This window comes from Amphibalanus amphitrite, unplaced genomic scaffold, assembly GCF_019059575.1.
Source record: "Amphibalanus amphitrite isolate SeventyFive unplaced genomic scaffold, NRLGWU_Aamphi_draft 000359F_arrow, whole genome shotgun sequence".
Classification (NCBI taxonomy): domain Eukaryota; kingdom Metazoa; phylum Arthropoda; class Thecostraca; order Balanomorpha; family Balanidae; genus Amphibalanus; species Amphibalanus amphitrite.
In genome coordinates this window covers 262,084-320,383 of record NW_024881853.1, presented here as the reverse complement: position 1 = coordinate 320,383, position 58,300 = coordinate 262,084, and the positions used below count along the sequence as shown (strand labels likewise).

Here is a 58,300-nt window from a genome sequence, read left to right as displayed (position 1 = left end):
TGAATGTCAACTGCTATTGTCGTCAAACGTACAAAACAAACGTAAGTCGGTCAGAATGGGCCGATTTTTGTGTTTGGAGCAGTGAGATCCGTTTCAGAAATGGGTGCCTAGGTTTGACATACACATTTTTGACATTAGTATGTTGCTGTAAGGAAAAAATAGACATGCGTCATTATCGAATTAGTTAATTTAATTAGGACAGCCTGAAGTTTAGATTAGTTCATTCCCTGTGGCCCGTTATCTTGCTAACGATGGAGGGCGCCTGCGCGGCGATCGCTCCCGGATGTCATCTGTAATCCGTCTACACAGATCGACTGGCGACCGCACAGACGTTTAAACACTTTTCAGCCTTGAAAAGTGTGGGAACCATGAGGGTGGGTGCTAAAAATGGCCCTAAAAATATTGATTGACAGTCATGGATCTGGAAAGATAGACATCTATTGGATGATATATACTAAACGTTTACAGATGATGGGAGTTCGAGTCCCGAGGACAGCCTTGGTGACGTAATGACGATCCGGGTGGTAGGGGTGACTCAGTTAACCCGCGCCCCGCTGGGGAGGGGGGGGGCAGAATCTGCCCCCTCCCGTTTTTCGCCAATAACGTCTAAACGCGTCACGCCAGCGACGTCAAACTTGCAGTACCTTATCATACATCAATTTGACACGTTCCCTGAAAATTTGAGCGAAATCCGTCAGAAATTTTTTGAGAAATTGATGTTTTAGTGACGTCATGTTCGCCATTTTCGCCTCAAAAACGGCAAAATTTCAAACGCCGTTAGCATCTTCATTTTTAAAGATATCAAGACGTAACAAAAAAGGTTATACGTGATTCCACTTTTTCTATCAAATGGACATCTCAGTTTTTTGAAAATGTTGGATTTTGGCCCAAAATTTTTCAAGAAACTGACTTTTTTGGGAAAATGGTTATAAAATCCAAAATTCTGAGTGTATCGAAAAAAAAAATGAATATATGTCAGAGAAGTGATCATTGTGCACCTACATACCAAATTTTAGAAGAATCGGTTCAAAAATGTGGGAGTTATTCAAAATTTTATGACGTCACGACAAACAAAATTTTTGAAAAATGATTTTTTGGAAGTTCTAGACCTCGTACGGAAACAAAAATAGCACCATTCGATTCGTCGTGAAAAACTGCATCAGATAGACACCTTTTAAGGCCTTAACAACCAACTTCAAAATTTGACCTCACTTGACCTGACCTTGACCTGACCTCGACCTTAAATTAATCCAGAGGTAGTCCATATCACTTATTGAGTGTGCCTATTGAATTCTATGAGTAAAATGACCCATAAAACATGTGTCGCACATGCCCTTTTCTATATTTTGTTTTTGGTGACCTGACCTGACCTGACCTGACCTTGACCTTGACCTTTGAATGACATTGTATGCAACGAATATTGTCTTGGTAGTCTAAGAACACGTTTTGGGCAACCAGTCTCAGTCCATTCTTCGGCAACTACGGTGCAAGGCCGATACTGTAGAAACTTGCATTTTGTACCCTTGACCTGACCTTGACCTGACCTCTGACTTACTTAAGCAAAAAAACTGGGCTCTTAAGATCCGCCTTGTTGAGAGCTTTCGATTGCCGTTTTCCCCGTCTTTCTACGACCATCGGTTTGGAAGTTAGACAGGGGGGGGGGCAGAATCTGCCCCGCCCCCCCCAGCAGGGCGTGTATGGCTGAATAGCCCAGCGGGGCGCGGGTTAAAGGGACCCCCAGGCTAGAGTGCTCTGGACTATTGCTACTATAAGACCTATCAGAGTACAAACTTATTGATAAGTGATTTAATAATATTTGAATTCGAAAAAAATAATAATAATATTTAACGAGCGACCGGGCGAACTTATCTAATTCTAGTTTAAGAAAAATCGCAGTATAAGCGGCCGGTGCAGCCACTACGATTTTATCCTATCTCGGGGACAAATCGAGTGATCAACAAAAAGTCTGCCGAATCAGACATAATCCCATAAATCATGAAGTTTATTGCATTTTACGTATATGTATTACTGCCACGACACGGCGTACTCGCTTCGGGGGGGGGGGGGGGGGCAATATTTGTTTATTATTTGTTTATGTGTTTAATATCACCAAGACACCCACAGGCACAAAGAGCCCACTTACGGATGCAGTCACATAACTAAAAAGGCAATCGACAAAATGCACGAACACATGCATAAAACTGAAAACAGAGGCTGTAGTTTAGGTATTCAATCAGCCAATGTAGCTGCCCAGAGTACGGGCGTATGTACGTCAAAGCCTCACTCCGAAATGATGCAGACGGGTGGTGGACGGGTGGACGGGTGGTTACGGCGGCAGCATATGCCCCCCACCCCCTGTGGTGTTTCCTGAATAGTGCGCCGCCAAATTGTCTTTACCTTCCCGGGCATCAATATGATACCTTCACACAAAATTTCAAGGTTAGGTCACCCTAGGTCAGGAGTTATTGAGGTCAAACTGAGGTCATGTATGAGCAAAAATGAGCAAAAAACATGAAATATTGAAACGCTCACAATTGCTACAGTTTACAAGCAATGTCAAAGTTTTATGTGGTCGTGTGGAAGAAAAACGGCGCTACAAAAAGTTCGTTTTCGGATTGTCACAATTTTGTGATTTTGGCCCCCCAATAAATAAAAAAATTTGTTTGATAAAAAAGCAAAAAGTCTCATTTTTCGAATTAAATCTCCTATCTCCATACCAAATTTAGATCTAGATAGAACTAAATTTAGATCTCTTTGGCCAAGTTATAGCGAAAACAAACAGTTCAAAATTGATGAAGTCAAATTTCTGAAGTCATTTGCTAGCAATTCTGGAGCACGTAACGTAAAACAAAGACTACCATTAGACCCCCCGTGACGAGCTGCATCGAATTGATACCCATTTTATGCAAAAATATCAAGTTTGAATTATGACCTAACTTGACGTGACCTTGACTTCACCTTCACCAGATCATAACCTAAGCTGGCCCGCAGTGGAAGGGGGGGGCGGATTTCGCCCACCCTCCTGTTTTTCGCCAATAACTCGCGCCGCAAGCATAATATCAATGTGAAATTTCGGCTACCTGTCCAGAATTGAATTGCGGATCTTCTCGTGCAAGAAGTAAGAAAATCGTTTCACAACTTTTCTAGTAGGGACAAAAAAGGGACAAAAACAATTGTCCCTTTTAACCGAAGGCCTCGGCCCCAGTGGAGCCTGAAAATGTCCCACCAATCGGGCACGCATGGTCCACAGCCGTTCAGTAAGGAACGACACAAAACGATGATTTTGAAGCATTGAGGCAGTTCGAAGCATACGATCATCAAGGGGATACCTCAGAAAGACGTTAAATAATGCACGAACAAGCTTGTAGTCATAAATAACCTTCAAACGGTCCATCTGGCGTATGTGCATCCTCTGAAGAATCAGTCTTCAGGGAGAAACAAAAACAGCGAATCAGACACCACCAGGGCCGCCAGTAGCAAAATCCTCGACCTGCCCTTTCTAGACTTCTAGTTTTTGGACCCAGGTATGGCAGATATAACAAGAAAACATTGGAAATATCTGGCAGAGCTGAAAATGGGTGATAGGAACCTTTTCAGTCCGCCTAATGAGCATGGGAGTCCATGGTGCTGTTCAACACGTGCTCAGGCGGGCTGAGTCGTGTCGGTGAGAGAGGGGGTAACTTCAAGCACAAGTAAAATACACGATGGACGTTCCTTCACATCGTGTCTGCATGAAATCAAAATGTCCCAGAATGCTCGTCATGCTGGTGTATAATTTTACAATATATATTTGCATTTTAACGCCACTAAATCTCATTACTTTTTAACAAGTAAAAAAAATCACCCTGTAGACTGTGCCGGGGCGGGACGGTTCCGTCTTTACATCGCGCTCCTTACCGCTGATTATATTAGATTCGCGTCAAATTCGGTGAGAAGACTGAGAAATGTACAGGCAATCATATGGTCAAAGAATTTTGAAAATCGGCCGGTAACAACTTGAGTTATGAGTGTGTAAACACAAAATTGTCATTGCCGCGTTTCCCGCGTCGGCCGATCCCGCTTCAGCCGGCGACATCTTACCCTTAGCAGGCTTCTAACTGCAATATTTATTGTTGGATTATCTAGAAATTCACCATACATACTCACAAATGTTTGCTCTTTCGTATAAAGAAAGATTTTAAAAAATCGGCCGGTAACTTTTTGAGTTATCGGCGTGTAAACGCAAAAAGTCGCTAATATGGCAGATTTGGCCACATTTGACCTCATTTGACCTTGAAGATATTGACCTAGGGTCATGAAATTCACACACAACAGAGTTCCCCATGGCCCCCACCTACCCTCCAAATTTCGCCTTTCTAGCTCCAGTGGGAGCTGAGATCTTAGGGGGGGCGACATCCGCCCCCCCCTTCCACTGGGCGTAGTACTCGCAACCCTTCCACTGCGCGTGTTAACCCTCGCCGGCCGAGGGGGGGGGGGCGGGTGCCGCCCCCCCCCCATAGGGTTTTTTCGCGATAGCTCCGAACACGCTGGCGATAGAGAGCTGAAACTTCGCATACCTGACCTTTGATCCAAGCCGGATCTTTTGACACCAACCGCATTTTAGGGTCAGGTCAGGTCACTGACCTATGACGTCATAAGTGAACCTCTGCACGGTCTTCAGATGTCGCAACTTCGCAACACCCTCACTGCCAGAGGAGATGTCACAGGGAAATGAAACTTGCAGGATCTAGTATCCATTATGAGTCCCACAACTTGTATATCTCGGATTTTTCCTAAAGGTCATATGAGGTCAGGTCATTTTCGTGACCTCACCATTATAAGTCAATGGGGAAAAATGAAAACTGCTATTCTGGCGCCGGGAACGATCTCCAACTATCTCAAGCACACAGAATCGTGATTTGATGCACTCCTTGCAAGGTTAGATGCGTCACTTTTGCAATGTTGACCTTGCGTGACGTCATTTATGACGTCATCAAGGTCATATTAGTTTTTCGTCAATAACTCTTGATCAAATTAAGCTAGCGAGTCGGGAAAGCCACCAATGGACTCAGGAAGACCTGCCGAATCGAATGATATGCGACATGACCTCTTTCGACCAATTTTGTGACCTGGGGGTGCTGACCTGACCTTGACCTGAGGTCAACACCCCAAGTTAACCTGACCCGGACAAAAAGTATATCATTCGACGCGCCTGAGCGAGACGAACACGATGCTGCCAAAATCGGCGCTCTGCGGCCGTTTTTTGCGAAGTTATTCACCAAAAACTGAACCGTACCTTGGGGCACTTGACCTGACCTCAGAGGTCACCGGTTGACCTAGGACCTTAAAATCGGGTACCAATCTCTGCGTCTCGTAACGGCGCACACGCTCGTTTTTTCCGCGACGCGCTAGCTCCACCAAGGGCGAAACGGCGAGGGGGGGTCGTACCCGCCCCCGCCCCCCCTCGGCCGGCGAGTATGTAGAAAACCAATAGGTCCGGCGAGGGTTAACCTTCCAGGCGGTGGGCGTAAGGGGGCATTTTTTGCCCCCCCCCCTATAGTTTTTTTTTTCGATATATCTCCAGAACCGCTCCGCCAATCGTCACCAAACTTTCAGTACCTGCATCGATTTAATACCCAATTATGCAGAACTATCAACTTTGAAACTTGACATTTTTTACCTGACCTTGGCCTGACCTCCACCAGAAAGTGACCTAAACTGTACCTGATGGTCTTATAACCAACAACGTTTAGTTGGAAATGAAAAATTGGCCATAAAACATCCATGGCGCACAACCTTAGTAAAGTTGGGTTCATGTGCTGACCCTTGGTGACCTGACCTGTGACCTGACCTGGTATTATCAGTGACCTCTAATAGCAGCATTTGTACTATGCAACTGACGCCCTTTTGCTGATTTTCGACAAAATACGTTTTACTCGGTGTTATAGCGCATTCCCTAGATGACCCGTGACCGGTGAAATGTTTTATCTTTGACCTGACCTGTGACGTCATAGCTGACCCCGAGGTCAATGAAATTTGGTTTCCTTCGACAAATTGGACAGGGCTATCAAACGCCGTTTGAATTTTACGGATCCATCCAGTAGTTTCGGAGATACGGGGTGGCAAAACAAATATCCCCCCCCCCCCCCACCGCGCAGGAGGTGGTCAGGAGGCCCACCGCCTGCCGGGTTAACCCTCGCCGGACCTATTGGTTTTCTACATACGCGCCGGCCGAGGGGGGGGGGGGGGCGGGTACGACCCCCCCTCGCCGTTTCGCCCCTGGTGAAGCTAGCGCGTCGCGGAAAAAACGAGCGGGTGCGCCGTTACGAGACGCAGAGATTGGTACCCAATTTTAAGGTCCTAGGTCAACCGGTGACCTCTGAGGTCAGGTCAAGTGCCCCAAGGTACGGTTCAGTTTTTGGTCAATACAATAACTTCGCAAAAACGGCCGCAGAGCCGCGATTTTGGCAGCATCGTGTTCGTCTCGATCAGGCGCGTCGAATGATATACTTTTTTCGGGTCAGGTCAACTTAGGGTGTTGACCTCAGATCAAGGTCAGGTCAGCACCCCCCAGGTCACGAAGTTGGTCAAAAGAGGTCATGTCGCATATCATTCGATTCGGCAGGTCTTCCTGAATCCATTGGTGGCTTTCCCGACTCGCTAGTTCAATTTGATCGGGAGTTATTGACGAAAAACTAATATGACCTTGATGACGTCATAAATGACGTCACGCAAGGTCAACATTGCAAAAGTGACGCATCTAACCTTGCAAAGAGTGCATCAAATCACGGTTCTGTGTGCTTGAGATAGTTGGAGATCGTTTCCGGCTCCAGAATAGCAGTTTTCATTTTTCCCCATTGACTTATAATGGTGAGGTCACGAAAATGACCTGACCTCATATGACCTTTAGGAAAAATCCGAGATATACAATTTGTGAGACTCATAATGGATACTAGGTCCTGCAAGTTTCATTTCCCTGTGACATCTCCTCTGGCAGTGAGGGCGTTGCGAAGTTGCGACATCTGACGACCGTGCAGAGGTTCACTTATGACGTCATAGGTCAGTGACCTGACCTGACCCAAAAATGCGGTTGGTGTCAAAAGATCCGGCTTGAATCAAAAGTCAAGTATGCCAAGTTTCAGCTCTCTATCGCCAGCGTTTTTGGAGCTATCGCGAAAAAAATCTATGGGGGGCGGCACCCCCCCTCGGCCGGCGAGGGTTAACCCTCGCGGGCCCGGGGGGGGGGCGTTTTTCGCCCCTCCTGGCGAATATTTGCGATAACTCCCGAACGCTTAGGGATAGGAAGGCGAAACTTTCAGTACCTTTTCTCCCATCAATTTGACATCTTCTGAAGTAAAAAATTTGGACCTAGCCCCCTTGATGACGTCACAAGGTCCATTTTTCTAGACCCCTGCACGGCAAAAATCGGCGTCACAGACGCAAATTTCAAATAGCTGCTAAAAATAGAGTTTTAGAGATAAAGACAAATTACGAGCACGGCTGTGTAGCGTTTGACCTAGAGAAAAATAGAAAAATAGTTTTGGTGACCTGAGGTCAGAGATCAGGTCAACGACCCCGAAATGTGGTTTTAGTTTTTCGCAACTAACTTCGACAAAAATGGTCCTAGAGCTACGGCAGTGGTACCATCGCATTTGCCTTGTCAAGCCGCGTCGAATGATATATATTTTGTTCGGAAAAGGTCAAGTTTCATGTTGACCTCATGTGACCTCGAATGACCTCTGGTTGACCTTGACACGTAAAAGGTCTTTTATGATGGATTTGTACCCGCTGATCACGAATCTGGCATCTATTTTCCTCTAAGCCTTCATTTACGTCTGTCAAGACAGCCTCAGATTCAGATTCACTTTCAGAATCACATTCGGACCCCCTTAGATTTTCATAACAACTGGTCCATGTGTACAGTTTTGGACGCTGATTCCAATGGTGAAGTCTGTTTTTCGCCACATATTATACTTTGGCCCCTAGAGGCATTCAAAGTTTTTTTGGGGCGAAGGGGGACCCCCTTAGATTTTCATTAAAACTGGTCCATGTGTACAGTTTTGGACGCTGATTCCAACGGTGAAGTCTGTTTTTCGCCACATATTAAACTTTGGCCCCTAGAGGCATTCAAAGTTTTTTTGGGGGAAAGGGGACCCCCTTAGATTTTCATAAAAACTGGTCCATGGGTACAGTTTTGGACGCTGATTCCAATGGTGAAGTCTGTTTTTCGCCACATATTATACTTTGGCCCCTAGAGGCATTCAAATTTTTTTTGGGCGAAGGGGGACCCCCTTAGATTTTCATAAAAACTGGTCCATGGGTACAGTTTTGGACGCTGATTCAAATGGTGAAGTCTGTTTTTCGCCACATATTATACTTTGGTCCCTAGAGGCATTCAAAGTTTTTTTGGGGCGAAGGGGGACCCCCTTAGATTTTTATAAAAACTGGTCCATGTGTACAGTTTTGGACGCTGATTCCAACGGTGAAGTCTGTTTTTCGCCACATATTATACTTTGGCCCCTAGAGGCATTCAAAGTTTTTTGGGGGAAGGGGGAACCCCTTAGATTTTCATAAAAACTGGTCCATGTGTACAGTTTTAGACGCTGATTCCCATGGTGAAGTCTGTTTTTCGCCACATATTATACTTTGCCCCTGGAGGCATTCAGATTCACTTTCAGAATCACATTCGGACCCCCTTAGATTTTCATAAAAACTGGTCCATGGGTACAGTTTTGGACGCTGATTCCAATGGTGAAGTCTGTTTTTCGCCACATATTATACTTTGGCCCCTAGAGGCATTCAAAGTTTTTTTGGGGCGAAGGGGGACCCCCTTAGATTTTCATTAAAACTGGTCCATGTGTACAGTTTTGGACGCTGATTCCAACGGTGAAGTCTGTTTTTCGCCACATATCATACTTTGGCCCCTAGAGGCATTCAAAGTTTTTTTGGGGGAAGGGGGACCCCCTTAGATTTTCATAAAAACTGGTCCATGTGTACAGTTTTGGACGCTGATTCCAATGGTGAAGTCTGTTTTTCGCCACATATTATACTTTGGCCCCTAGAGGCATTCAAAGTTTTTTTTTGGGCGAAGGGGGACCCCCTTAGATTTTCATAAAAACTGGTCCATGGGTACAGTTTTGGACGCTGATTCCAATGGTGAAGTCTGTTTTTCGCCACATATTATACTTTGGCCCCTAGAGGCATTCAAAATTTTTTTTAGGGCGAAGAGGGACCCCCTTAGATTTTCATAAAAACTGGTCCATGTGTACAGTTTTGGACGCTGATTTTAACGGTGAAGTCTGTTTTTCGCCACATATTATACTTTGGCCCCTAGAGGCATTCAAAGTTTTTTGGGGAAGGGGGACCCCCTTAGATTTTCATAAAAACTGGTCCATGAGTACAGTTTTGGACGCTGATTCCAATGGTGAAGTCTGTTTTTCGCCACATATTATACTTTGGCCCCTAGAGGCATTCAAAGTTTTTTTGGGGCGAAGGGGGACCCCCTTAGATTTTCATAAAAACTGGTCCATGTGTACAGTTTTGGACGCTGATTCCAACGGTGAAGTCTGTTTTTCGCCACATATTATACTTTGGCCCCTAGAGGCATTCAAAGTTTTTTGGGGGAAGGGGGCCCCCTTAGATTTTCATAAAAACTGGTACATGTGTACAGTTTTGGACGCTGATTCCCATGGTGAAGTCTGTTTTTCGCCACATATTATACTTTGCCCCTAGAGGCATTCAGATTCACTTTCAGAATCACATTCGGACCCCCTTAGATTTTCATAAATACTGGTCCATGGGTACAGTTTTGGACGCTGATTCCAATGGTGAAATCTGTTTTTCGCCACATATTATACTTTGGCCCCTAGAGGCATTCAAAGTTTTTTTTGGGGCGAAGGGGGACCCCCTTAGATTTTCATAAAAAATGGTCCATGTGTACAGTTTTAAACGCTGATTCCAACGGTGAAGTCTGTTTTTCGCCACATATTATACTTTGGCCCCTAGAGGCATTCAAAGTTTTTTTGGGGGAAGGGGGACCCCCTTAGATTTTCATAAAAACTGGTCCATGTGTACAGTTTTGGACGCTGATTCCAATGGTGAAGTCTGTTTTTCGCCACATATTATACTTTGGCCCCTAGAGGCATTCAAAGTTTTTTTTGGGCGAAGGGGGACCCCCTTAGATTTTCATAAAAACTGGTCCATGGGTACAGTTTTGGACGCTGCTTCCAATGGTGAAGTCTGTTTTTCGCCACATATTATACTTTGGCCCCTAGAGGCATTTAAAGTTTTTTTGGGGCGAAGGGGGACCCCCTTAGATTTTCATAAAAACTGGTCATGAAAAAAAAACATGGACCAGTTTTTATGAAAATCTAAGGGGGTCCCCCTTCCCCAAAAAACTTTGAATGCCTCTAGGGGCCAAAGTATAATATGTGGCGAGAAACAGACTTCACCGTTAAAATCAGCGTCCAAAACTGTACACATGGACCAGTTTTTATGAAAATCTAAGGGGGTCCCCCTTCCCCAAAAAACTTTGAATGCCTCTAGGGGCCAAAGTATAATATGTGGCGAAAAACAGACTTCACCGTTGGAATCAGCGTCCAAAACTGTACACATGGACCAGTTTTTATGAAAAGCTAAGGGGGTCCCCCTTCGCCCCAAAAAAACTTTGAATGCCTCTAGGGGCCAAAGTATAATATGTGGCGAAAAACAGACTTCACCATTGGAATCAGCGTCCAAAACTGTACTCATGGACCAGTTTTTATGAAAATCTAAGGGGGGTCCCCCTTCCCCAAAAAACTTTGAATGCCTCTAGGGGCCAAAGTATAATATGTGGCGAAAAACAGACTTCACCGTTAAAATCAGCGTCCAAAACTGTACACATGGACCAGTTTTTATGAAAATCTAAGGGGGTCCCCCTTCGCCCCAAAAAAACTTTGAATGCCTCTAGGGGCCAAAGTATAATATGTGGCGAAAAACAGACTTCACCATTGGAATCAGCGTCCAAAACTGTACCCATGGACCAGTTTTTATGAAAATCTAAGGGGGTCCCCCTTCGCCCCAAAAAAACTTTGAATGCCTCTAGGGGCCAAAGTATAATATGTGGCGAAAAAACAGACTTCACCATTGGAATCAGCGTCCAAAACTGTACACATGGACCAGTTTTGATGAAAATCTAAGGGGTCCCCCTTCCCCCAAAAAACTTTGAATGCCTCTAGGGGCCAAAGTATGATATGTGGCGAAAAACAGACTTCACCGTTGGAATCAGCGTCCAAAACTGTACACATGGACCAGTTTTTATGAAAATCTAAGGGGGTCCCCCTTCCCCCAAAAAACTTTGAATGCCTCTAGGGGCCAAAGTATGATATGTGGCGAAAAACAGACTTCACCATTGGAATCAGTGTCCAAAACTGTACCCATGGACCAGTTTTTATGAAAATCTAAGGGGGCCCGAATGTGATTCTGAAAGTGAATCTGAATGCCTCTAGGGGCAAAGTAAAATATGTGGCGAAAAACAGACTTCACCATGGGAATCAGCGTCCAAAACTGTACACATGGACCAGTTTTTATGAAAATCTAAGGGGGTCCCCCTTCCCCAAAAAAACTTTGAATGCCTCTAGGGGCCAAAGTATAATATGTGGCGAAAAACAGACTTCACCGTTGGAATCAGCGTCCAAAACTGTACACATGGACCAGTTTTTATGAAAATCTAAGGGGGTCCCCCTTCGCCCCAAAAAAACTTTGAATGCCTCTAGGGGCCAAAGTATAATATGTGGCGAAAAACAGACTTCACCATTGGAATCAGCGTCCAAAACTGTACCCACGGACCAGTTTTTATGAAAATCTAAGGGGGTCCCCCTTCGCCCCAAAAAAACTTTGAATGCCTCTAGGGGCCAAAGTATAATATGTGGCGAAAAACAGACTTCACCGTTGGAATCAGCGTCCAAAACTGTACCCATGGACCAGTTTTTATGAAAATCTAAGGGGTCCCCCTTCGCCCCCAAAAAACTTTGAATGCCTCTAGGGGCCAAAGTATAATATGTGGCGAGAAACAGACCTCACCATTGGAATCAGCGTCCAAAACTGTACCCATGGACCAGTTTTTATGAAAATCTAAGGGGGTCCCCTTCCCCAAAAAACTTTGAATGCCTCTAGGGGCCAAAGTATAATATGTGGCGAAAAACAGACTTCACCATTGGAATCAGCGTCCAAAATGTACCCATGGACCAGTTTTTATGAAAATCTAAGGGGGTCCCCCTTCGCCCCAAAAAAACTTTGAATGCCTCTAGGGGCCAAGGTATAATATGTGGCGAAAAACAGACTTCACCATTGGAATCGGCGTCCAAAACTGTACCCATGGACCAGTTTTTATGAAAATCTAAGGGGGTCCCCCTTCGCCCCAAAAAAACTTTGAATGCCTCTAGGGGCCAAAGTATAATATGTGGCGAAAAACAGACTTCACCGTTGGAATCAGCGTCCAAAACTGTACCCATGGACCAGTTTTTATGAAAATCTAAGGGGTCCCCCTTCGCCCCAAAAAAACTTTGAATGCCTCTAGGGGCCAAAGTATAATATGTGGCGAAAAACAGACTTCACCATTGGAATCAGCGTCCAAAACTGTACTCATGGACCAGTTTTTATGAAAATCTAAGGGGGTCCCCCTTCCCAAAAAAACTTTGAATGCCTCTAGGGGCCAAAGTATAATATGTGGCGAAAAACAGACTTCACCGTTAAAATCAGCGTCCAAAACTGTACACATGGACCAGTTTTTATGAAAATCTAAGGGGGTCTCCCTTCGCCCCAAAAAAACCTTGAATGCCTCTAGGGGCCAAAGTATAATATGTGGCGAAAAACAGACTTCACCATTGGAATCAGCGTCCAAAACTGTACCCATGGACCAGTTTTTATGAAAATCTAAGGGGGTCCCCCTTCGCCCCAAAAAAAACTTTGAATGCCTCTAGGGGCCAAAGTATAATATGTGGCGAAAAACAGACTTCACCATTGGAATCAGCGTCCAAAACTGTACACATGGACCAGTTTTTATGAAAATCTAAGGGGGTCCCCCTTCCCCCAAAAAAACTTTGAATGCCTCTAGGGGCCAAAGTATGATATGTGGCGAAAAACAGACTTCACCGTTGGAATCAGCGTCCAAAACTGTACACATGGACCAGTTTTTATGAAAATCTAAGGGGGTCCCCCTTCCCCAAAAAACTTTGAATGCCTCTAGGGGCCAAAGTATGATATGTGGCGAAAAACAGACTTCACCGTTGGAATCAGCGTCCAAAACTGTAGGGGAGAGCGGGGCCAGTTGCAACACGGGGTCAGATGAAACATGGCTTTATTTTCAACAGTATGCAACATATGGCGTTGCCGACACCACTGCGCATCCGCGCTCGACCACTTCATTTGTCAACGGCGTTTGGGCGGCAAACGGACGGTGATTTTGATTTGACACTTGTTTTTGTGTTTTTGAGGGGCGTTTGGGAGAAATCGTTTTCATGAATATTTTGTGATATCTCATATACCTTTGTTTGCTGAAAGAAGAACTCCTGGCTCCGGAATAACACCTTATTTGGCCCTTCATTCAGCATGATGCCGTCCCTCCAGCTCGTTTGACATGTGCTTTACGGCGCGTGCGAGATGGCGGGAGCGGATGGGGTCAATTGAAACGCTTCTCTGAGGGTCAGTTGAAACAGGGCTACAGGCCGTTTCAATGGACCCCGGTGACCTTTGCAATGGTTATTGTTCAGGGGCTGTAAACATTAAAGGAAATAGTCCACCTTTGAAATGAGCTTTTAAACTGAAATAGTAGTTTAATAGAGCTCAATTTTGGACCCCTTTTTCTCCAGCCTTTTGCTTGAAAGCACACTATAGCCTGAGACATTTCTCATTTTCCTCATCCGCCCATTTTACCATAGTCTATGTACTTTATGTCACCTATTATGAGGAACTTTGCACTTTTAGCTTTCCAACGACCTATTGAATGTAGCATTGGGAAAAGTGAACCGGACAAAATATCTCCTTAAGAAAGTGGCCTTAAAGAGGAAAACATCCCATTGTTAAGGATAGGTGCAATTGACCCCATGGGCTGGTTCAATTGACCCTCGCATCGGGGTCATTTGAAACGGGCGTAGAGCTGTTTTATAAGCATGCGTTCGGCAGCAAAATATGTTTGAAACATAATTTTACATATCTTAAAATAAAGCCAAAAGAGCATATTTTTTCATGGCATTGTGCATTTTTTGATACGACAACTAGATCTCGCTGTGCATGTCAATATATAAAAAGTGGTTCAACTGGCCCCGCTCTCCCCTACACATGGACCAGTTTTAATGAAAATCTAAGGGGGTCCCCCTTCGCCCCAAAAAAACTTTGAATGCCTCTAGGGGCCAAAGTATAATATGTGGCGAAAAACAGACTTCACCATTGGAATCAGTGTCCAAAACTGTACCCATGGACCAGTTTTTATGAAAATCTAAGGGGGTCCGAATGTGATTCTGAAAGTGAATCTGAATGCCTCTAGGGGCAAAGTATAATATGTGGCGAAAAACAGACTTCACCATGGGAATCAGCGTCCAAAACTGTACACATGGACCAGTTTTTATGAAAATCTAAGGGGGTCCCCCTTCGCCCCAAAAAACTTTCATTGCCTCTAGGGGCCAAAGTATAATATGTGGCGAAAAACAGACTTCACCGTTGGAATCAGCGTCCAAAACTGTACACATGGACCAGTTTTTATGAAAATCTAAGGGGGTCCCCCTTCGCCCCAAAAAAACTTTGAATGCCTCTAGGGGCCAAAGTATAATATGTGGCGAAAAACAGACTTCACCATTGGAATCAGCGTCCAAAACTGTACCCATGGACCAGTTTTTATGAAAATCTAAGGGGGTCCCCCTTCGCCCCAAAAAAACTTTGAATGCCTCTAGGGGCCAAAGTATAATATGTGGCGAAAAACAGACTTCACCGTTGGAATCAGCGTCCAAAACTGTACCCATGGACCAGTTTTTATGAAAATCTAAGGGGTCCCCCTTCGCCCAAAAAAAAACTTTGAATGCCTCTAGGGGCCAAAGTATAATATGTGGCGAAAAACAGACTTCACCATTGGAATCAGCGTCCAAAACTGTACTCATGGACCAGTTTTTATGAAAATCTAAGGGGGTCCCCCTTCCCCAAAAAACTTTGAATGCCTCTAGGGGCCAAAGTATAATATGTGGCGAAAAACAGACTTCACCGTTAAAATCAGCGTCCAAAACTGTACACATGGACCAGTTTTTATGAAAATCTAAGGGGGTCCCCCTTCGCCCCAAAAAAAACTTTGAATGCCTCTAGGGGCCAAAGTATAATATGTGGCGAAAAACAGACTTCAGCATTGGAATCAGCGTCCAAAACTGTACCCATGGACCAGTTTTTATGAAAATCTAAGGGGGTCCCCCTTCGCCCAAAAAAAACTTTGAATGCCTCTAGGGGCCAAAGTATAATATGTGGCGAAAAACAGACTTCACCATTGGAATCAGCGTCCAAAACTGTACACATGGACCAGTTTTTATGAAAATCTAAGGGGGTCCCCCTTCCCCCAAAAAACTTTGAATGCCTCTAGGGGCCAAAGTATGATATGTGGCAAAAAACAGACTTCACCGTTGGAATCAGCGTCCAAAACTGTACACATGGACCAGTTTTAATGAAAATCTAAGGGGGTCCCCCTTCGCCCCAAAAAAACTTTGAATGCCTCTAGGGGCCAAAGTATAATATGTGGCGAAAAACAGACTTCACCATTGGAATCAGCGTCCAAAACTGTACCCATGGACCAGTTTTTATGAAAATCTAAGGGGGTCCGAATGTGATTCTGAAAGTGAATCTGAATCTGAGGCTGTCTTGACAGACGTCCTTCATTTAGAGCTTCCGGATGGCAAAATTGTCTTATTTATTATTACTAACTTGAATCAGTGAAATAGCCTCTAGCAGGGATACTCTTCTGTGACCTTGACCTTTGAGCAGCCTTGTATCGTAAGATGAACCACAAATAGGGAACTGATAAGCCTCAAAACATTTCAAAACATCTTGGAAGTTAGCACGCAAGATGTGCGAAAAAGTGCCAAGTTTGAGGTCAATTTTGAGCGTGACCTTGACATTGACCTTTGATTTGGAGCACATTTCCAGAATCCTCAGATTCTCTTCTTTCGTTTGACACCCAATTTTGCCGGTTTGATGCAGCCTGCCGTCCTCTAGAAGGCTTACTTTGAGATCACTACACATGTGCCGGTTTTGGCCTTTGACCTTGACCTCTGACCTTGAAAATTGACCTGAGGTCAAAAATTTTAGGTGCATTAGAATCGTCTCGTAAGGACCTTTCGTTTGGTATCGCTTTTGTTTCCGTAGCTCCCTTATTTACGGAGTTAGACAGGGGGGGGGGGCGAAAAACGCCCCCCCCCCCGGGCTGCGGTGCAGTGGTTGGGATTACCCCCCGGGCCCGGCCGGGTTAAGGTTGCCTGACCCACATAATCGCATTTGTCATGTAAAATGGAACGTAAACATGCATCACACGACACTTTCGTATGGTGAAATTCAGTGACCGGACCTCTGTGACCTGACCTGGTATTAGTGACCTCAAATAGCAAATTATGTGTTTGATGTACAGTTCAATATCGATGATTTTCAATAATATGATGCCTTTTTACTCGATTTTACAGCACATTTCTTTAACCCGCGCACCGACGGGGGTCTGCGCCAACTTCGTACCGATGGGGGGGGGTGGGTGACCGCCCCCCTGAGATCTCGAGAACGAAGCAAGATAGGGACAAGCGGTAAACGGCATCGGATACGCACGGACAAGGTCTACAATTTTTGTAAAGGTCATTTTCAGGTCAGGTCAAATATGACGTCACAGGGGTCAAAAAAGTCAAAATGGCGACGCTAGATATGCCGAGAGTTTTTCTCGAATAACTTTCTAATTAGTCAAGATAGGAACAAACTAAGGGCATCATCGTGATTCTCTCGTCAATTCGCATCGAATGATATATATGTTGACCTCGAAAGGTCAAGATCAAAGGTTGACCTCAGGTCACGTGACCTCGACGTCATCATCATGTATATCATTCGATGCGTCTTGACGAGCTGAACACAATGAGACCATCCGCGCGGCTGCATCTCGTTCCTGTACGGAGTTATTGGCAAAAAAAAAACGCTGGTGACCTTTGATGACGTCACATGACCTTACAGCTGCCCAACAGTAAAACAGACCTCAAGGTAGTGAAGGTTAATCGTATATGAAGTCATGTAGGTATATGGGGCCATTCCGACCCGTTTTAAAGTAAAAACAGGAAGTTGATTTTCCCCATTGACTTATATAATGGGGAGGTCGAGAAATTGATCTGGCCTTAGGTCATCGATAACAAAATTCCGAGATATACAAATTGTAGCTACTAATGACCTAATAACATCCTGCGACTTTCAAAGGCCTCCGACATCTACTGTAGCTCTGGCACGGTGACAAAGTTGCAAAAAAGTGACTTGAGGTTGGGTCATTCAAAGTGACCTGGTGACCTGACCTTAAAAGTTAGGAAGTTCAATCATGCACACCTTGTGTATGATTGATGTGAGAATAGTCGTACCAAATTTTGCGGCGCTACGCGCCGCGGTTTTCCCGCTATTCGCGAAAAACCTCAGGGGGCGGATATCCGCCCCCCCCCCGTCGGTGCGCGTGTTAACCCTATTAGTGGCAGGGGGTTGTTTTTATCCACCCCTCAGGTTTTTCGGGAATATCTCCGAAACCGCTGAAGCTACGATGCTGAAATTTTCTGACTTTTCCTAAAACTAAATTGGGCACATTCCCTGAAAATTTCAAGTTCATAACTTTACCAGGGGCGGCTCCAGAGCACTGGGAATTGGGGGTCCTATTCGTGAAGCGAGTCATTTGGGCGAAGATCACGATGCTGCACCAGTTTTACGAACAGTGAATGAAAGGTATCATGTGATAACATATACAAAGTTATTGTGCATCCTCTTTTGACACGTTTTTGCTATAATAGGCGGATCCAGGCGTCCAAAAAGGGGGGTTATTTTTTACCTCCCAACATAGGTGCCCTGACACCGCCTATGCATGACCAATACAATTTTAGTCGTTCTCTCATAAGAAAATTGTAACATAACAAGACCATTGCCACCCTTTTTAGAAACAGTACCAACAAAAACCTTATTTACTATACTTTTTGTGTACCCCCAATCTCAATGATCTGTATCCGCCTATAATTTTTGAAAATGCATATTTTTAGGATCCATGTGAATTCCTGGTTCATTCTCTATCGATCGGCAAAAGTTACGTTAAGATTGGTTCAGAAACCTGGCCGTGATAAACAGTCTAAAATGTATCAGCAATTTGCCCGTTTTTACCCCCCTCTACCCCCTATTGACATTTTTTAATTATTATTTTTTTTTAGAAATGTAGATCTCGTTGAGCCAAATCGAATGCTGCTTGAATTTTGAAAATCGGCCAGTTAGATCTCGAGATATCAAGGGGGGGTCGTAAACAGCCCCCCCCCCCCCGCCACTAATATGGGGTAGCCAGGAGCCTGCCACTAATAGGGTTAATTAAATGCCGGTAAACGGTGAATACTCGACATTTGACCTGAACTGTGACATCATCGGTTAGATCGAGGTCAATTAAATTGGGTGACAAGGTAGTTATTTGTTGGGGCTATCCAACACCGTTTGCTGCTTGTCGCTATATTGCGTGGTTCTCGAGATCTTAGGGGGGGGGCAAAATGCCCCCTTCCCAAACGTTGCTTGCTTGGCTGCTCCCCAACGTTGCTTGGGCCTTGGCAGACTCCAACGGGGCGCGGGTTACCGAAGTTGTTTTGCTTACAATGACATACATGAGAGAGCAGATCACCGGGCTCAAAACATGGCCTGTAGATAGGTATGTGGGCACTGGACGCCCACCGGGCGACGTATTTCCATGCACCACTTCTGGGGCTAGGTTTGTTTTCAAAGGCAGTGCAGCGGCCGCTTATATACCTGAGGAACGGCTGGGTGGAGTTTAGTCGAAGTTGATACGCGTCTGTAGGTACTAGGTAGGCAATCGGGGTGGCCTACCCACGTTAGTTCCGTCATCCGTGTACCTACCTGCTCATGAACATATTTTAGTGCTATATAGGCTAAAATAAAAGTGCCTATTGAAGGGATAATCGGTGACATTCTTCAGAGCTACCTATTCGTTTTATCTGCACCTTTGTTCAGCAACAAATTATGCTTGACTTGAGGTAAGCTCTAAATTGCAAGGCTTTGAGTTGTCAGCTCCGGTTGGTATCCTCAAACGTTGGAGGACTATCGCTCCCCCCTCCCCCCCCCCCACACACACCCTCCTAATCGGTTCTTATTGAATGGACAAATGACAATGACCTTCGCTGACTACTTACTGCTACCTGGGGTTATGCAGTGCAGTCATGGTTACTACTCCCAGGTCCCTCTTGGACTGGATAATACCAGCGCTACCTCGCAGCAGTGTCTCTAACTAGAGTTTTACAGTTATGCTCACCAGAGCTGTGCAGATCCGCTCACCCACCAACCATCAGCGCCATCTCTGCCTACCAAGCCCAGGGCGAGCAAAGCCCTATAGGGGATTACGTGACAAAAGATCGTAAGACAAAAGATCGTATGGAAAAAGATCGTAGAAAAATGATCGTAAGATAAAGATCGTATGTTGTAAAAGATCGTACGACAAAAGATCGTAAGAAAAATATCATAAAGCAATTGATCGTATTAAAAAGATCGTAGGAAAGTAATCGTAAGATGAAGATCGTATGTCGCAAAAGATCGTACGACTCAAGATCGTAAGCAAAGGATCGTAAAGCAAAGGATCGCATGAAAAAGATCGTAGGAAAATGATCGTAAGATAAATATTGTATGTCGCAAAAGATCGTACGACCAAAGATCGTAAGCAAAAGATCGTAAAGCAATGGATCGTATGAAAAAGATTGTAGGAAAATGATCGTAAGATAAAGATCGTAAGCTGTAAAAGATCGTAACTTTAAGTTCGCAAAGTTAATAATCGTATAGAGTAGTGTTGTAGGTAAATGATTGTATACCTAGCAAAAAGCCCGTTAGTCGCAAAATATTCTACGAAAAACCGTCACGTGCGCGTGCTGCTGTGACCTGTCGGCTGCCCCTGTTGGGGTGCTCAAGTCTTATTGGGGAGCTCAATCTAGCATTTGGGGTGCTGAGCTGAAGCAATCCCAATGATATACAAATTCAGTTTTCAGTATACAACAGTTTTCATTTTTCCCCATTGACTTATAATGGTGAGGTCACGAAAATGACCTGACCTCATATAACCTTAACCCTATTAGTGGCAGGCTCCTGGCTACCCCATATTAGTGGCAGGGGGGGGGCTGTTTACGACCCCCCTTGATATCTCGAGATCTAACCGGCCGATTTTCAAAATTCAAACGGCATTCGATTTGGCTCAACGAGATCTACATTTCTAAAGAAAAAATGTCAATAGGGGGTAGAGGGGGTAAAAACGGGCAAATTGCAGATACATTTTAGACTGTTTATCACGGCCAGGTTTCTGAACCAATCTTAACGCAACTTTTGCCGATCGATAGAGAATGAACCAGGAATTCACATGGATCCTAAAAATATGCATTTTCAAAAATCATAGGCAGATACAGATCATTGAGATTGGGGGTACACAAAAAGCATAGTAAATAAGGTTTTTGTTGGTACTGTTTCTAAAAAGGGTGGCAATGGTCTTGTTATGTTACAATTTTCTTATGAGAGAACGACTAAAATTGTATTGGTCATGCATAGGCGGTGTCAGGGCACCTATGTTGGGAGGTAAAAAATAACCCCCTTTTTGGACGCCTGGATCCGCCTATTATAGCAAAAACGTGTCAAAAGAGGATGCACAATAACTTTGTATATGTTATCACATGATACCTTTCATTCACTGTTCGTAAAACTGGTGCAGCATCGTGATCTTCGCCCAAATGACTCGCTTCACGAATAGGACCCCCCAATTCCCAGTGCTCTGGAGCCGCCCCTGGTAAAGTTATGAACTTGAAATTTTCAGGGAATGTGCCCAATGTAGTTTCAGGAAAAGTCAGAAAATTTCAGCATCGTAGCTTCAGCGGTTTCGGAGATATTCCCGAAAAACCTGAGGGGTGGATAAAAACAACCCCCCCCCTGCCACTAATAGGGTTAAGGAAAATCCGAGATATACAAGTTGTGAGACTCATAATGGATACTATATCCTGCAAGTTTCATTTGCCTGTGACATCTCCTCTGGCAGTGAGGGCGTTGCGAAGTTGCGACATCTGAAGACCGTGCAGAGGTTCACTTATGACGTCATAGGTCAGTGACCTGACCTGACCCAAAAATTCAGTTGGTGTCAAAAGATCCGGCTTGAATCAAAGGTCAGGTATGCCAAGTTTCAGCTCTCTATCGCCAGCGTGTTCGGAGCTAACGCGAAAACACCCTATGGGGGGGGGGGCGGCACCTGCCCGGGTTCCGGACAAAATATCGAAAAGCAAAATATCGAATAGCAAAATATCGAAGACAAATTATCGAAGTGGCAGAATATCGAAAGCAAAATATCGAATGCGCAAAATATCGAAATCGCAAAATATCGAACCGCAAAATATCGACATCGCAAAATATCGACATCGCAAAATATCGAATTGCATAATATCGAATTGCAAAATATCGAACTCGCAAAATATCGAATAGCATAATATCGAAAGCAAAATATTGAAACGCAAAATAGCGAAAGACAAAACTTCGAAAGACAAAATATCGAAAGACAAAATATCGAAAAGGCAAAATATCGAACGCAGAATATCGAAAAGACAAAATATCGAACGCAAAATATCGAACAGACAAAATATCGAAAGACAAAATATCGAAAAGGCAAAATATGGAACGCAGAATATCGAAAAGACAAAATATCGAACGCAGAATATCGAAAAGACAAAATATCGAACGCAAAATATCGAACAGACAAAATATCGAACAGACAAAATATCAAACGCAAAATATCGAAAAGGCAGAATATCGAACGCAGAATATCGAAAAGGCAGAGTATCGAACGCAAAATGCAGCATTTTTGCGCGCATGAGCACAAATGACCTTTCTCGCGGTGAGCGCGAGCCCAGCGCCATCTACGAAGTGACTCGGAGTGAGAGCCGGCTGCGCCCGGCCATTTCACCGCGCGCGTTCGAGGGGTGCGGAAAAAGGCGGAACAGCGTCCACCGTCCACCCCTCCGCCGCCAACTTGGCAGATTAACGATTCGTAAAATGTATGTTGCATTTTCAAAACGGTGCTGAGTATTACAAGTTACGATTTCATGTATGCTTGTTATCATCGGCCATGGCTTTCCCTCACCCAAAGACAGGGTGTGGGGAATGGAAAATACATGGACCCAGAACCACACCACTGTCTTTGCAAGCGCGAACATACGAGAAATATCGAAATGACAAAATAACGAACGCAAAGCGTCGAAAAGGTAAAATATCGACTTGAAATGGCTCTCTGCGGACTCCTTAGAGCTCTGTCGAACTCTGTCGAAATTAGGTTTCGCTCGACAGATCTTCCGGGGCTATCAAACATAGACGGATCCAACCCAGAGTTTTCGGAGGGTCTTGGAGGGTCTCAAATCAACGCAGGCAGGTGTCAGGGGACATGCTGGCCTGTAAGGGCTCCGCAAAGAGTTCAGATTCAGAGGGCACTCAGAACGACCTTTGTGGGCCCTACGAAGGTCTCCGAGAGCTCACGCAGACTCCTGGAATTCCACACTGATTCTCAGGCCAAATGTCGGCTTGTTGAATCACTTTATCCGCTCTTGGTTCCCCTTTCGCCGGCCTCTGAGAGTCCCAACGCCGGAACTTATGGGGCCATGGGCCCTACACCGGCTTTTAGGGCCCCTACATCGACTCTTGGGACTCATGACCAGTGGCGGCGGAAGGTAATTTTGGACGGGGGTGCACAATTTTCTCAAGGGGCCCCTCTGGAAGTTTTGGGCCCCCTTCAGTTTTTTAAAGTGATTATTAATGATTTATGAAAAACGAAAATTTTGGAAAATTATCCCCATACACACAGGTTCTGTAAAAAGTTTGAAATTGCAGTGTACCTACCTGTCTCAAATAATGAAAGCATAAAGAAGCAAATGCAACTAGTTTTTTATCGGCTGATCTTTTAGTCTAGCTACCACCCGCAGCGTCTCAAGCCACTTTTCTGGATCCGCAGAGGACCATTGAGGGCCCTACGAGACCGTTCCAAGAAGACCGTGTTTAGAAGCCCCTTGGAAACCGACCACATAGGGACTCCTCTAGAGACCTACATGACTCCCCAGACTGAATGAACCCTCCGATCAGGGTCGGTCCCTTGAAAGTTGCTGAAAGGTTTCAAAAGGCAGTATAGGCTCGAAAGTCTTTTGAGGGCTCTCAGAAACCGGCATCGGACCCCAAAAAAGCCTATATGGAGGCCCTCCAAAGCCGGGATGGAGGCCACACGAGCCGATGTTTAGCCTTAAGAGCCGGTATGGAGGACTGAATAGAGGAAAGGGGTCTCAGTGGGGCCTTCAGGGGCAAGCGTTTGAGCCCCAAAAGTATGTGTGGGGTCTTAGAGGCAGGTAGACCCCTTGGATATGCGCGGGGTCCCAGGAGCTCGCGTGTGAGCCAAAATATTCGGCTGGCGGCTACTAGAACCAGCATGGGGATTCTTAGAAGCTGCTTAGACCCACATTTCATGGGTCATGAGTCCCAAGAGTCGATGTAGGGGCCATAAAAAGCCGGTGTAAGGCCCATGGCCCCATACGTTCCGACATTGAGACTCTCAGAGGCCGGCGACGGGGCACCAAGAGCAGATAAAGTGCCTCAACAAGCCGACATGGGGCCTGAGAATCATTGTGGAATTCCAGGAGCCAGCATGAGCTCTCGGAGACCTTCGTATTTCGTAAGGTCCACAAAGGTCGTTGGATCCTCTGAATCTGAACTCTGCGGGGCCCTCAGAGGCCAGCATGTCTCCTCGCACCTGCCTGCGTTGAGTTGAGACCCTCCGAGGCCGTCGTAGGGTTCTTCAGAGGCCAGCGTTGGCCCTTGAAACCTTCGTTGGCCCTTGAAACCTTCGTTGGCCCTTGAAACCTTCGTTAGGCCCTTGAAACCTTCGTTAGCCCTAGAAGCCGTCAAGAGGGCCCTCAGAGGTCAGCATGGCCCCTGGAGCCTGCCTGCGTCGAGGCTCTCAGAGGCCGTCGTGGGGCCCTCAGACGCCAGTGTGGGCCTTTGGAGCTTGCGTTGGGTCTTAGACCATCGTGAGGGCCCAGAGAGGTCGTCGTCAGGGCTCTCAGCCCGTCAGGGACCGTCCTGGGGTCCTCAGAAGTTGTTGTGAGGGCCTTTAGAAGCCTTCGAGAGGATCATCAGAGGTCGTCATGAGGGTCCTTGGCCATATTGAGGGTCTTCATGGGCCCTCAGATACCTTTGAAGGGCTCTCAGAGGCCTTGGTAAGACTGCTAGAGGCCATTGTTGTTAGGGCCCTCAATAGGCCGTTGCAGAGCCCTCAGATGCCAGCATAGCCCCTGCAGCCTGGTTGTGTTGAGGCCCTCAGAGGCCGTCGCTGGGCTGTCTGAAGCCAAATGGGCCCTCAGACTTGAGTTGGGTCTAGGGCCGTCACAAGGGCCCTCAGAGACCGTCGTAGAGGCCCTCAGAGGCCAGTGGGGCCCCTGGAGTCCTGTGGGACCCTCAGCGGTCGTCATGAGGGCCCTTAGTGGTCGTTATAGGGCCCCAGGGGACAGAGTTCGTCGTGACAGCCCTCAGAGATCATCGTAAGGGCCCTCAGAGGCCATCATAGGGGCCCTCAGAGGCCAGCGCGGCCCCTGGAGTCTCCTTGGGGCCCTGGAGTCTCTGTGGGACCCTCGGCGGTCGTCATGAGGGCCCTTAGTGGCCGTTGTAGGGCCCCAGGGGACAAAGCCCTCAGGTGGGAGCCCTTAGAGATCGTCATAAAAGGGCCCTCTGAGGCCGTCGTGGCGGCCCTCAGATGCCGCATGGAGCGCCAAACGCGGCTCGGAACACTTCTAGTCGGTGTGGGGGCCCAAAGACTAGCATGGGGCGCTCCTGACCATTATTGGACATCCCTATCAGTGTTCGTTTCCCGATCACTGGTTTTCAGGAGAAATGTATTGGATGGTGCGACGGGCCCCTTGTACGGATTTTGGGGGTGCAAAAAGATATGTTTGCACCCCCATGTTTTTCGATGGGGATGCAGCTGCACCCCCTGCACCCCCTATTCCGCCGCCACTGCTCATGACTCATTATATATGGGTCTAAGCGGCTTCTAAAAATCACCATGCAGGTTGTAGTAGCCGCCAGTCGAATATTTGGGCTCACACGCTAGCTCCCACCTCACCAGCGCACGGGGTCCCACCCCGTGCACGCTCCAGGGGCCTACCTGCCTCTAAGACCCCACACATACTTTTGGGGCTCCAAACGCTTGCTCCTGAAGGCCCCACTGAGACTCCTAGTCCTTTCCTCTATTCAGTCCTCCATGCTGGCTCTTTAGGCTAAACATCGGCTCCTGGTGGCCATCCCGGCTTTGGAGGGTCTCCATACAGGCTTTTTTGGGTCCGATGTCAGTCTCTGAGAACCATCAAAAGCCTTTCGAGCCTACGAGTATACTGCTTTCTGAAACCCTTCAGCAACTTCTGAGGGACCGACCCTGGTCGGAGTCTCATTCGGTCTGGGGAGTCATGTAGGTCTCTGGAGGAGCCTCTAAGGGGTCGGTTTCCAAGGGGCTTTTAAACACGGTCTTCTAAGAACGGTCTCGTAGGGCCTTTAATGGTCCACTGCGGATCCAGAAAAGTGGGTTGAGATGCTGAGGGTGGTGGCTAGACTAAAACAAGATTAGATGATAAAAACTAGCTGCATTTGCTTCGATATGCTTTATTTGAGATAGGTACACTGTAATTTCAAATATTTTGCAGAAATTGTGTGTTTGGGGATGGTTTTCCAAAATCTTCGTTTTTCATAAAGCAATGATAATCACTCTAAAAAGTATCGGGGGGGGGGGAGAAACTTCCAGAGGGGACCCTTGAGAAAACTTTGCACCCCCATCCGAAATTACCTTCCGCCGCCACTGCTGAGCTCTACAAAAAATATCAGAGTTTTCCAAGTCTGTCATGGACCCGCTGATTGCTCTTTGCGGCCTACAGATAACAGAGGGCCCGATGAGTTCGACAGAGCTCTAAGTCCGCAGAGGCCATTTCAAGTCGATATTTTACCTTTTCGACACTTTGCGTTCGTTATTTTGTCTTTTCGAGATTTTGCTTTCGATATTTTGCCTTTTCGATATTTTGCGCTCGATATTTTGCCTTTTCGATATTTTGCGTTCGATATTTTGTCTGTTCGATATTTTGCGTTCGATATTTTGCCTTTTCGATATTCTGCGGTCGATATTTTGTCTTTCAATATTTTGTCTTTCGATATTTTGTCTTTCGATATTTTGCGTTTCGATATTTTGCGTTTCGATTGTTTGCGTTTCGATATTTTGCTTTCGATATTATGCTATTCGATATTTTGCGATTTCGATATTTTGCAATTCGATATTTTGCGATTCGATATTTTGCGATTTCGATATTTTGCGATTTAGATATTTTGGAATTCGATATTTTGCGATTTCGATATTTTGCGATTTCGATAATTTGCGACTTCGATATTTTGCTTTCGATAATTTGCGTTCGATATTTTGCGCTTCGATATTTTGCGTTTCGATATTTTGTCATGGAAGCCACCTGCCCCCCCCCCCCCCTCGGCCGGCGAGGGGTACACCACAGACATCAACATTAGACGGTATAGAAAAAGCAATGCCTACGGGCTTACGGGAGGTACACATTATGTCAATGTAGACGTTAGATTACGTGAAAGAGAACTGCATAAAGACGAAGGGTAAGTTCACTTGATTTGAATTGTTGACCTGAGTACGAGTGACCTGGGTCTCTGACATTTGTACTCCTACATGTCGGGCGAAGACGCACCATGAGGTGTGTCAAAAACATAGGGGTAGAGTAAAAACACTTTCCTACCCACGACAATGTTATATCCGATCACCAATCGTCGATCGGCAAAGACTGCACCCCAACTGCCCCCGTATCGGTCGAATGGCGCACCAATCGCAGCCGTCCGCGGAGTGACGTCACCGGCCGGGAGGATCGACCGGCCGGTGCGGTGACGGCAGTGCAGTCAGAGGTCGGTCGGCCCGCGGAGAGTTTGAGTTTGTTTGGCACCGAGTTGGAGTGGCGGCTCTCCCCCGGCGTGTTACCATGGAGACGGTGCTAAACGGGCTGCTGTGCGTGGCGCAGGCACTCTTCCTCTGGCTGCAGTCGGTGGTGCTGTTCTTTGTGCCGGCCAAATACCGGGAGAAGTCGGTGTCCGGCGATGTGGCGCTCATCACCGGCGCCGGCAGCGGCATCGGCCGACTGCTGGCCCTCCGGCTGGCCAAGAGGGGCGCCCGCATCGTCACCTGGGACGTCAACGCGGAGGGTGAGTGGGCAGCGGTCGCCGGAGAGGAGAGCGGTCCGCGGCTGGTTTAGAGGTCGCTGGAGCGTGCAGCGCAGCGAGGTCTGCAGGCGCACTCTGCCTCTGATATCATATCCTGATCCCCTGACAAGTAACAGAAGCACTCTGATGTGTCGTGTGTTGTGCTCCCCTCGGCTGCGCGGGGGCTGAGAGGGGCACCATCCCCTCCCCAGGAGCCCCCCCCCCCCCGGCCGACACGGACCTTTGTACTGTCACCAGCTGCCCTTACCGGCCTCAGCGCTCCATTCCGACCGGCCCACAGCGCGCGGTGAATGGCCGGGCCCGCTGTCAGGCACCCGCCCCTTCCCGGCGGGGCTAGCTAGTAGATAAGCCCGGGCGCCCGCTTTTTGTGTGCCGAGTGACGACTGACGGCCGCCGGCGGACCCAGGCGCCGACCCGGGCCGCCGGCGGACCCAGGCGCTGCCATGGTCTGGATCCAGGCGGTGGTATAGGGCGGATCCAGGCGCTGCCATGTGCCGCATCTAGGCGGTGTTGTAGGACGGATCCAGGCGCTGCCATGTGCCGCATCTAGGCGGTGTTGTAGGACGGATCCAGGCGCTGCCATGGGCTGGATCCAGACTGTGTTATGGGGCGGATCCAGGAATTGCTATCATGTGGCGATAAAATCAGTACCTACCTAGCCGCCGAAAATGTATATGACTGACTTTGACTTTTCTTCGACTATTACGGAGTTATTCGGACACCGCCTTTCCCAGGCCAAGCCCAAATACACATAACCTTATACCTACATCATACATCATAGATCAACTGCAGGGTGCACAGATAAGGACGTTCCACATGAGTTCACCTGAACCCCAGCGACATTGAACCACACTCCGAGCAGTCCGAAGACTGCGGATTGTGGGTTCTGTCGGCTTTCGTGGTGGACTGGACGACTTGCTGCGGTTGGTCCTGCATCTGAACCGCCCAGCGAGTTAAACAGACCTGAACCAATGTAAACAACATAATGCCGAGAGGTCATTGCCCTGCAGGAAGAGGATTGGGTTGGGCGTTCTTATGTAATCATTGTTTAAGGTTCTTAGCAATGCTCTTACAATTTTAATTCGTAATGCTTCATTGTCTTGCGCCTCTCAGTCATACAATGCTCGTACGGATCAATCCATATTTTTGCCTGCATAATCTATAATCGTTTCGCAGTACTGCATCTCAAGATAGCCTATTATAGGAAAACGGCCGCCCAAATGTAGCTGGAGCTTCTCAGAAAAAGGGGGTGTGTGACGTAGCGACCGGTGACCAAAGACAAATTGCCCAATTCGCCAGTAACCTCTGAGGTTAGGTCTATGGCTCTATGGTTGATATTTTTGCAAATATCTTCTTTGCCACTTGTGTGTTGATCTCAGGTCAATATCAGGACAAAACCAGTCAGGTGCGGTTAGGTCATGAGGCTGATAGAAGGTCACGTATGTAGTACCTATGCATGTCAACAGCTTGCCGTAAACTCATTTACCGCAGTTCATTTATACTTGCTTCGTCCGCAATCCCGAAGAAAATTTGATATTCGTTTTTGTCACAAGGCCGGCCCACACTCGTAATGGTACTATTGGCGTGCAGGGTGATTCGAGCTGATTTTGCTCCTGAATGGATGGCTTGGCAGTAAAAATGCTTGAAAATGCGATTGTTGCGAAACAAAGCTGAATGATGGGACTCTCTCTACCTATGGGCAGGGGCTGAAGGAGCTGATCATTTGCACCAACAGAGCTCTCCCAATTCCACTCATGCGAAGTGGTCTACCGTGCCAACAAAAGTCCAGGCCCACATCGTAACGCCACATTGAACGGGTTTTCCCGCGCGCTTTTGCGCCGTTTCTCTCTCTACACGAGGTCGTTCCGTTCTGTCGCGCGCGTGCAGACTCGCGTCATCCAGTTTTCTTCTCTCAGAGGCCATTGACCCTGTCTGGTCGGCATGACTGGGAGGGGCTCGGGGCAGTCATCTCACGCCGCTGCGCCGCCGCTGCTTGCTGGTCCGCTGGTCCGCCGTCGCCCGACCCTCGCTGTCATGACCGAACGGTAACGAGCGCCTCGGGCTGTGGGCCATCTTCCTCCCAGCAGTGGTGTGAGTGTGTGCACTGTGCACCGTACGTGTGCACTGTGCGCCGTGCGCTGTGCGTATGGGGTACAGAAAGTGCGGGATGATTGGGATGAATTGATGGTCGTCTCTGCTCGCTATAATATGATCATGGGCTGAAGTGGAACCACATACAAACCCATCATTTTTAGTCGCATGTTAATATGGCAGACTGCAGTGACGTTTCGACACATCTAGCACCATCCACATGGGCAACTCTGGGATGTAGAAATGTTTTTTATTTGAATTAAGCCCCATAATCTCTGACCTGTCCGCTGCCGCAAAAATGTCTGAGCGATATCTGCACGCTTGGTTTTGAAACCGCTAGTGTCACCGTTAGCACCTCACCTTAGCTTTATAAAGTGATATAATCTGATTTGAATATTATCTTCAGATTTCAGCGAGGATGACTTAGCCGATGTATATCTTGATGACAACATTTTTTATCGAAAGCCTCAAAGACCGTCCAGCAAGCTCGAAATGATTCAAGGTCGTTCTTGGACGCCATGGTTAGTTTAAATGACTTCAATCGACGGGACCTTATTCGGGCCCTGAGGGCGTCGGGTTCGCATTGCCAAATGTCTTTCTAGTGTCACTGCTCGCGTGCAAGGTCACTGTTTGTCACTTTGTGTTAGCGGTCGTTTAGTTGGGGCCGATATGGCACGGCACGACTGGAGTCCGTGCTGTTGGCACCAGAGATTGTGAACAACAGTTCTGTCAGTGTCCTCTGTTATCACGACTGGTAGGGACTTCCTCTGGGCTGCAATGCGCACTGAGCAGGGGCGCGGATCGGGGAGGATCCTGACAGAGCAGCTATATTTAACTCTTCCCCTCCGGCTGCGCAGCACTTGCGGGCAGTGGGGCAGACGTGAGACGGGGTCCCTGACAGGGTAGTTATACCCCCCCCCCCTGCTGTGTAGCTTGCAGGGGAGCCGGTGACCCCTGGCAGCGCATCTGTGACCCTGGCAGCGCAGCGCTGGCAGGCCCCTCCTTCGTCACTTCAGCGATATGTGTCTGCACGCTGCAGACATGTTCGCAAAACTCGAGCGCCGCGGCGTGACTGGGCGTCGAAGGGGGAAAACATGGCAGTAATGCATGTCAAAAACCTCGCCTGCAGCTGCGTAGAACTGTGGCTTGTGATGGCTGGGTGCTGTGTCGGACATTTTCTCCATCCGGGACTACCGGGATATCCCTGCGGTCTGGAAACCGGAGGCAGTCCTTTGATACGAAGGAGCTGTGACCATGATGTCATTCGAGCTGGTGTCGTGGTTTTAGCAAACATGTTTGATATCATCGGACCTTATCTGTTCCGCGGGTTCCATATGGTCCTGGACCGAGTCATCTCAGACTGAGTTCAGCCGAGTCTGGTATCAGAGTCAGCCTGCTGATCCTCAGTGGCCTGACTCCGAGTCTGGTATCAGAGTCGGTCTGCTGATCCTCAGTGGCCCGACTCCGGGTCTGGTATCAGAGTCAGCCTGCTGATCCTCAGTGGCCCGACTCCGGGTCTGGAATAATCAGTCTGAGTCTGCTGGTCGCTGACCACCCCCAGCGGCCAGAGTCAGGTATCAGAGTCAGTCTGCTGATCGCTGACGGCCTCCAATGGCCGGAGCTTGGTATCAGAGTCAGCTGATCTTCAGTGGACCCACTCCGAGTCTGGCATCCGAGTCAGTCTGCTGATCCTCAGTGGCCCGACTCCGGGTCTGGAATAATCAGTCTGAGTCTGCTGGTCGGCCCCCAGTGGCCGGAGTCTGGTATCAGAGTCTGTCTGCTGATCGCTGACGGCCTTTAATGGCCGGAGCCTGGTATCAGAGTCAGCCCGCTGATCGCTGACGGCCCCCGGTGGCCCTGACGCCGTCTGGTCGGCGTATCGCCGAGACCAAAGTCCGTCCGGGTGCGTCGCTCGCGCTGCCGAAGGCCGCGACGCTGGGACAGTGCCAGATAAACTCAGATCATCAATCAGCATATTGCCTGGCTCGGACTGAATGGAGCTGAACTGAACGCTGCTCGGTGAGCCAGCACTTGCACTTTGAGCTGGGATTGGCACGCCGATGGTTGGTTCTGGTAAAGACAAAGGGCTCCCGAGTAAAAGTAGTTGCACCAAATGCGTTGACCTCAGTGTATTTCGAGTGCTATGGGTCCTGACTACCACATTGTTATCCAATGTACATACAATTCGTTGGCTTACATAGAGTGAGGTGGTAGAAGTCTTAGCTCTGCTCTGAATTGCACGCAAAGCGTCAGCATGAATTGCATGAGCCACGGGGCCTTATATGGTAAGCTATGCATATCGTGGCCACTCTGTATTGTTTACTGCAGCGCTGCGACCTATGTTTTAGTCAATTCGGCGTTCGGGGGCTAGTATACGTCCGGATGACCATTCAGCCAAGGCCGCTTCGCGTATCCGAGAGGGTCGGTACAACTCGATGGATCCCAGATACCTCTCCGAGGGATCTCTGTGGATTCCGGAGACCTTTCTTGAGACGGTGCATCCCGGACTCCCGTCCGAGCGGTCACCGGGTCTGCACGGCCCGCGGGACATCGCGAACGGGACCGGTCGCTACTGCGTCTACCCTGAACCCGCTCCTATTGTGTCCTCGCCGAGCTAGCTCATCCTCCGGCAGCGTCCTCGTATTCCGCTCGTCTTCGAGCAGCGTCCTCGCGGTATCCTCGTCCTCCGGGGATGTCCTCGCGGTACCAGACGTCCTCCTGTACCCTGCAGTCTTGGCGCCCTCGTGCCACCATGTCACGGCCATCGCTGCGCCCCCCGTCGGTTCACTACCGGCCGCACCCGAGTACCTACCACTCACCGACCGGTCAAACGGGTCGGACCGGTGACATTTTGCGACCGTGGCGGCAGCGGCCCGTCCGCCGCTGCCCGCCCGACAGGTCCCGGCGGAGGCCGTATAGTATGACGTCAGAGGGTAGAGACCCACGCCGGAAGGCTCTACGGGCCTACCGCAGGTATGCTGAGTGTGCTGCTCCTCACTCGCTGCAACCTTGACAGATAAGGCTTGACAACCTTGACTTGACAGATGACAGATGCCGTACCGCTTGCAGGATCGATACCAGCTGAAAAAAATGTGATCCGTCTACGTTTCAGCAGGATTGGTATCCGTAAAGTATGACGTTCCCGAAGGTAGTCGTTCTTTGCACGCCCATTGTTCAGCTCCTTTCCTAGCCCGTGTGCATGTTCATTGGTAGCCATCGCCAACGTTATTCGAGGAAATGGACAAGGCCTTGCTGTCCTACAGGCGGAAGTGAAGACTTAGGCGGATTTTTTCCTCATTTTTGGACCCATCGACGTTTAGCTATAGCAGCTGTGTGCGATATATGAGAAAAATGCATGGTATTGCATTTCATATTAAATCGATTATATTAATATGAAATTAACCTTCGCCCTGGCAGGGGGGGGAGTCGATGCGACCCCCCCCCCTAAGGTTTTTCGAAGATAGTGTAAAAACGGAAATTTGGCACAGCCTATGGGGCAACCTTTTTACATATGACCTGAAAATTTCAGGTCCGGGTGACCTTGGGTCAGGTCACCAGGTCAGAAAAACCGGTACAAGGTCATGGTCAAATTTCAATTTTATTTTTGCACCTGTCCAACTCACAGTTTTTGACTGTTTCCTTCAAATTTTCAGGATGTGCTAAGTTCACCGAGTTGTATGACATATAGTTCGGGTTTTTGAGGTCACTGACCTGAGGTCAGTTAGAGGTCATTACGTCGTAATGTTAAGCCTATGGGAAAATACTAAATTCGGAAAATACTGGAGGTATCCGCTTCGTTCTATCACTTTTGTGCTTTGAAACCACAGTACTAAGCAGCAGGTCACTTGGTGCTTTTTTGTTTTGTGTACTTATCCATGGGCCAGGTCAAATGAGGTCAACTGAGGTCAAATGACGTTTTTGCCAATAACTTGGCGCATAATGACGCTAGAGCTTAACCCGCGCGGGGCTGGGGGGGGTAAATTTTACCCCCCCTCGCGAATTTTTGCGATATCTCAAAAACGGCGGCGCGCAGCGCCGCCAAACTTTCAGTACCTTTTCTTACATCAATTTGACACGTTCCCTGAAAATTTGAGCGAAATCCGTCGGAAATTTTTTGAGAAATTGACGTTTTAGTGACGTCATGTTCGCCATTTTCGCCTCAAAAACGGCAAAAGTTCAAACGCCGCTAACATCTTCATTTGTAAAGAAATCAAGACGTAACAAAAAAGGTTATACGTAATTTTACTTTGTCTATCAAATGGCTATCTCGGTTTTTTGAAAATTTTGGATTTTGGCCTAAATTTTTTCAAAAAACTGACTTTTTTGGGAAAATCATTATAAAATCCAAAATTTTGAGTCTATCGAAAAAACCGGAATATATGTCATAGAAGTGGTCTATGTGCACCTACATACCAAATTTTAGAAGAATCGGTTCAAAAATGTGGGAGTTATTCAAAATTTTATGACGTCACGACACACAATTTTTTTGAAAAATGACTTTTTTGGAAGTTCTAGACCTCGTACGGAAACAAAAATAGCACCATTCGATTCGCCGTGAAAAACTGCATCAGATAGACACCTTTTTAGGCCTTAACAACCAACTTCAAAATTTGACCTCACTTGACCTGACCTTGACCTGACCTCGACCTGAAATTCATCCTGAGGTGGTCCATATCACTTATTGAGTGTGCCTATTGAATTCTATGAGTAAAATGACCCATAAAACATGTGTCGCACATGCCCTTTTCTATATTTTGCTTTTTGGTGACCTGACCTGACCTGACCTGACCTTGACCTTGACCTCTGAATGATATTGTATGCAACGAATATTGTCTTGGTAGCCTAAGAACACGTTTTGGGCGATCAGTCTCAGTCCATGACTCCATTCTTCGGCAACTACGGTGCAAGGCCGATACTGTAGAAACTTGCAATTTGTACCCTTGACCTGACCTTGACCTTGACCTCAAACTTTAAATTAAGTACATGTTTTTAGTAGTTCGTGATGAGAGCTTTCGATTGGCGCTTGAATGTTCCAAATCCGACCATTAGTTCGGGAGATAACAGGGGGGGTAAAATTTACCCCCCCCCCCCCAGCCCCGCGCGTTCGGCTGGAGACCCCAGCCCCGCGCGGGTTAACAAATGGTGTCATTGTGTTCCTGGTGATCAGCCGAATCGAAAGATATGTAATATGATGCAATTTGGTTGACTTGAACTTAATTAATTAAGTTCAGTTTACTTAAAAATTAAGAAAAACTTTACGTACACTTAAGCAAGCTAAAAAGTATATCATTCGACGCGCCTTGACGTGCTGAGTTCACTGGTGCTTTCTTTTTGCTCTATCTTATTTAGATCAAAAGTTATAAGCGAAAAACTTTTGACCTGTTTTTAGCAGAATTTTTACATTTATACCCCCCCCCCCAAAAAAACCCTAAATATTGACCTAGAGCAACCAAATTTGCACAGGGGCGAGAACTCCAGGGGGCCCACCTACCTACCAAATTTGGTGTTTCTAGGTGCCATAGGAGCCAATCGCGAGGGGGGGGGGTCGCATAGACCCCCCCCCTGCCAGGCCGTGTTATGAAAAATGCCCTGCCAGGGCGAGGGTTAAATTGTTCATCGAGTGAACGGACGACCTCAGCTGCTACCCCCGCCGAGCCATTGTCATTCATGGCTATTCACTAGTCCGCTGCTTTATGTTCCACTGAGGGCTGAAGGTCATCAGCTCCACACGGAAACCATTGTCTGTTGCAGTCGTGCCTGGCTCCATCTGATGACGCGACATTGAGCCGATCTAACCTTTGTGGGAGTACCCGTTCCCTTCCTGATCCTATCTGGCCTTTACTCGCTGTCACAGGACCTGCAAGGACCAGCGTGTCACCCGTCATATTATAGCTCTGCATAGTGTTCTCTATCGTTTGACCTGGCGTGACCCGGCCCGGCAGGAGACGTGTTCACTTTCAGTCCTTTGACCTGACCTGATCCGCCCCAGCAGGAGTCGCATTCGGTTATTTGACCTGTCGTGACCTGGCCTGGTAGGAGACGTCCCCTTTTATTTGACCTGGCGTGTCATTTGACCCACTTCTCCGGCCCGCAGGAGAAGCGTTCAGTCATTTGACCTGGTGTGACCTGACCCGGCCGTCGTCACGAATCGTGTTTAGTGTTTTGCCCTATTGTGATCCAGCTCGTCAGGAAACGTTTTCAGTCATTTAGCTTGACGTGATCTGACCTGACCCGGCCTGCAGGTAACGAGGAGACGGTGCGCCAGATCCGCGCCGCCGGCGGCGAGGCCCACGCCTACACCTGCGACCTGTCCAACCGGGAGGTCATCTACAAGACGGCCGAGCGGGTCAAACGCGAGGTCGGAAAGGTGAGAGCTGCTCACAGGGGTGAGATAGGTGAGAGCTTCCCGTGAGATCACGTGAATGAGCTAGCTCCCAAGCGATATCGGGTAGGTGTGAGTTAGAGCCTCCCCTCAGGGGTCAAAGGTGAGGTGAGAAAGCCAGGCATCATATGGGGTCGACCGTCGAAGACTAGGTCAGATAGGTGAGCGCTCCCAACGAGGTGAGGTAGGTAAGCGATAACTCACCCTCAGGGATCAGATGCGAGGTCAGATGGCTGAGACTGCCTTCATGGTCTAAACGTGAGGCCGGGTAGGGGATAGATTATCCCGTTACGGCTCGCGCTGGGGTCGGGAAAGGGAAATCCTCCCAAAAGCGACTCGAATGGTTTGGAAGATGAGAAGCGGTTACGGCTGTCTATAGATACTCTTCAGCTGTGGATCGGAGAGACACGAGCTCCTCACATTGACCAAAGCCGACCATACCACCCACGTTGTGTGTCTCTGAGACGCGGCGGCCGGACGAGCTCTGTTTACTCGACTCCCGCGCAGGGCTGACGAGGCAGGACAGTCTGTGTCGCTCTTGGTCCCATTCCAAAAACAGACTGCGTGCTGGTCGCCGTCGAGCCTCACTAGTTTCAGTGGGTTTTGAGAGCTCCGAAGCCACCGTGCTCGATATTAGACCTGATACTTTGAAGCTAAGATGCTCTTGATCTCACTCGGGGTCGATGTCAAGAAAACAGTGCGTGTCTTTTATAACTCACAAATTATAACTAGTGCCTTATGATTATCCTCCCCCATGACAACACAACACCAATGGAGCAGAAAAAAAAATGTTCCCTGACCATGGGATATCCTTTTGACCAGAAAGGTCATCCTTTCTGTTTTGAACATACAATGTGCTCCTATAAGCATGTTGGCTACGTATTGCATACCTACCATCCCGTCTAAGTTTATCACTGACGTTTTTCGTCAGGTATGGCCCCATAAACATCTTAAAAGCAATGTGAAAACAACTGATGTATTTATACAGGTGCTGGCCGAAATGCATGACTGTTCACTCGCTCAGCTACTGCGAGCTCTGAATAATTTAGCCATGCAAATCGCACCAGTGTCTGGTCAGTGGTCAGGCCAGTCATCCTCCATTTAACAGCTTCGTGCCGATCACGGCCTCCAAACGCGGCCACCGGATACACATTTTCTCCCTCCGTATTTGTCCTGCCGCGATCCGCGATGCTCGGGGTGTCCCCGGCTTCACGGTAGATAGATATTCTGTCCCCGACACGTGTGACGCCGCGGGGACAGTGCGCACTGCGCAGTGCCCTCTGTCGTCCGCCCGGTCCTCCGTCTGAGACGGCACGCCGGGCGCGGTGCTGCCGCCTGGCGCCGCTCAGTCGTAGGTGCCGCAGACGGGTCCGAACCGCACGAACTCGTAGGCAGTGCACAGGGCGTCCCGCAGCCGGTACGTCTCCGCCGCGTTGATGGTCTCGGCCACCACCTTGACCTCGACGCTGTAGATGTCGTTGCGGATCCAGGCGCGCTCGTGCATGATGTCCTTGATGCTGACGCCGAGTTTGGCGAGGAGTCGAGTCAGCTCGGCGATCCCGCCGGGCCGGTCGCTGACCGTGACGGTGAACTTGCAGAGGCGTCCCTCGGCGGCCAGGCCGCGCTCCAGGCACCTGCCCAGGATGGTGGTGTCGATGTTGCCGCCGCACAGCGGCACCACCACGCGCTTGCCGCGCAGCTCGGGCAGCGCGCCGGACAGGATGGCGGCCAGGCCGCACGCGCCGGCACCCTCCACCATGGCCTTTTCGACCTCGACCAGGCGCAGGATGCTGATGGCGATCTGCTCCTCGGACACCTGCACCATCTTGTCGATGAGCGGCGCGGCGGTGGCGAAGGCGTTGACGCCGACCAGCGGCACGGCCAGGCCGTCGGCGAGGGTCGAGTGGCAGCGCGTGTGTACGGGACTGCCGTGCTCCACCGCCGCTGAGAAGGAGGCACACTTCTCCGACTCCACCCCGATTACCAGCACGTTGGGGTTGAGCGACTTCACTGCGAGCGCCACGCCTGCGATGAGTCCGCCGCCGCCGACGGGCACCACCACGGCGTCCAGGTTCGACACCTGCTCCATCATCTCCAGGCCCATGGTGCCCTGGCCGGCCAGGATGTTTGGGTGGTCGTAGCCGTTGATGTACATCATGCCGTCCTCCTTGGCCATGGTCATGGCGATCTCCTTGGACTGGGCCAGGTCGTCGCCGCGCACGATCACGTTGGCGCCGAAGTTGCGGCACGATTGGACCTTCATGATGGGCGCGATGATCTGTGGACAGAGGTCAGCGATCAGATCTGACCGGCCAGTGGACCGTGACGTTATCGGGCTCATGGTGGTGATGTCGGACGAAGTTAAGACGAATCGGACGAAGTTAAAGGGACCCTCCCACCTTAACATTAGATTTGAGTTGAGATAGCCAAAATGGGGTCCCTGGCTCACAATTACCGGTTTCGGCACTCACAACATCGAGAAATGCCTTAAATCGGAAACATTGAATTTCAAAATTGCAGCATTTTGGTTCAGAGGGGCTAATGCTTAGGAATACCCCTCTGAATGTGTGACGTCAGCGCAAATATCTAACGATTTTTAAATGTTTGACTAAAACGTTTTGTAGCACGCGGTAGTATATGCTATTTGCGCGCAACATCTGCCGCAAACGCCGCACTTCTAAAATAAAGTCGCTAGAAACAGCGGAGATCAAAAAAAGTAAACAAAAATAAAAGTCTAATATCTTGAAAACCGGTGAATATTTTTCGGTGAAATTTGGTAGATATTCGTTTTCGCTCTTTCTGAACCGAGCGACATCACTTTCATGCCAATTCATAAACTTTTTTGAAGGTGGGAGGGTCCCTTTAAGTAAACTACGGTAAACGATGTCAAAGCTAAGCCGCGAGCTCGTCAGATAGTCAACGAATCAGTTGAAAAGGAACTGTCACCATCTAATATCCTTAATCAGTCAATCAGGATATTTGTCTACTTAGCATCCTCTGTTTTCAACATTTTGAAACATTATCAAGCTTCATCATCTGCTTTTAGCATGCCTTCTACATTTTCTGCTTCTGAACATAACATACGTGCGCTCGCCTCGTTTTCCCCACTATCCCTCCCTATCATAGCTCATATCTGTGGACATCACTACGTCTACCCCATCTCCTTCTCCCCGTACGTACTGGCATGACGACGGTGACGCTGACGCCCAGCTCCCGGCCGTGGTAACAGAGTGCCAGCGCGTGATTGCCGGCCGAGGCGGCCACGACGCCCGCCTTCCGCTGGTCCGCCGTCAGCATCATCAGTGTGTAGCGCGCGCCGCGCTCCTTGAAGCTCCCCGTGTACTGCATGTAGTCCTTCTTGAAGAACAGCTGCATGTTGCACTCCTCGGAGATGTAGGAGCGCGTGCACGGCGTGGACATGATGCCCGATTTGATCTTGTAGGCGGCCTCGCAGACGTCCTGGAAGTGTAGTGTGCGCGGGTTGGCCGGGTCGCACCACGGGTCGAACATGACGGTGTTGTCGGCGATCCGCTGGCTGGGCTGGCGGCGCCGCGGCAGCTCGGGAGAGCTGTCCGAGCCGGACACGTAGGGCACGCTGTCGGCTGGCAGGCTCAGCTGCGCCATCTCCGAGGTGGCCACGAAGTACTTGTCCGGGTAGGAGCTGGCCACGCTGCCATTGGTGATAGGGTCGGTCTTCTGCGGCACGGCTATGGACGGCGTCGGGATGCCGTTGCAGTCTGCTGCCGGCGCGGTGGGGTCGGCGATCGGCGGGGCCATCTCAGTCCCGAGTTTGATTCAGAGAGAAACTCCTGCCCCCGCGACAGACGCTGTACTGGAGAGGGACCAGTGACCACTTCTGATGGGGGACGGTCCGCTGCTGGTCACTTGCCCACCAGACACGAGAGGCTCGGATGTTACTCGGAGCGACGTGGCACCAACACTGACCGGCGGCCGGCGGCTGGCCTGGCTCTAAGGCCCGGCACCGTGTCACCAGACGTCCCTCTCCGCACCCCTCCCTGCTCGCGCAGGCCACTATTCAGGCCGACCTTCGGCGTCCGAGAACGCCACTGCCTAACGAGTGTTGGCAGCATGTGCGCACCTCGCGGCGTGTCACGTGCCTGGCGCGCTGTCGGACTGTCCCGGGTCGTCCATCCCGGCCCCGGGCGCCGTCACTATCATCCCGCCCCCAGCAGTGACCTACCCTGACCGATGCGCCCCATACGCCGCGGTCAGTAGTGCTGGCCCGTCCCCAGTCCTTGCGCACTTTCCCCTCGCCCCGTCATCTGGCGTTTCTCTGATACAGACCGTCTGCAAGCGGGTGCGTGTGATATATGTGTTTATGTGATGCGCGCCAACTCTCGCCAGTTATGACCAGAGCTGCCACTTCCAGCTTGCGTGAAAACCATCCAGTTATGTCTGTATTCATCCCTAAATGTTGACGCGTAGCACGATTTTTTTTGCTTTTTATGTTCGCAGTCACTCAAGCATGAAAATATTTGCAGCTATACTGCGCCTTACGGCCAGCGCGGTGCGAGTGAACTTAGACAAACTTTGAAAAGAGGCGACCAGAAGGGCGCGAAGTGAAAGGGGCGGAGTGAAAATTAAGAATCAAACTAGCGAACTTATGCCCCTAATATTAAATATTTAGCGTTGAAATCACTGCTGTCTCGATAACTCGTGAGCCCAGCAAATTACCTGCTAAACAGCGCATTCAATAAACTCCATGTTAACGCTACTCAGCATAATGATTTTGGTCCTTCCAGATTCGGTAGGACGTGACACGGAATGTCAAATTCGCATCTCCACATGGCTGATACATGTCACCGTGTAGTTATTTGGCCTCTGACCGTCAGCAGCGGGCCAATCCTGGAAAACCGTTCCACTCTGCGAAACCCGATCAGCCGGCCACTGCAGTGTGCGAAGTGCAACTGAGTTGGACCCTACGTCCTTCACCTCGGTCGCTGTGGAGATGGGACTGGGCCGGGCCGAGATGACCCGTAATCTCGACAACTTTGGGGGATCACTCCTCTGCTGAACGAAGCCGGCCCATGTTACCGGGCGGGTCCGTCGGGTTCGCCAGACCAGACACACGGGGAGCGGGGCCGGCAGGGCCGCGTGACATAACCGGCGTATCCTCTCGCCGGCTGTTTTTGTGCTGGTTCTCCCGCGACAGTGGCTGGTGCCAAGTGGCGGCTGGCGGCGGCTGATAGCTCGGGTCCGTCTAAATAGAACTGACCTCGAGGGTCAGACCGACAGAGTGACAGAGCGAGGACAGACCCGGCAGACGCGGCAGTGGCGAGCTGACAGCTGACCCGGTCTGGGCTGCCCTGACCCACCCCTGACCTGACTCGTCCTGACCTGCCCTAATACTGACCCAAGCGGTCCCATCCTATACGATCGATGTAAAAAAGTGAATGGCTCGAGTCACGCTCTGAACGAGGTTACGAGCAAAGTCACCGTTTTGGTCAGGGCTCGGGTCAGGTGTGGCCTGTGGGTCACCTGATCTACATTGAGAAGTCAGAAGGACCATGTGACCCCCTCTGGCACTGTCAGGGTGCCAAGGTCAATCCGTGGAAACGTACGCAGTGGACTGACAGCATCTCGGCCGTGATTGGTCCGCTCCAGGGGTGTGTCTGATGACGTCAGCCGCCGCCGGCTGCCCAGGCCTGGACTCGAGCCATCAGCCACTTATGTAATTATCGTAAATTGTCGTCTATCAACTGAGCTTGGAAGGCATCGACTGAATGAAGGATACTACCGACGTTTCCTGAGAACGTTTTTATAAGTGCGTAAACTTTGATTTTGCTTAGATACGCGTATACCTACTGGCCAAATAAAAAAGTGAATGTTATGTTAGGCTGTTGCTGCATTTCATGAACCCTCGGCATTCGGTCACGTAAGTGTAAAACGGTCGGTCACGTCATGTAAAAGCCGCTGTTGGTATTTCCACCGCTCGCTCCCCGCTCTACTATATCCGCCACAGCTGCGAGCTGCCTGATAAGTAGACACAGCTGTATCCGCCACGCGGGGGCCGCTCCGCACGCTCGTCCCGCCATGAACGATCGAGACTGACATTGAAGGGCTGGTGGACAAAGGCCAAATGAGTACAGTAGAACCGTGGATGCAGGCTCGACCAAAGCTGACGTTGCCGGAGAAGGCTAGGCCAGGGCTGATGATGTAGGGTCAGACAAGGTTAGGTCAGGTCAGCCCGGCGGGATCAGGTCGTTCATGTGCCAATGTCTCCTGTACTTGTGTAAATGTGGTGCGTCGATAGGCTGTCACCGTAGGTCCTCATCTGTGCCATCCGGTACATACGCGTCTGGCAGGTTCTGGTCTGGCCAACAGACCAGTGTTCGCAATGGGCCGCAAAATCCCAGTCCAGCCCAGCACAGGCCCATGGGTTCACAGCCCGGCCCAGCCCGAGCCCATTCACGGTAAAAGCGTCAAAGCCCAGCCGGCCCAGTCCGTCAAAAATGAATGAATTAAAAATTATTGACACCACACAGTCATCCAAAGGTAGCAAAGAAAGAATCTTTTGTGAGCAGCATGCACAATGTACATTGCATATGCGTGCTTTATTATCTCGTTTTTGAGTCTTGCACAGTAATAAGCTATTTAGTTATAGATTTTGTCTCTGTTGCGAACCCCTGTCTCCACTTTACCGTTCTTGGCCCAGCCCATCCACAGCCCATCGATCCTTCATATTTGAGGGCCCAGCCCAGCCCGTAGCCCAGCCCAGCTCATGGCCCATTGGGCTGGCCCGGCCCATGGCGAACACTGCAACAGACCACCAGGTCGGGCCGGGAAACCAGCAACGCACCATCTGCGCACGTGCTCGGCTGCGGTCACGGCACGGGTGACACGAACTCCGTGCGGGGCGCGACACGGATGGCACGGACGGCGTCCCACGGTCAGTCAGGGCTCCTCCGCGACTGCTCAGCCGCTTTAGTGATGCGGAGATGCCCACAGATCAGCGGCGAAATCCTGTGTTAGCATAGGCATCCACTGCGTCAGCACTACAAACATCAGCTCATAGCATAGTCATTAGAACAAACATGCTGGCAGTTGCCTATACGAGGCCACGTGCATGGGTCCGGTAACGAATGCACTGCTTATGTCCCAGCCATGTGCAGTGCACTGTATGGAAAACACATAGGTACCCACTCGCTCAGCAGAAGAGCAGTCACTCGTCGGTACTCCGGGACTCCACCCTTTGGTTTTTCCCGTATCTTTTCGTCATCTAGTTAATATTTATCAAAATCTCCTTCAGCAGCTTCTCCCGACCGATGACAAATCCCGGTAGACATATATTATTGACCTCTTTTGACCTCGTTTGACCTTATTGGACCTCGTGTGACCTTAGTTGACCTCATTGACCTTAGTTGACCTCGTTTGACCTTTGTTGATCTGGTTTGACCTTTGTTGACCTCGTTTGACCTCGTGTGATCTCGCTTGACCTCATTTGACCTCGGTTGACCTTGTCCAGGTGACCATTCTGGTGAACAACGCCGGCATGGTGACGGGGAAGCCACTGCTGGACATCCCCGACAACCTGATCGAGAAGACCTTCGAGGTCAACACGCTGGCACACTTCTGGGTAAGTCGGCGCGCCGTCCACCTGTCCGCTGTGGTTTGTGATTGAATAGGTTACTTTTGATGGTCACAAGGTGAGTGCTTAGAGTGCTCTGTGTTGAGCTTGGTGAAACTTGTCCAATTTAGTACCGTACTATTTATGATTTTTTTTCTGTTCAAAACGTTATACCACTATATTGCCGACACTCGACAGTTGCTAATCTATTATCACTTATAATTTGTACCTATAAACAATAGTTAAACCTGTTCACATGTCAAACATGTACAGTCACCTGTACAGCATGCTGTAGGAAGTAGGAATGTAGTTGCTAGTATTAACTGTTATTGTCATCTTAGTACGTCCACTTGTGTTTTATATATGATTTAAGTGTCTTTTATATATTGTGTCTTTTACCGGTTTAATGTCTTCTGCCCATATTGTTGAAGCGAGCACATGAAAAACCAGTAATTATCTGGATGAGCTTTAATTATATTTTGATTCTGATTCTGATAGTCGGACATGATTCAGTCTCGGCAACGCCCTATTCTTATTACATCTGACTCGAAAAATTTGAGTGTCGTGGCCGTATCGCGCTATCGCGGGTAGACGCCCAGTCTGGTTCTCAATCTCATCTGAAGTGGATCACCAGAGGCCTCATGTGACATTTTCAAATATGTGGGATGGACACTCGAGACCCTATCAGCACCACGCTAAGCCGCTCACATGAGATGTCATTCATGGATTAGCTGTCTCGTGTACCTAAAGCTACTCGTTAAAGCGTCTTCGTTTGGTTATAGTTGGCGAGAACCGTTACTGAATTGTTGTGCGATATTGACTGAATTTACTTTCATGAATGGCAAAAGAGACGGGGGACCAGTAGCCAAACTGTCGTGTTAAATCACATTTTTATACCAACTTACGCTACTCTGACCAAGCGGACCTTCGAATAACTGTATTTCCTGTTCCTAGATGTCGCTAGTAGTTCAGCGCCTAAAAGCATGCTGTGCCGCAATGACTGACCGGATTCTGGCCTTTTTACGGACGCTGTTCCAACTGCACCATGCCACTGCCGGGGCTGCCTATGACCTCCGCTGACCCCTGCTGACCTCCGCTGACCTCTGCTGACCCCACTGACCTCTGCTGACCCTCCACCCCGCCCTGCAGACGTGCAAGGCGTTCCTGCCGGACATGATGATCGCCAAGAAGGGTCACGTGGTGAACATCGCCAGTCTGGCCGGCCTGCAGGGCATGGGCCGCCTCACCGACTACTGCGCCTCAAAGTTCGCCGCCGTCGGCTTCCACGAGTCCCTCACCGTCGAACTGAAGGTAATAAGCTACCTAATTATCTTTGGCCTCGGAGTTCAATAATTAAATTAAACTTTCCCAAAATAACTTTGAGATAGGTATGTTGCAGTCGCTTTGTTAAAAAATAAATGCGCTGACTTTTAGTTATACCTACAAATACAAACAGAAAGATCATTATTGAATCGCATTTATGAAATGTCTTATGGCATGCGTCTAAATCTATTTTAAGCACGAGCAAAGCCGATTAATTATCGCGCTGGGCCATTTGCAAACAGATTGTTTGAACAATGCCAATATCGCGTATCTGATTTATTTGCTCTTTCCATGTCGGTGGGGCGCTGTATCTTATCGTTGCCCCGGCCGTGTCACCCTGTCGCCCCGTATCAGAGCGGCCCCGGCTCGCTCGGCGTGACCGTCTCTGTTTACATTGCCGATGTGCAGCGCTCCCCGGCCCCAGCCCTCCGGCCTCTAATCCTCGGTCTCATCCGCTCATCCCCACACTTCAGCCTCCATCCCCGCCCCAAACTCTCAGCCCCTGCAGCCCCAGCCTCTCAGCCCCTGGCCCAGCCAGTCTGTGGATAGCCACTTCCGAGTGCTGTTTGCAATGGCGAATGGCGATATTTCACAATCAGCTATCGGTGCTGTTCGCGTACCCTGCACCTTCCGGCTCTGACCTACACCTGCGTGCCCCAGGTCGGAGGTCACGAGGGCGTGAAGACGACCGTCATCTGCCCGTTCTTCATCAACACGGGCATGTTTGATGGCGCCAAGTCCAAGTGAGTGAGCCGTGTCCGTCCCCTTTGAGACCGTATACGGGCACTGCTAGCTCACAAGACTCTGGAGTGCTTCGTGTCAGCACCTAGCAGCTGTAAATGGCGACACTGGCTTATGCGTGCTGAGTCATTATCCCAGCTGTGACTGGCGCTTTGCAGGCTGACTCACGCTCTGACGCGCCGGATCACGCCAGTGTTTTTCCCTGAGAAAGTATTGGGGGTTTCCATGGGAAGTGTGGGAAATGAGTGTTTCTCCGGGATAGTTTGATTGGAGCAGAGTGTTTCCCTGCGAGTTTCTGATGGATTAAATTGGTGACCCGAGTCACGAGGGCCCACTGTCAGGTAAACACGTCACATTTTCTGCAGCTGGGTACGGTAATCGCAGTTGTTAAATGGCGTGCCCTGGTCAATGTTTCAGCATCATCCCGTTCTTGGAGCCCGAGTACGTGGCAGAGCGGATAGAGCAGGCCATTCTGCTGAACGAGGAGCAGGTCCTCATCCCCGGCTATCTGGCGGCGCTCTTCTACCTCAAACTGTGAGTATACGGCTACCGAACTAAGCAGCCGCCCTGCCTGAGCACTGAGCAGTGACCTGACCTCACGTGTAACGGACGCGGCACACCGCAAGCCTTGGGGAAGCACCGGCCCGCAATTCGTGGGAAGGCTCTAGCCTGCCGTGCGCGCTCGTTCACAGTTCACAGGGCGACCGGTCGAGTCTGGCGGCCGTCCCGCTCGAGCGGTGACCGCGGCCCCTTCACCCGGTGCTGGCGCGGCGGAGCATCCCGCCTCCGCTCGTTGTGGTCCCTGCAGTGGCTGCGGAATGTGCGAGGTCGCGGCTGCCGCCGACTCTGTGCCAGCTCTGTGTTGGGTGGTAATGGTGCCGCTACAGTAGACCGAGTGCGCATGACTGTATATAACGATGCTCTGTTATGAAGTGTGCTATGTGGCTCGGGTCAGAAGGTGTTGCGCCAATGACCTTTACAGTGTCTCTTCCCGGTTTGGACTTCACCCCTGCTGCTTCCCCAGGATTCGGAGACGGAAGAAGTCTCTCAGTCATATAAATACTTGCTGGCAGAGCGTCTATCCTTTCATGCACAGGGAACCTATAGGCTATAGCCTACCCTACAGGCAATGCATAGGCGCTATAGCAGACGTACGACACTCGACTAGGTAGCTTTGCTTGTCCCGACTTGACTATCAGAGGTCCTTCCCTCCCATTTCTCCCACGTGGGATGAACCGGGACCGGAATGATGCACGTCGCTGTGGGTTTTATGTGGGATAAGGGCGCCCTCCCCCATCCCGGAGAAGCAGCATGGGTAGGTACGCCTTCCACCCCGACTCCCCTCGCTCCCTGCTGACCGGGCCGCTGCGCCAGGGCCATGCCTTGGCGCGCCTTCTGGACGCTGGGGCTGGCCTTCAAGGTGGAGCGCGCTATGGACACGTTCACCGGCCGAACCAAGCAGGCGTAGTGGGGCGGTGGGGCCCGCCGCCGCCGCCGCCTGTCGCGCCTCCCTCCAGGTGGGATCGTCGGGCCGACTTGAGAGGAACACGCACCACGTGCATGAGCTGTTCACAGCGTCCAATCTTGCAACAGGTCGAACATGCCTGCACCGGCTAATGCTGCCTTATTGTGTCGGGCCGTCCGTGCCGTATACTTCCTGCTTGTACCGCCTACATGCTGGCTGAGCTGATTGTACCGTGCCGTCTTGTCTGCTTGATCGCTCGAGAAGCCTGCCGCCTTTAGGTACGCTCTTTGTGCTGTTTGCATGCGTCCTCTACTTTGTGCGTGCTTGTTCCTCTTCATCTGGGTTGTACACCGGGATTGCATGATGACAATCTTCATCGCATTGCTTGGATTGGCCGCTTGTCTTGAAGTTGGGTTGTATCATGTCTTCACCGTACAGACAATCGAATGCACCTGGATCGTGCATCATGACATCGTGAACGTTGCCCTCGCCATCTCCCTGGATAACTCCGCAAGGCACATCATAACCTTACTTTCAAGACATCCCTCAAGCTTATCAAAACCGCATGTCGATGCGATAAATAACTCAACTCTAATGGGTGGAAATCGGAGAGACAATGGGTTACCAACCGTTCACTTCAGGGACCCGAGACGTTCCGTAATCTGTATTCCACCCCCCCCCCCTTCCCTCTTCAGCTATAGCCTATAGGTCTGTTTGAAATCGCACCCACCACCGAGAGTTTGTGTCCGCCCGTCCCGTCGTGAACGTCCCGTCTCCCTCTCCCTACACTACGAGTATTCCCTCTTCTCTGCAACTACCTTCTCCCTACAAACGTTTATCTGCCGAGTTTGATGCAGGCGGCCAGCATTCTCCCCTGCTTTCGCGAAAATAAGCGTAGAGTCTACCTCAGTTGCACGGTTAATTATCCGTACCCAAGTGCAGGATAATTGCCAGCTTTCATCCTCATGCCATCATTTCGAGCGAGCGCCATGTGCAGACTCGCAGCGAGCGGTGCCCATCCACCCTCCCCGGAGGCAGGTTTGTGCAGACTGCATATATGGACATGGGGACAGGAAGACACGCACCCAGTTGTACTGTTTAGCATGTAAATGGCCGAGAAGCGCCCATGAGTGGCGTACTTTGGTAGTGCTTGAAGTTTATAAATGGATTCAACCATTCAACTAGCCCTAAAGTCAGGCCAACGAATATGGCAAACGTTTCATCCCCCTCCCCCCATGCATATGTATGTAGTTTTCATTGCCAGCTGTGGAAGCATAACGATGCACATTAGTATACACTTATTGTGACTTGCCTTGGTCATTTTTGAGTTGAAGTGCATAAAGAAGCCTACCGTAGACTCTGGCATGGTCGTTCAGACCGGTTCCGCTCTCACCGCCCGTCTAACATCTGTGCCCCGCGCTGATGACAGGTCGCTGAACTATGCTGTTCTCTACGAGATCGGGAAACTGCTCCGACTGCACAACCCCATGGAGACTTTCCGCGGCCGTCAGCCACCCGTCACCAATGGAGTCACCAACGGAACTGCCAATGGCGGCACCAATGGAGTCACAAATGGTGTGACAAATGGCGTCACCAATGGTCACGCTAATGGCATCACCAGTGTTGCTGCAAACGGCTCCAGTAACGGCGTCACCCGTCACCGCCAAAACGGCTCAGCGGCGGAGGACCACTGACTGTGACACAGGGGAGCACTGGGATAGGAGACCTTTCGAGGTGTGACCCGAGGAACTTCAGCCGCGCTGCCTGTGACCCGGGGCGGGGTCGTGACAGCAGGGGATGGCGGCTGGCGAAGGACGAGCGAGTTCAGAGGAGGGAGAGCGGCGACAGGTCAGAGGCGGGCGCAGGTTGAGTCCACCAACCAGACGGGGGAGGGAGGGGAGGGGATCAGGGAACCATCCATGACACTGTGTAATTGCGCTTTGAAGGCCCGCTGCCCGATGTCCAGCCGCCTGGCTGGTATATGCGAGCTGAGATCGTGGGCTTCTAGGACAGTCATGTGGCCCACTGGCCTCCTGGGGCGTGGAATGCCGCTCGCTGGGACACAAATCGTGCCTATGGGGTGCAGCCAGAGGAGTGGCTGTGGCGATGGCACAAGTGCTGCCATCGGAAATTCGGGATAGGTAGAAGGGAGTGATCGGACCACAAATACGAAACCTCACTGGGGGTGATGAACGTGCCAATCCTGTTGATTATCTGGTGAGTGGTGACCACTGGGGACTCGGCATGCAATGAGGATGACACGAAATATATCGCTATGTATCGATTCGTTTTTGGTTCACAAGAGAAAAAGAAGCCATCCTTCTCGTGAGAATGCGAGTAATAATGCAATTATAACTGCACGAACGCAAAGCAATGGAACATTGGGAGCCTGCCGTACCGTCATGGTCATACCCGTGCCGTGCCACCCTCTGTCAGCCAGTCATGGCCGTCCCTGGGCAATCGTTTGGCTTCGGCGGTCTCCACGCCCCATCGACTCCGCCCACGGCGTGCAGACCGGTTTGACTCCGTCCCCCCCCCCCTGCAGCTTTGGACCCATGCCAGCTCGTTGTCCTATGCGTCAGCCCGAGCTGTCCCCCGCCCGCCACATCAGCCCCCCCCCCCTCTGCCTGACTAGTGAGCAGCGTGAGGATCAGCGAGCCCCCCCCCCCCCCCCCTCCTCGGCCGCACAGTACCCCACCACAAACAATGAGCAGAAACAGCAATACTCCCGTGTATTCGGCACAGGCCGGCGGCGACCGAGCCCCGGGACGGAGGCGCCGACCGCCGCCGAGCGCCGGCCTTCACACGATAATTTACAGACAACAGGGACGACAACGCGCCGACAGCGGAGAGGCGAGCCCCCTGTCACACCAACCCAGCCACAGGCCGCTCAGCCCGAACAACAACGCAGCGCAACGGTCAATAAAACCCGGCCCGGCCGGCGGCGCCGCCCGCCGCGGCTCGCGCTCACACCTGGAATGGGCCCGGTCGGGCCGCCGGAGCGGCGCCCAGTCACCAGTGTCCCGCCACCCGTCAGAGAACGCGCCGCTACCCCAGAGAGAGCGGCCTACCGAGTCAGTCTCCCAGACCACCCCGGGCCGCGCCCGGCCTCACAGGTCCAAAAATAGTCATGTGCGCGCCGCGCCGCGCCGTGCGTCGGACGGCGCCTACTTGCGCTGTCTCAGCTGCTTCTTAGTGTTCTGATCGACCTCGGGCAGCTCGGAGACATCCTCGTCCAGCTGTTTCTTGCCTACAGGGAGAAACACCCGCGCGTCAGCCAGTTACGCTGCAAAGAGAGACGGGAAGCATGCAGAAAACAGAGAGATAGCGGAGACAGAGAGCCAGCCGTGGGACAGACAGCCGCGACATCTAGAGGCGGCGAGAGCCAGCCAGTGGGACAGACAGCCGCGACATCTAGAGGCGGCTCCAAGCACTACCGGTGCTAGGCGGAAGGAGGGGGAGCCCGCAGGCGGCTGGCAAAACTATAACAACGCCAGGGCGAGAAAAGGTGACCAAAAATTAGTCTGCTTAGGCCAACGCAAAATAAAGACCCCATGTGTAAACTTGAAAAAAAAAACTCTAGCGGCACAGACCAGCCACGTGTCAGTGTTAGGCTGAAGCGGTTGCGGTGTAGGGTGCTCTAAATCAAATTGACAAGAAACTGCCAAAGCAGACTGTAAATTTTCGTACTGAGATAGCCAAAGAGTACACAGCTTCATGATTATTTCTGTGCGAGATGCGTCGCACAGCTTGGCGATCGCGTCAATATATGTATCGTCAGCCCTTAAAGGGAGATAATGAGCTTTCTTTTTTCTTAAATAAAAATTACTCGACATCTATACTATTTCTACTGTAGTTTCTATAAAATATGAAAATTTCCTAGCACATTTTCGTATGTGAAAAAGGTTTTTATTTTTGCAAAAAAGAAGCAGTACTTGCAGTACTTGTAACACCCAACGAAATGCGTTGTCCTTCTCTATAAAAAAAGTCGCAGTATATGGCGCTTTTGTTTCAAACAGCGACGCTTGGGTTTTTGTTTATGTTATCGCCTTGTCGTTGCTTGGTTGTAAGGATTCTAATTTGAATTAGAGTTAATTCGGTTTATAATTAATTAGATTCTAATTCGGGGGTACATAGTGCCTACTCTTCTTTGTTTCCAAGTATTATTTTGCGCCACAAATGAACGGCATGCGCCAGAAACGCAGCCAAATCTTGCGATTGCGACTACGAAATTCATTATTTTGGCCTCAGAGCCTGAAGCGAAAAATACAAGCATATTTATTTCAAAAAGACTTCAGGTTTGTCGAACGGTGTTATGAGAATTTTGATAACAGTTCTGCATAAGTTTTTCAGTGATGCCGCAAAAGTGTTGTATCTATCTTCTTTTATTGTGCAGTCGGCGGGACCGATTCAAAATTGAGTCGTTGCTACTAAAATAGCAGCATATGGCCTCAGATGATGAACAGGAAAAATAGTTGCGTAAATTTAGACGTAAACCACCCCCAAACCATGAATATCTTTTGAAGGCACTATAGACGACCATTAACTAACTAGATGTGATGAAGATCAAATGTAAGGAATACGCTCATTTTACAAAATTACATGCAAGTACCAAAAAGTGATGTGAGTACTTATTCAACGGTCATTTTCAGCGCTCCCCGCTAACGTGACTTCAAGTTGAGATATTTGCGGCAAGGTACCGAATTGAGCAAAATGGTTTTAATTTACATTATAACTTGTTGTGTTTTGTCAGAAAATGGTCCTAACTCAGATTTTGTGGAAAAAGGTCATTATCTCCCTTTAAGGCAACATTAAAACTGCAAAACATGTCACTATACTGGTAGTTTAAGCATTCATTATTCTAATCCAAGCAAACCAAGAGAAAGAGAAGAGATACAGATTAGTTATTGCATGATTGAGAAAAGTTAATGGACATGCACACGACAGATAGTGTGAAGAATTCCGAAGACACTGATAATTTACGTCCCCCCAGCACCGACACTGACGGCTGACGCAGAAGAAATGATCGTTATGTCTCCGAATTTAGTTAGTGCTTTCACAAATTTCCCCTAAAACGTTAGTTTATGGTGATGTTTCAGAAAGAACCACGCAAAAATCTGAACAATTCTTTAGAGCACATTTTTAACACCCGTTATCAAATAAAACGTTAGTAATTAGCCGTACCCACATAGGCGGTAAATAGGCGTAGTAGTGCAACGAGAGTAAGACAGTCACAGACGCCATGCCTTCTAAGCTACTTTCCTACTGTTTTTCATCTTCCATCAACGGTACTCACTCTTCTTCTCCTTGGGCTTCTTATCCTTCTTGGCGGGCGCGGCCTTCTTGGGGGCCGGTTTGAGGGCCGCCTGTTCGCGCATGCGCCGCAGGTGGTAGGTGATGAAGTGCCACATCATCCAGGCCTGCAGCAGGCAGATGCCCGCCAGACAGTTGACCCTGCGCGGAACACGGACACGGCAGGGGTCAGCACGGGGCACAGACAAGCGGCAGGGCACAACAGTACAGGGCTCAGGCAGTGAGACAAAATGGGGTCATCACGCTCATTGCGACAGCTGGTATGGTCATCACAGCTCATACCGAGCACTTCATTGGGGAAAAACCAGAAAGTCGGGGGTCCAGGCCAGGGCTGTGGAGTTGGAGTCGGAGTCGGTCGGTCGTCAGTTCTGTCCAGACGGGGTCAGAGTCATCGAAAAACCATCGCCTCCGCGGTCCTGGTCCATGAGTCAAGGAGCCTCCTACAGTCACAGAGCACGGAGTCGCCAGGATGCCACAGGCCGTTTGGAGCTCGACTCACCTGACCAGGTAGGTGTTGAAGTTGCCGGTGGCCAGGTCGAGACCCGGGTTCTCGGAGCGCGCCAGACCGAACCAGAAGGTCAGCACCGAGAGCACGATGGTGGAGAGGCGAGCCAGTGTGAACAGTACGTTAAACAGCAGGAACCCTGCCGGCGGCGGACACAGCGTCAGTACAGCGTGAACAGCACGTTAAACAGCAGGACACCTGCCGACGGCAAGACAAAAGAGAGTCAGTAAGGGACAAAGCACATCAGTGCCGGACAGCACGTCAGAACGATTCTGTTGTACGTCAGTTCACAGAACGGTTAGCAAGGGATGGACTGCTAAAATAAGTCAGGACGGCACAGAACATTTTAGTTCGAGACGGAAGGAGCACGCGAAAAAACCACACAAGAGTATGACAAACTGCTATCACATGCAAATCAATCACAACTTCACGTAATACAATCGACCCAGGGCCCGGGGGACAAAGTGGGACCAGCAGCCCAGCCCATCACATCTCAATTTAGCGGAACAGGTGAGGCGGGCGTCCCCAGTCGTGACCCACACCTACCCTCCATCTGATTACCGCACCGACAGAGGTCGCTAGTGACAGTCCCCTGGCGGCCGACCCAGGTAACACACGGAGATAGTGAGGCGAGTCACCGAGAAGGGCCACCGACCCGCCCGCAGAACGGGGCAGCGACAGTAGTGACGAAACAACAGAGCATGACTGTGTCACGATATCGTGTGAAAACACTGAGACAGCTACAGAAGGCGAGAAATGGAGCGGAAAAGCGCCCCTCGACTGTTCACAATCAGCGAGAACGGGCCACCAGCTGCAGTAGAATCCCTCAGCAGCCGTTCGTCCCGGGGAGGTAGGTCGGGTGGGGTCTCACCTTTGGCGGCCATCTCGGTTTTGTCGGCGAAGTGCAGCAGCCTGGAGGCGTGCACCACCGCCTCGACCGTGTAGTGGATGACTAGCAGCACCAGCGCCACGCGGGTCAGACTGCGGGGGGCACGGGGTCAGGGAGGTCAGACACGGGTCAGACTGTGGGAGGCACAGGGTCAGAGGGAGGCCAGAAATAGGGCCAGAGGCTGTCTGTCGGATATCGGACAAAGGATGAAGAAAAAGTTCGGTCGCTGGAAGGGTGCACATTGTGCAAATAGTCAATGCATGTCAAATACATCAAATATTCATTACACCCAATACCTGACTAATAATCCAGTGAACCATTAAATATCAACTTCCGACAGCTGGATGTAATCACACGGTACATCCATCAATACCCAACCTTCCCGAGTCCTATTACCCGGTACCGACAGCCCTCCCGTTCAGTCTCCAATTAATCCCGCCCACACGGGTCTTATACCGTACATTGCGCACCGATATAACTTCTCAGACACCACGTGCGTCTTACACGGTACACTGAGCGCACCGATATCACCCAGGTGTGCGCTCCCACGGCGGTCGGCCACGGTCGGACGAACTGAGTCGACAGGACTGCGGCGCGTACCGAACGGGAGACCCAAAGGACCATGGACACTGACTCAGGGGACCCACCGGGATCCGAACTCTCCCTTAGGGACCCAATTGGCCCTGGCAGTGATTCAGGAGACCTGGTAGGCCAGGACCTTTACGCTTCGGATCCAAACACTCGCTCAGATCAGTGAACACCACCGGCATCCCAACTCTCACTCGGGGACCTAACGGACTCCGGACACTCACACATGGGACAAAGCGGGACTCTGACACTCACACAGGGGACCCAGCGGCACTCTGACACTCACTCAGAGGGCACAGTGGGACTCTTGACACTCACTTGGTGACGTAGGCGGTGGTGATGAACACCAGGTAGAGCACAGCGTACTGGATGCGAGCCGGCCAGTCCTCCTTCCGGACCTGACGGTGCCGCGGGGCGGGAGTCACAAACTCAATATGCTAGCGCACGGCGCAGACAAAAGAAACGATAATCGTTATCTACAGTGAGCGGAAACTTTTGTTCGGTCCATTTAATTGGGTAAACAATGTTGATGGAATGGGAGACCAGTGTTAGTGAGAGACAGCAAACACGAGTTAAATTTTGATTTGCATGATTCTAAAAAGTAAATGAAATGACGGTCACTCATGTCGACGTTTTCCACCGGCCGGCCGGCCCGTCCACGCGCCGGCCGCAGAGAGCCGTACAGGGAAATATCGATCTAAGCTCTGCTATGAGCGAGCACGCTGCAGGCTAGATCCGGTCTCAGATAAGGGGCTCTAAGGCGGCGGGATATAAACTTCCGGGCACGGGGAGATACCGTGCACACTGCGGGACCCACGAACAGGCACTGTACCCGACAGGCACGACGCATGAACACTTTCCCTCGAGCGACTGCCGTTATTGGCAAACTACGCCGGCAGCGGGGACTGTACCTTCTGAAGTTCAGGCCGGGGGAGCGTGTGTACCGGCACGGGACCGGCACATGACGTACCTTCTGGAAGTAGAGCTCGGGGAAAGTGTGCAGCCAGTAGGAGATCTGCGTGATGAAGAAGAATTTGTACATGAAGGCCATCTGGGTGTGGCCCTCCGGGTAGTTCTCCCACAGCGAGCTGATGTTGGTCAAAATGTTCTCCCTGAAAAAAAACACCCGTCATCATTAAACTTAGCAAGGGAGACCATGACACGATGCTATATTTGTTTCAGGTCAGCCTTAAATGCAGATTTTAATCAATTAGTGTTCCATGACTGTAAACTGTGTTCCGATTATGATATGCTGCTGTTTGTATTCATACACCCTAATTATCTGTTTGGCATGATTGTGGGCTCACTTTCCCGTTTGGATGTGCTCTCATACACCGGGCGAGCTCTTTCTATGCGGGTTCCTTCCCTTCTCTATTCCTCTTCTCATTAGGCTACTCTCAGACCAAGGGAACCCCAAACAGGTGAGTTGAACAGGCGAGTTCAACAGCACATGGTACATTTGACTGACAAGCCATTTGCCAAGATGTGATGAAAAAGAAAGTAATGTATATAAAAGCCTGCCCTTTGGAAGCAGGCAGTTGAAGTGGGTGTCACCCTACCTGAATATGATGTGTCCTCCCCAGGCCACCGAAGTCAGGTAGAACACAAGCAGCTGACCAGACTCGGTGAACCGGCTGTGACGCGTCTTGCTCCGGTGCATCTTCTTATTGATTTTCTGAAGAAAAAAAAACATACAATAAGGATGGAAAATCCATTGCTTTTTAAAATGATAGTACCTTAAAAAGATTGACATGGTCAATAGATAGTGTCCACATCAGACTTTTTTATTCAGGCCTCCCTCCAACGGGCACTTATTTTCCCATTTACCTCCTCCTCGTGCTCCTCCTCCTCCCGGTCATCTTTCCCACCCCCCAGGCTACGGCTGAAGTCGGAGCCTACCCCACACCTGGTGACACAGGCGGGGACGGCGCCCGCGGAGAACGAGCGGAACCGGGAATCAAACCCGAACCCGGCACCGCCCGCACCGCGGGTCGACGCCCTAACCGACTGCGCCACCAGGGCCGCAACAATATTATAGCATATTATTTATGCTTATACACCAATAATCAGCACTCTGGAAGCAGTAGTACCTATCTACTAATTCTAGTACTAAAGTTCATGATAGTTGTAAACCCAGAATGCATTGAAAATACTTACATCAATAACAAACTCCTGGACGATGGCATGGATAACAATGCAGATGAGGAAGTAGAAGAAGATGACGCACAGGTCCTGGATACCATTGGTATACAGGAACACTGGAGGCTCGTTCTCATTCTCGATGGTGACATTGTGCTGGAGAGCAATAAATTTTGTGGCAAATGGAGATGTTACCTGAAAAGAGGATAGTATGAGTCAGTAGTAATCAAAGGATCATATTCATTTGCACACTGGTTCAATGCGATGCTACCATTGCCTGCAAAAGGGCCCAATGAAAGCAGTAACTGCCCATTCACAGGGAACCAGCTTCATTCAACAATGAAACAAGAAAATACATTTATTAAACATATAATGGAAGTGAACACTAAGTCCAGCTGGTGGTGCAAAAGCTGGTGCTTAACTCAAGGTACCGCCACCTGGCGACATAACTAGAATAAATGAGTGTGGTCCAGTCCAGAGCTGTGGTAGGTCGGGTCAGCTGTCGCAGCCATTGGCAGTGCTAATAAGCGGGCCGGAGCCGTTCCAGATATAGGTACCTAGTCCTATTAGTTTCTCACTGATCCCTAGAAGCTAGCTAATAATCAAAACTATTAATTGAAAAGACCAGCAGCAAAATTATGCACTTGATAATCAAGCACTAAAGGTAGGTAGGTAAGGTGGTAGGTAGCAATAGCATAAGAGCCTCGAGCCATGGAAGCCAACCATCCCCAGCAAACCTCTAACCCCCAAAAACAGTCAATGACATTAAAAACAATAATCTTTTAAACCCTCAATATGATTGAAAACATTCTAAATCCACTGAATAAATGCATGTTAAGGTTTATGAGCTCCTAACACTAAACAAGCTCATGAAAAACCTCTAGCATATGGACGATGAGTGAGCCACATTTTCAAGCTCACCTGGAACATCAATCCCACAATAAACACCATTGCGATGCAGGACACAATATCTTCATGATTTTGGATGATAAATTCATGGCTGAAAATAGGTGGACTTTTCGCTGATTTTCTTCCTTTCGGTCCCATCTTGCTGGAAGCCCGGCGCTCTCACGGGAGTCGGCCGCAAAGAACACAGCGCCGGCAAGCGTCTCTGGAGCACCAAATAACTTTCCCTTTCGTGTGCCATATCTAGGCTAGAATTCGCCTATTTATTCTTTGGCTATAAAATAAACGGCCTAACATTGCCTTAACAATTTCGATTAAAACGTTAAACCTGGTGATTTTGCATTTTCTGAAAATCTCATGAGCAATATCATTCGTAAAAATTGAGATGAAACCGTGAAAAGAGCTTTAAAACACAGTGTGCATGAAAATAGGCTTCTCCGATATGCCTATTTCTGGGCGGATATACGCCAACACTCCGCCAAAGTTGGCAGCGGTGAAATCCCCCAACGCCAAGTTGTCACCGAGTGGCAGCAGCTGGGGCGCTGGCGCATGTGTATCAGAGGAGGCCGGCCTCCGGCCATAACACGGGCACGGGGAGGTCCGGCCCCCGCCCGGCGCCCACCAACTCCATCTGACATTGAGTTCTCGATTCGGAATACGAGAAGAAAAATAATCGCCTTCAGGCTCAGCCACTTACGGAAGATCGGCTCGCGGATCCGTACGCAGCCAAACCACGGCCACATGACGTGAGCGAAAGATAACGGTCTTATTGACACTGCCCCCGACGGGGCTACGGTCGTAAATGTACTCGCCAAACGCACTGCCGCAGACATATGTGCGGCACTGCAGCCTAT

At 49.6% G+C, this 58,300-nt stretch overlaps 3 protein-coding genes across 5 annotated transcripts; 1 reads left to right on the top strand and 2 right to left on the bottom strand.

The window, feature by feature from the left end:
- The first annotated feature begins 27,194 nt into the window (after positions 1–27,194).
- On the top strand, positions 27,195–49,390 carry LOC122389481 (epidermal retinol dehydrogenase 2-like). 2 transcript variants are annotated; one of them, XM_043381593.1, is made up of 8 exons: positions 27,195–27,498; positions 35,850–35,974; positions 43,476–43,586; positions 44,727–44,888; positions 45,561–45,643; positions 46,059–46,175; positions 47,016–47,158; positions 48,536–49,390. In XM_043381593.1, exons 1-7 carry the CDS (start codon positions 27,279–27,281, stop codon positions 47,107–47,109), a joined length of 912 nt encoding a protein of 303 aa, XP_043237528.1. In that variant the 5' UTR covers positions 27,195–27,278; the 3' UTR covers positions 47,110–47,158; positions 48,536–49,390. The 2 variants fall into 2 exon arrangements, with proteins under 2 accessions (XP_043237528.1, XP_043237527.1); XM_043381592.1 differs by lacking the exon at positions 47,016–47,158 and having other exon boundaries at positions 27,201–27,498.
- LOC122389480 (L-threonine dehydratase catabolic TdcB-like) lies at positions 36,952–40,144 on the bottom strand. Its single transcript, XM_043381591.1, has 2 exons — positions 39,170–40,144; positions 36,952–38,267 (listed from the first exon to the last, which is right to left on the bottom strand). The coding sequence occupies exons 1-2, from the start codon at positions 39,764–39,766 to the stop codon at positions 37,335–37,337; spliced, it is 1,530 nt and encodes a 509-aa protein (XP_043237526.1). The 5' UTR covers positions 39,767–40,144; the 3' UTR covers positions 36,952–37,334.
- Positions 49,391–49,818: 428 nt separating the features above from the next.
- On the bottom strand, positions 49,819–57,677 carry LOC122389479 (translocating chain-associated membrane protein 1-like). Of its 2 annotated transcripts, none has more exons than XM_043381588.1 (9): positions 57,462–57,677; positions 56,559–56,735; positions 55,961–56,076; positions 55,372–55,513; positions 54,720–54,799; positions 53,796–53,905; positions 52,919–53,063; positions 52,403–52,560; positions 49,819–50,356 (listed from the first exon to the last, which is right to left on the bottom strand). In XM_043381588.1, the coding sequence occupies exons 1-9, from the start codon at positions 57,585–57,587 to the stop codon at positions 50,274–50,276; spliced, it is 1,137 nt and encodes a 378-aa protein (XP_043237523.1). In that variant the 5' UTR covers positions 57,588–57,677; the 3' UTR covers positions 49,819–50,273. The 2 variants fall into 2 exon arrangements, with proteins under 2 accessions (XP_043237523.1, XP_043237524.1); XM_043381589.1 differs by having other exon boundaries at positions 49,819–50,392; positions 57,462–57,647.
- Between the last annotated feature and the right edge of the window lie 623 nt (positions 57,678–58,300).

What these genes read in the sequence shown, in the direction of transcription:
- LOC122389479 (XM_043381588.1), bottom strand. Translation starts at nt 57,587, where the DNA reads ATGGGACCGAAAGGAAGAAAATCAGCGAAAAGTCCACCTATTTTCAGC. An exon ending in TTGTGGGATTGATGTTCCAG is followed by an intron (nt 56,736 to 57,461) that starts GTGAGCTTGAAA and finishes TCCTCTTTTCAG; the next exon opens with GTAACATCTCCATTTGCCAC. An exon ending in ACCACCGCCTACGTCACCAA is followed by an intron (nt 53,906 to 54,719) that starts GTGAGTGTCAAG and finishes TGCCCCCCGCAG; the next exon opens with TCTGACCCGCGTGGCGCTGG.
- LOC122389481 (XM_043381592.1), top strand. Translation starts at nt 27,279, where the DNA reads ATGGAGACGGTGCTAAACGGGCTGCTGTGCGTGGCGCAGGCACTCTTC. An exon ending in TCAAACGCGAGGTCGGAAAG is followed by an intron (nt 35,975 to 43,475) that starts GTGAGAGCTGCT and finishes GACCTTGTCCAG; the next exon opens with GTGACCATTCTGGTGAACAA. An exon ending in TTTGATGGCGCCAAGTCCAA is followed by an intron (nt 45,644 to 46,058) that starts GTGAGTGAGCCG and finishes TCAATGTTTCAG; the next exon opens with CATCATCCCGTTCTTGGAGC.
- LOC122389480 (XM_043381591.1), bottom strand. Translation starts at nt 39,766, where the DNA reads ATGGCCCCGCCGATCGCCGACCCCACCGCGCCGGCAGCAGACTGCAAC. An exon ending in GCGTCACCGTCGTCATGCCA is followed by an intron (nt 38,268 to 39,169) that starts GTACGTACGGGG and finishes CTCTGTCCACAG; the next exon opens with ATCATCGCGCCCATCATGAA.